The sequence below is a fragment of the Megascapheus bottae genome, chromosome 17 (assembly GCF_031878675.1).
Source record: "Megascapheus bottae isolate mThoBot1 chromosome 17, mThoBot2.hap1, whole genome shotgun sequence".
Classification (NCBI taxonomy): domain Eukaryota; kingdom Metazoa; phylum Chordata; class Mammalia; order Rodentia; family Geomyidae; genus Megascapheus; species Megascapheus bottae.
In genome coordinates, this window is record NC_143525.1 from 3,496,957 (window position 1) to 3,568,323 (window position 71,367).

At 47.4% G+C, this 71,367-nt stretch overlaps 1 protein-coding gene and 2 non-coding genes across 3 annotated transcripts; 1 reads left to right on the top strand and 2 right to left on the bottom strand.

Annotated features, from left to right (window-relative positions):
• Nucleotides 1–572: 572 nt before the first annotated feature.
• On the bottom strand, nt 573–789 carry LOC150050837 (small nucleolar RNA U3). The gene has a single exon (XR_016538543.1). It is a non-coding gene; the product is annotated as a small nucleolar RNA U3 (small nucleolar RNA).
• Nucleotides 790–2,946: 2,157 nt separating this feature from the next.
• Nucleotides 2,947–3,163, bottom strand: LOC150050838 (small nucleolar RNA U3). The gene has a single exon (XR_016538544.1). It is a non-coding gene; the product is annotated as a small nucleolar RNA U3 (small nucleolar RNA).
• A 6,835-nt stretch (nt 3,164–9,998) lies between these two features.
• On the top strand, nt 9,999–30,878 carry Nt5m (5',3'-nucleotidase, mitochondrial). The gene is made up of 5 exons (XM_090351561.1): nt 9,999–10,396; nt 17,085–17,185; nt 22,918–22,978; nt 29,531–29,645; nt 30,087–30,878. The coding sequence occupies exons 1-5, from the start codon at nt 10,124–10,126 to the stop codon at nt 30,227–30,229; spliced, it is 693 nt and encodes a 230-aa protein (XP_090207687.1). The 5' UTR covers nt 9,999–10,123; the 3' UTR covers nt 30,230–30,878.
• Nucleotides 30,879–71,367: the final 40,489 nt, after the last annotated feature.

Genomic DNA, 71,367 nt, shown 5'->3' on the forward strand with positions numbered 1-71,367 from the left:
TACAATTTAAACCACAGCTCTTGCTTTTCGATGGTAAAAAAAAAAAAAAGATACAAAGCTTCCTGGTCACCGGCTTTAAATTTTTCAATTCTCAGCTTCAGCCTTTGGTGTCTGGCTTACCATTAAGTTTATATTTTATTTGCTGTCTCAGGGCGGCTCAAGACTGAGCGCTCTGCCTACTCCGGCCACAGTTCCCCTCGTGGCTTTTCCGGTGGTGCCGTGGAGATACATCTGAGGGACTTTGCTACCTGTTCTAGCTTCACGCAGTATCCTCATCACAACATCCCGAAGTCGTAAGACAGTGCTGTGGGAGTCAAGCTTTTTAAACCATGTCCAAAAGCTATATACTCAGGCCACTCAGTGAGTTACAAAAGGACGACCAGTGTTACCTACTCGCAAAGCACCAAAATAGGAATAACCTTCTCACTTGGGGATTGAACCCCTGAAGACACTCGGATATATTAAAATAGCCACACAGGAAGAGTCATGTTACACAAAGGTACGCGGCTTAACCCTTACAACTAACTTGCCATAACAGGAACTGCTTTTCAACAGAAAGAAAAGTGCCGAAAACCACTCAGAATGCGTCCCCTCCCTCTTACTCCCCATAAAGGAGAGAAGAACGATCATCAATGGCAAATGGCAGTTGCAGCAAAAGCAACACCAAGAGCCGGCTTCACGCTCAGGAGAGAACACTCCGCCTCCTCCTTGTGGTTTCGGGTACTCTACACGATCAGTGAGATTTCTCTAGTAACGTACTATAGAAATGATCCCTGAAAGTATAGTCTTAACTCCCAGACCCCCGGCGTTCCATAGTCAGGAAACACTATCCCTATTTTGGTGATGGTGAGTTGTTAAAAAAAAAAAAAAAAAAAACCTTACTCTCCCCTGACGCCTGCATACGTCTAGGTCTCGTATAAAATCTTATTTTCAGAAAATTTTTTTAGAGAATTTTGAACATGTCAGAGTTTGAAGTCATTTCAAACGACATCCTCATTAGCATACGGTGACTGAATAACCAATCACTCGGTAGTTGTTTCCAGCCCCGCCCCGCCCCTCCGCTTCCGTGGCGCCTAAGGTTTGCGCAGCAAGTGTGACGTGCGCAGAGTGCGCGGAGAGCCGAGGCTAGGGTTCCCTAGCAACGCGCTTCATCCGGTGCAAAGCCTCTGCTTCCGTCCTCAGCGCCTGGTGAAAGGGGTCCCATGGAGGCGTTGCAGAGGACACGCTTCGGTTTGCATTGTTTGGCAAGAAAAAACGATATTGTAGTAAAAGAGCGACTAAGACATCTGCACAAGTCCTACCCTGTGATCAAACTACCAGAGATTTACATACACACACACATCTGCACAAGTCCTACCCTGTGATCAAACTACCAGAGATTTGCACACACACACACACACACACATCTGCACAAGTCCTACCCTGTGATCAAACTACCAGATTTGCACACACACATCTGCACAAGTCCTACCCTGTGATCAAAGAACCAGAGATTCACACACACACACACACACACACACACACACACACACACACACACACACACATCTGTAAAATGCCCAGAAACTTGAAGCCCCCCGGAAGGATCACCAGAGACCGAAGATCAATGCAAATTGCAATGAGTCGTTTATTGACGAGCTCGAGCACGGGTCTCTGTGCACTGATAGTCGAGTGCAGACCAGAGGCCATGTGCACAAAATTACAGCACCTTTACTACATTCTTTGGTAGGGGGCAGGTCCCAGTAATCATTCCATTAAATGATTGGCGCAATACAAAACGGGAGGAAGGTTGTGACTAGTGATTGGTCGGTTTAGCGAGCTGTTGCACTTTGAACTGATTGGCTAATGGGTGAAGGGACAGACCCAATATGTGATCAGTGTAGAAAAACCGACAAGGGGCCTGACTAACGGGTGATCAGTGGAGAAAACCTGCGGACAGGATAACAGGCTTGTGCCTAGTTCGCTGGCCCTCGCAAGTCCGAGCTTGTACAAGTATAAAGATACAAATGAATACAAGTATAAAAATATATAGATATTTTCTACACTCCTCATCTGCACAAGTCCTGTCCGGTGATTAAACTACCAGAGATTTACACACACACACACACACACACACACACACACACACACACACACACACACACGGATCTCAGGGATGCAGCTCAGGGCTGGAGCATTCTCCCTGAGCTCACACACACACACACACACGGATCCCAGAGCTTGAGCATTCTCCCTGAGCTCAAACACATACATACACACACACACTTTTTAAAAAAATTTTTACTGTCCTGGACTTGAACTCAGGGCCATGTCCAAAAACTATATATTCAGGCCACTTAGTAAACAACAGGGTGACCAAACTGCTCGCAAAGCAAAGTACCAAAGTTAGAATAACTTTCTCCTCATCTGGGGGTTGAACCCCCGGACACTCGGGTATATTAAAAAAAGCCACATAAGAAAAATTGTGCTGGTGCCGGGAGTTTGGCCTAGTGGTTAAAGTGCTTGCCTAGCATGCACGAAGACCCGGGTTCGATTCCTCGGTACCACATATATAGAAAAAAACCTGAAGTGGTGCTGAGGTTCAAGTGGTAGAGCTCTAGCCTTGAGAAAGTCCAAGGACAGTGCTCAGGCCCTGAGCTCAAGCCCAGGACTGGCAAAAGAAAAAAAAAAATTGTGCTATACAAACCTACACTGCTTAAACCTTACAAATAATTTGCTATAATAGAAACCGCTTTTTTTTTTTTTTTCTTGCCAACACTGGACTGAGCACTGGCCTTGGACATTTTCAAGGATAGAGCTCTACCACTTGAGCTTCCGCACGATTTCTGGCCTTTTCTAAGAATGTGGTAGCAAGAAATTGACGCTAGGTGTTTATGCATGTTAGACCATTGGCTGGTAACCCCAGCCCTAGAAACTACTTTTGAACAGAATAAAAAGGCGCCGAAAACCACTCAGAATGCGTCCCCTCCCTCTTGCTCCCCATAAAGGAAAGAAGAACGATCATCAATGGCAAATGGCAGTTGCAGCAAAAGCAACACCAAGAGCCGGCTTCACGCTCAGGAGAGAACACTCCGCCTCCTCCTTGTGGTTTCGGGTACTCTACACGATCAGTGAGATTTCTCTAGTAACGTACTATAGAAATGATCCCTGAAAGTATAGTCTTAACTCCCAGACCCCCGGCGTTCCATAGTCAGGAAACACTATCCCTATTTTGGTGATGGTGAGTTGTTAAAAAAAAAAAAAAAAAAACCTTACTCTCCCCTGACGCCTGCATACGTCTAGGTCTCGTATAAAATCTTATTTTCAGAAAATTTTTTTAGAGAATTTTGAACATGTCAGAGTTTGAAGTCATTCCAAACGATATCCTCATTAGCATACGGTGACTGAACAACCAATCACTCGGTAGTTGTTTCCAGCCCCGCCCCGCCCCTCCGCTTCCGCGGCGCCTAAGGTTTGCGCAGCAAGTGTGACGTGCGCAGAGTGCGCCGAGAGCCGAGGCTAGGGTTCCCTAGCAACGCGCTTCATCCGGTGCAAAGCCTCTGCTTCCGTCCTCAGCGCCTGGTGAAAGGGGTTCCACGGAGGCGTTGCAGAGGACACGCTTCGGTTTGCATTGTTTGGCAAGAAAAACGATATTGTAGTAAAAGAGCGACTAAGACATCTGCACAAGTCCTACCCTGTGATCAAACTACCAGAGATTTACATACACACACACACACACATCTGCACAAGTCCTACCCTGTGATCAAACTACCAGAGATTTGCACACACACACACACATCTGCACAAGTCCTACCCTGTGATCAAACTACCAGAGATTCGCACACACACACACACATCTGCACAAGTCCTACCCTGTGATCAAACTACCAGAGATTTACACACACACACACATCTGCACAAGTCCTACCCTGTGATCAAAGAACCAGAGATTTGCACACACACACACATCTGCACAAGTCCTACCCTGTGATCAAACTACCAGAGATTTACATACACACACACACACACATCTGCACAAGTCCTACCCTGTGATCAAACTACCAGAGATTTACACACACACACACATCTGCACAAGTCCTACCCTGTGATCAAACTACCAGAGATTTGCACACACACACATCTGCACAAGTCCTACCCTGTGATCAAACTACCAGAGATTCGCACACACACACACACACACATCTGCACAAGTCCTACCCTGTGATCAAACTACCAGAGATTTACACACACACACACATCTGCACAAGTCCTACCCTGTGATCAAAGAACCAGAGATTTGCACACACACACATCTGCACAAGTCCTACCCTGTGATCAAACTACCAGAGATTTGCGCACACACACACACACACACACACACATCTGCACAAGTCCTACCCTGTGATCAAAGAACCAGAGATTTTCACACACACACATCTGCACAAGTCCTACCCTGTGATCAAACTACCAGAGATTTTCACACACACACACACACACACACACACACACACACATCTGCACAAGTCCTACCCTGTGATCAAAGAACCAGAGATTTTTCACACACACACACACACACACACACACACACACACACACACACACACACACACACACACAGATCCCAGGGATTCAGCTCAGGGCTTGAGCATTCTCCCTGAGTTTTTAGTGCATCAGGCTAGCGTTCTACAACTTCAGCCACAGCTCTCCTTTCTGCTTTGTTGGTGGTGGTGGTTAATTGGAGATAAATCTCCGGTTTCTTGCCAGGGCATGCTTTGAACCTTGAAAGGCTTTGAGCTTCAGAGTAGCTAGGGTTACAGGTGTGAGCCACTGGTGTCCAGCTTGAATGTTTTTGTTGTGGTTCTTTGTTGCCAGTCCCTTGGCTTGAGCTCAAAAATGTCTACTTGTTCCAGCACCACTTGCAGAAAGACTTATCCTTTCTCTGTTGAGTTGGCATCACACTAGAGAGAAAATACTGGAAAACATATACAGACATGACCTGTACCCCAAAATAGTTACAAAATTCCTAAAATGAAACAGTAAGAAAGCAAGCTGAATTCGGATCACAGTTCAAAGCCATGTCCATGTGACTCTTTGTTGGTTGTAGGACTTGAACTCAGGACCTGGGTGCTGTCCCTGAGCTTTTTTGCTAACTCTCTACCACTTTGAGCCACAGATCCACTTCTGGCTTTCTGGTGGTTCACTGCAGATAAGAGTCTCATGGACTTTTCCTCCCAGCTGGCTTTGAACCACGACCCTCAGATCTTAGCCTCTTGAGTAGCTAGATTTACAGGTGTGAGCAACCAGTGTGTGGTCCATGAGACTCTTATCTCAAAATAACCAGCAAAAAGTCAAAAGTGAAAATATAGCTCAAGTGGCAGCGCACCAGACTTGAGTGAAAAAGCTAAGAGAACTGAATGTCTCAAATCTCAGCCTACTGAATAGTTGGGATTACCAATTTGTCTCTCTAGCACTTGGCAAATAAGCTATCTCTATTTTATTGTTGACTTATAAGAGTTCTTTATATATTCTAGACACAAGTCCGTTTCCATAGGACATTTCATAATATTTAGAAGATTTTTCTTTTGTTCTGTGGGTTGTGTTTTTGCTGTTTTGATTGTGTACTTTGAAGTACAAATATTTTTTATTACTTATTATTTTGGGAGGTTTTTTGTCAGTTGTCAGGGCTTGAACTCAGGGCCTGGGTGCTGTCCCTGAGCCTCTTTGTGCTCAAGGCTAGCACTCTACCACTTGAGCCACATCAACACTTCTGGTTTTTGAATGGTTAATTGGAGAAAAGAATCTCACAGGGACTTTTCTGTCTGGGCTGGTTTTGAACCATGATCCTCAGATCTCAGCCTCCTGAGTAGCTAGAATTACAGACATGCATCACTAATACCTGGCTGAAGCACAGGGTAGGGACAAGTAAGAACAACTCTAACAGACAGCAAGAACATCAGATGACTCTGAAGTTTTACCCCATCCTGGCATTATTACTCACAGATACTATCCTGGTGCGAGAGATCAACCAGTAGCCACTGTTTTGGATAACTGAAGAGACAGGCGAGAACAGAGGCCTAGAGCTCTTCGTTAAAAAAAAATTTTTTTTTTGAGAGACCATGTCTAGTAGGTTTGGGGTTTTGGATCTTAAGTGTCTCCCAGAAATTTATGTATTACAGACTTGGCTCCCAGATGACACTGCTACTGGGAGCTGATAGAACCCTTAAGAGTGGGGCTTGGTGGGAGGGAAAGAGGTCACTGGGAGCCTGTCCTTGTAGGGCATATTGTGATTCTGTTTCCCTGCTGACTAAGTTGAATTTTTTTGTGTGTGTGGGTCATGGGGCTTGAACTCTGGGCCTGGGCTCTTCAGCTCAAACTACCACCCTACCCCTGGAGCCAAGCACCACTTTCCCCTTTTCAGTGATTAATTGGAGTCTCACGTTCTTTAGTGCCAAGGCTGGCTTTGATCCTCAGGTCTCAGCCTCCTGAGTAGCTGGGATTACAGGTGTGAGCCAACATGCTCGGTTTAAGTTGAACGTTTTTGCACCACAATGCCATCCTCACTATGATGTTTGCCTTGACCCAGGCCCACATGCAATGGAGCCTGTTGACCATGAACAAAAACCTCTGGATCCATGAGCCAAAATAAATGTTTTTCTCTGCATAAGTTGTCTCTCGGGAATTTTGTCCTAGTCACAGATGGAGGGGAAACTGACTAACACATGGGCAAAACAATCCTTTTATTGTTGCAATCCACTTCCATATACTTTGGGCTATTTTCGATTAATTCAGCCAAAATTCTCTATATCACTACTGTGTTAGCATGGAGAAGACCCCGGGGAGCATTTGAAATGAGATGATCACTGTTTTTTGCTTTGTTTTGTTTTGTGGGTGAATGAAAGGGCATGTGGAAAGCCCAGAGCATTGGGCCAGGCATACAATAGGCCCCTGATAAATGTGACTTCTCTGTGGATCCCAGCTGGTTAACAGGAAATCTAGATGAATGCAGAGGTCAGAAGACAGTAGGACAGGACGTGTTGAAGACATAAGGGTCAGTTGGCATGCTATTATATTAGTTGCCAGTTGTGGACTGGGAAAATGTCACTTTACTTCTCTGGGGACATTTTACCCGATGAAACGTTGGTGCCTGCCTCATAGAGTCACTGTGAAATGGAGAGATGGACTCTGGGTCTGAGAATTTCATATTCAGTTATAAGTACTGTAGACCTCGTGTAATTCCATAGTGACCCTTTGAGACAGGTGCCCACAGAGAAATACAATCCAAGAAATGTTTAGAGATTTGACAGTCGGGAGTTAGAGGCATGGCTCAGTTGATAAGCACTAGCCAATGAGCCAAAATAGCAGGTATCAAGTTCAAGTTTTAGTCTCAGACTTAAGAAAAAAAACTAGAAGTAGAGCTGTGGCTCAAATGGTAGAGCACTAGCTTTGAACCAAAACAAAAAACAACAAAAAAAAGATAAAAGCTCAGACAGAATCCAGGCCCTGAGTTCAAGCTCCAGAACTAGCAAAAAAGAAAAAGGAGGAAAGTGGCTTAGAGATATGGCTCAATTAATAGAGCAGTAGCCAGTGAGCTAAAGACACAGGTATTGGGTTTCAGTTCCAGTATTGGACCTAAAAAATGTGATAAGATGTCCTAGCTAGTACATAACAGTCAGATTAGACCAGGTATGTAAGGTAGAGACCGTGTCCTGCCATAGAGTAAAAATCAAGGTACACTCCTTTCCTCCTATCACAACCACTAATAAGTGCTGCACACTTCACAAAACATGGCCTTTGGGGACCCTAGTGAAGGATAGATAGTGGCAAATGGAGTCAGACATCTATACATCCATCTGGATTTGAATCCTGATTCTTAATTTGCTTATGTCCTAGTGTATTACTTTTCTAGGGCTGGGTAAAGATGAGTCCAAAATGTAGAGGCTTAAAGCAGCCAAAATTTATTGTCTTGCTTTTTGCTTGCTTGCTTTTTTTTTTTAGAGAGAGAGACGGGGAGGGGGAACAGAGAATAGGTATATACTGGAGTCTGAAGTCAAAACCCAGGCTTCTTCACTCAAGGCTGGTGGGGCTCTACCACTTGAGCAATGGCTTCATTTCCAGCTTTTAAGAGGTTAATTGGAGATGAGTCTCAAGGCCACCCTGCACAGCTGGCTTCAAATTGCAATTCTCAGATCTCAGCCTTCTGAGGAATTAAGATGACAGGTGACAGATTCTTCCTGAGTTATAAATCTGAAAGCCCTGTAGCCAAGAAGTTCAGAGCTACTGTAGTAGTTGGTTTTCACTACTGTAATGACATGCCTGAGGCAGACTGCTTATGAAGAAAGGAATTTTATTAGACTCACAGTTCCACGCGTTTAAAGTTCAAGATTGGGCACCAGTTCAGCTTCTAGTGAGGACAGTGTGTGGCGTCTCATCATGGCAGGATTGCATGTTGCAACATGCAGTCAACAGGAAGAGGAGGGACTGTACTCACCCTCTCAGTACAAACTTCTTTAATTATTTCTCCTACCTATTACTGAATTAAGAATATTTGTTTTGGAGACTGGGAAGTTTGCCTAGTGGTAAAGTGCTTGCCTAGCAGCACAAAGACCCGGGTTCAATTCCTCAGTACCACATACATAGAAAAGGCCGGAAAGGGTGCTGTGACTCAAGTGATAGAGCTCTAGCCTTGAGAAAGCCCAAGGACAATGCTGAGGCCCTGAGTTCAAGCCCCAGGACTGGCAGAAAAAAGAGTATCGGTTTTGTTCAAGGCACTAAAATTGTATGTGCTGGCCACTGGTGGCTTATGCCTCTAATCCTTGCTACTCAAGAGGCTGAGTTCTGAGGATCACAGTTTGAAGCCAGTTTGGGCAGGAAAGTCCATGAGACTCTTATCTCCAATTAACCACCAGAAAACCAGAAGTGGAGCTGTGGCTTAAAAGTGGTAGAGCAGGGGGGTGTGGGGGGGAGGGAAATGGGTACCAAGACATATGAAAGGGTATCAATGTATGTGAATTAATGCACCTTCTATCTGGCAAATATCATGTAACCCTTTTAGTAATTACAATTAAAAAAAAGTGGTAGAGCACTAGCCTTGAGCAAAAGAGCTTAGGAATAGTGTGTGTCCAAGCTCTGAGTTCAAGTCCCATGACTAATAAAAACAAAACACTTAGTTGAGTGAGATGTTGGTGGTTCATGCCTATAATCTGAAAACCATGCTTCAAGCCAGCCCACGAGTCTCATCTCCAATTAACCAGCAAAAAGCCAGAAGTGGAGATGTGGAGGTAAGGGATAGTTATCAGGCCCTGAGTTCAAGCGTCAGTACAGAAAACAAACAACAACAACAAAATGCCCTATTTATTAAATGCATATCTGAGGTCATTGAACACATAACTATCCACCAAGCACTGTTGAAGGCCCTGGAGACAGATTCTTCAGTGAACAAGCCAATCAAGATGATACCAAAAGATCTACCCAGTTGTGCCTGAGATGCCACCTGGGTTGAGTTGGGTCAAGGGTCTATCTGAGCTCCCAACTCCTATTTCCCCATTTTTCGATGCTTCCTTGCTGGCCTCTGACTTCCTTCCTTTTTCCTACCGTTACGAACCGTGGTGCCACAGCGACTAGAACTCTCTTTGGCTCACAGCGCAACGCAATGAATGCTCCAAAGATTAACGTAAAGACTCAAGGTTGTGTCGTGGGGGGCCCCAGCTGCTCCAGGACTCGGGTCTGTTTCGTGGAGGCCACGGCTGCTCCACCCTCAGCTGCTGCGGTGGAAGGAGGGAGCCCAGGTCAGCGCCTGGGAGAGAGCTGCAACCTGAGAATGCTGCAAGAGGACGTCCCGAGCGTGCAGCACCAGGAGCTGTCCGCGCCCCGCCCCGCCCCGCGGGCTCCGCCCCCCCATCCCGGGCCCCGCCCCCGTCCGCCGCGGGTCCCTTTAAGGACGTCGGGGCCGCGCGGCCGGGTGGGGCGCGCGCCGCGGCCTCGCTCTGGGGCCCGAGCCTGCGCGCTCGCGCCCCGCGCGCCCCGCGCGCCCCCCGCGAGCCTCCCAGCGGCGGGGCTTCTGCGCGGTGATCATGGCTCCCGGTCGGCCACGGCAGGGCCTCGAGTCCCAGGTCCCGGGGCCCACGGCGGGAGGTGGCAAGGGGCCATGATCCGGCTGGGCAGCCGGTGCGCGCGGTGGCCCCGCGGCGCGGCGGTCCCGGCGGGGCGGCGCCGGGCTTCGGGGGATCCGAGGGGCCGGGCGGGGGGTCACCGCGCCCTGCGGGTGCTGGTGGACATGGACGGCGTGCTGGCTGACTTCGAGGGCGGTTTTCTCAAGAAGTTCCGCGCGCGCTTCCCCGACTTGCCCTTCGTCGCGCTGGAGGACCGGCGCGGTTTCTGGGTGACCGAGCAGTACGACCGCCTGCAGCCCGGGCTGAGCGTGAGCGATCCCCGCCCTGGGCCCCTGCCCTCCCCCGCCGGCCGGGGGAAACTGAGGCCGCCAGCCCAGCCCCGAGCGGGGGCGGGGCGCCTTTTGCACCTGTCTTGGAGACAGAAAAGCTGTGTGACCTTGGGCGGATCACAGCCCTCGCCTTGGGGTGATCTACTGGCCAAATAGGGACCTGGGGAGGGCCAGGGAGCACAGCTCTCAGTTTCCCCAGCTGCCACGGCAGCCTTCTAACAATAACCTAACTCACCATCTTCTGCTCACTTTTCAATTCTTGGTATATTTGGCTTTAAGTATTTTTTTTTTTAACTTGGGGTGTGTGGGTATATGTGAGTGCGTGCACGCCTTGGTTTTTCTTTCTGAGATCTCTGGATCTCAGCCTCTTGGGGAGCTAGGATTATAGCCACTAGCACCCAGCATGGTACTTTTTTTTTAATTTTAATTTTTTTTTTTTTTTTGGTGGGTGATTGGGCTTGAATTCTGGGCCTAGGTTCTGCCCCTGAGCTTTTTTTTTTTTTTTTTTCTCAAAGCCAGTGGCTCTCCCACTTTGGGCCACACTTTGGGGTGATTAATTGGAGGTAAGAGTTTCACAGACTTTTCCTGCTTGGGCTGGCTTCAAACCATGAACCCCAATCTCAGTCTCCTGAATAGCTAGGATTACAGGTGTGAGCCCAGCACCCAGCTCCTCTTGTTGTTTGTTTTGTCTTTTTTTTTTTTTTGACAGTCCTGGGGTTTGAACTCAGGGCCAGGGCACTGTCCTTGAGCTTTCTCAAGGCTAGCACTCTACCACTTGAGCCACAGCACCACTTCCAGCTTTTTCTGTGTATATGGTACTGAGGAATCAAACCCAGGGCTTTGCAAGAGTGCTAGGCAAGCTCTCTATCACCAGTCCACACTCATAGCCCCCTTTTCTTCCTCTCTCTCTCTCACTCTCAAGTTATATGAAAGCCAGGAGTTTGACTTAGTGGTAGAGTGCTTACCTAGCATGCATGAAGCCTGGGTTCTACATACACAGAAGAAGCTGGTGGAAGTGGCACTGTGGCAAAGTGACAGGGCACTAACCTTGGGAAAAAAGTGTTCAAAGACAGTACCCAGACCCTGAGTTCAAGCCCCAGGATTGGCAAAAAAAAAATTAAATGATATAAATTAAGTCCTGGCTTCTGCACTACTGATTAAACCAATACCTTTACACTCTGCCCTTCTTTATTTCTTTGGATAATAATGCCTGTTAGGGTATCACAAAGAATCAGTAATGGCCACAAGTAGGTGCCATCTGACACCCTCCTTTCCCCCCACACTGCCCTTCCCCCTAAATCCAGCAAGGATAGCTGGAAATCCCAGGTAGGGATTTTTAATTTTATTTTATTTTATTATTTTTTTTAACTTTTAAAGAAGTTAATTAATTAATTAATTAATTTTTTGTAGGTCATGGGGCTTGAACTGGGCCTGGGCACTGTCTCTGAGCTCTTCAGCTCAAGGCTACCACCCTACTCTTGAGCCAAGACCCACTTCCCATTTTCTCAGGTCCTTTTGTTCTGGGCTGGCTTTGAACTTTGATCCTTAGATCTCAGCCTCCTGAGTTGCTAGGATTACAGGTGTGAGCCACCATGCTATGTAGGGATGTTTAAAGACAGAAGAGACCTTCATTTGTATATTTCAGCTATTTTGTGACTGGAATGGGATTTTATCAGGACCCTTGCTTGGCTCCATAAAGTGACTACCAGAGGCTTTATGCTGAGGAGAGAGGTGATCACCAGAAGCATTTGTGTAGTCCCAAGTTCACTGCTTTATCTCATGTAGACATTGCCATTTTTGCCAAGGAGGAACTTTGCTCTAAGTCATGAGATAGTAAGGGGCGCAGGTGGACTTGAGACTCTAGTTTATCTGTTTGACACACACTTTTAGATTTCCCCAAAGGTCTAGTTGTTTCTCTTGCTATCTTTATGAATGCCATTCCTTCTGTGTCACTACTGAGGCTTTTTTTTTTTTTTTTGCCAGTCCTGGGGATGGTGCCAAGGAATCCAATCCAGGTCTTTGTGCACACTAGGCAAGCACTCTACCACTACGCCAAACTCCTGGCCACTTTTTATGAATGCCATTTATTTTGACTTCAAAAAGCCACTTCCACAATGACTTGGTTTGCTGAGAGACAGGCATTAGTGAACCCAGCAACTAAACTAGCCTCTCCTGGTGCTGAGACTTAATTAAAACTTTTCATTCTGAAGTCAGGAGACAATGGCTCACGCCTATAATCCTAGCTACTCGGGAGCCTGAGAACTGAGGATTGTTCAAAGCCAGCCTGGGCAGAAAACTCTCCAGGAGACTTATTTCCAATTAGCCAAACCAGAAGTAGAGTTGTGGCTCAAACTGGCAGAGCACTAGCTTTGAGCAAAGGAACTCAGGGGTAGCACCCAGGCCCTGGGTTCAAGCCTCACCAGCACAACAAACAAACCTTTTTTTTTTACTCCAGAGGATTCTAGTTTGAGGCTAGCCCTGGTTCTAGAGACCCTATCCCAACAGAAAAAAGCTGGACACATTGGCATGTCTGCCATCTCAGGTATAGCTGGAAGCAGAGAAGCAAAGCACAGGCCAGCCTAGACAAAAAAAAATGAGACCCTATGTCAAAAGTTACAAAAACAGGGCTGGGAGTTTGGCATAGTGGTAGAGTGCTTGCCTAGCATGCATGAAGACCCAGGTTCGATTCTTTGGTACCACATACATAGAAAAAAGCTGGAAGTGGTGCTGAGCCTCAAGTGGTAGAGCTCTAGCCTTGATAAAGTCCAAGGACAGTGCTCAGTCCCTGTGCTCAAGCCCAGGACTGGCAAAAAAACAAAATGTACAAAAACAGGGTCCCGGAGTTTGACCTAGTAGTAGAGTGCTTGCCTAGCACGGACAAAGACCTGGGTTCAATTCTGCAATACCACATACATAGAAAAAAGCTGGAAGTGGTGCTGTGGCTCAAGTGGTAGAGTTCTAGCCTTGAGAAAGCCAGAGGGCAGTGCTCAGGCCCTGAGTTCAAGTCCTACGACTGGCAAAAAAATTAGAAAACCAGAAAGAGTTGAAGGTGTGCCTCATGATAGAGTTACCTGGCTAGTGAGCTCAAAGCCCTGAGTTAAAGTCCTAGTACCACCAAAATCAAACAAGGAAGAAGAAGAAGAAAAAAAAAATAAACAGGTTATCTAAGTCATTTCTTTCTTTCTTTCTTTCTTTCTTTCTTTTTCTTTTTCTTTTTTTTTTTTTTTTGCAAATCTCAGGGTTTGATTAGCCTTGAGCAAGAAAATATTCAGGGACAGTACCTAGGCTGTTCAAATCCTAGTACTCCAGTATTTACCACCTTCCCCCCTAAAAAAGAAAAAAACTGAGAAATATCCAGATTTTTAAGGCCATCTATTAATTGGTATATCCACATATAATCTACACACATCCTCCTGAATACTTTAAATCATTTCTAGATGATGGATTCTGCTGCTACAATGCAAATGCTATGTAAATAGTTTCGCCATATTGCTTAGGAAAAGTTTGTACATGTCCAGTATAGACACAATATTTTTCCCAAATATTTTCCACCCTCGGTTGGTTGAATCTGTGGATGCAGAACCTGTGGATAACAGAGGCACCACTTCCAGGGTTTTCTGTGTATGTGGTACTGAGAAATTGAACCTGGGATTTCATGTATGCTAGGCAGGCACTCTACTATTAAGCCACATTCCCAGCTTCATGAGAAAAGTTCATTTGAACCAATGGGCTAGATGAACTGAGCCCAGAGATGAAGATTGCCTTGACTAGCGTTTCCTAGTAGATCAATGCCAGGGAAGGCGTGGGTGCTAAGATGCTATCCTTAGGTGCCAGGGCCTGCATACCTGTTATATCTTATAAGGACCTTGTAAGGAAAGGCTGGGTTCCTGTTTCTATTATGTCAATGAGTCTCTTTAAGCAGAGTGGAAACCCACGGTCACATAGCAAGGACAAAGACTCTATGACTTCCCCCCACCACATGTACACACCCTCCCTCCATAGGTAAGCTTGAGTTAAGTTCTAATAGTGTCATGAAACCTGCATGGCCTTGAAGAAAATTAAGGCTGGGCATGGTGTTACATGCCAGTAATTACATGCCAGCAATTACAAGGTAGAAGCAGGAAGATTGACAGTTGGAAGCCAGCCCTGGACAACATAGTGAAATCTTGGTCTCAAAAAAACTAAAAACAAAAGCTGGGCGAGGTGCCTCACTCCTGTAATCCTAGGTACTCAGGAAGCTGAGATCTGAGGATTGCCATTCAAAGCCAGCCCGGGCACAAAAGTCCATGAGACTCTTTTTTTTTTTGCCAGTCCTGTGGCTTGAGCTCAGGGCCTGAGCATTGTCCTTGGGCTTTCTCAAGGCTAGCACTCTACCACTTGAGCCCAGTACCACTTCTGCCTTTTTCTATGTATGTGGAGTGCTGAGGAATCGAACCCTGGTCTTCGTGCATGCTAGGCAAGCACTCTTTTTTTTTTTTGCCAGTTCTGGGCTTGAGCTCAGGGTTTGAGCACTGTCCTTGGACTTTCTCAAGGCTAAAGCTCTGCCACATGAGCCTCAGCACCACTTCCGGCTTTTTTCTATGTATGTGGTGCTGAGGGCTTGAACCTGGGTCTTCGTGCATGCTAGGCAAGCACTCTACCACTAGGCCAAACTCCCAGCCCCTAAAGAATGCTTTTTTTTTTTTTGCCAGTCCTGGGCTTGAGCTCAGGGCCTGAGCACTGTCCTCGCACTTTCTCAAGGCTAGAGCTCTACCACTTGAGCCTCAGCACCACTTCTGGCTTTTTTTTTTTTCTATGTATGTGGTACCAAGGAATCGAACCCGGGTCTTCATGCATGCTAGGCAAGCACTTTAACCTCTAGGCCAAACTCCCGGCCTCCATGAGACTCTTTCTCCAGTTAGCCACCAGAAAACTGGCAGCGGTGCTGTGGCTCAAGGGGTAGGACGGTAGCCTTGAGCTGAAAAGCTCATGACAGTGACCAGGCCCAGAGTTCAAGCCCCACAACCAACAAAATGAAAACAAAAAACTAAACAAACAAACTAAAAACAAGAAAACAAACAAACAAAAACTCACTCTTGCATCTCTGCAAACTGGGGCTAGTATCCTGCGCCATTGTGGGCTGTGAAGCTCAAACAAGAGGAAGTGTCTTAGCATTGTCTTGTATTGCTCAGCGGGGAAGTGGGTACTGCCATATCTTGACTGGACTTGGAGGCACTTCCTGAACTGCACTCTCAGGAAGGATCCCTTCTAAGTGCCTAAGTCGCCTTCCTCTTGCCTGGCCACAGAAAACTACGGTTTGGCTCAGCCTCCTGAGGCAGAAAGTAGTTGAGAGATGAGGCTGGGGTGGGGGTGGGGGCATCTGATTCCCAGCTCAGCCACTGTTAGGTTATGTAACTTCAAGTAGCTATCCTCTCCATTCTTTTTTTTTTTTTTTTTTTGCCAGTCCTGGGCTTGAGCTCAGGGCCTGAGCACTGTCCTTGGACTTTCTCAAGGCTAGAGCTCTACCACTTGAGCCACAGCACCACTTCCAGCTTTTTTCTATGTATGTGGTACCGAGGAATCGAACCCGGGTCTTCATGCATGCTAGGCAAGCACTTTAACCACTAGGCCAAACTCTCGGCCCTATCCTCTCCATTCTGAGCCCCAGCTTTCTCCTAGATAAAATGAAGACCTCGTGTTGATTTTGTCTTGTGAGTTAGAGTCTTGCTATGTAGATAAGCCCAAACTTGAACTCCTGCCTTTACCTCCCAAATGGTGGCATTACAGGTGTGTATCACCATACTCAATACAAGTACTTAAGTTTTGCTTTTTTTTTTTTTTAATGCTTGTGTGTGCCAGTACTGGGGTTTGAATTCAGGGCCTAGGCACTGTCCTTTAGCGTTTTCACTCAAGGCTGGCACTCTACCACTTGAGCTACAACTTCACTTCCAGCTTTTTGGTGGTTCACTAGAGATAAAAATCTCATGGGCTTTCTTGACTGGGCTGGCTTTGAACTGTGATCCTCAGGTCTCAGCCTCCTGAGTAGCTAGGATTATAGGCATGAGCCACCAGTTCCCTATGCTTTTAAACTTTATAATCAGCAAAACCTTCCCTGCCCTTTTATAATGTATATTGTTACCCTAACACATAGCCCAGATAAAAGCACAGCTGTTCTGGTTGCATGCAGAGGAACCTAAAACTTTCCTGATTGTCCTTATACCCTACCTCCCTTACCCCTTGCTCCTGACACCAGATATACTTAAGGCTCTCCAGCTCTCATGGCCCAGCCCATGCACCCTTAGAGCTTCTACCACACTGCCCACTAGGACCAGGCCTAGTAAATGTGTGGTTCATGATCCCTGGCCTGAGGCCCCATGGAGCACTGGTGTCTCTCCTAGAGCTGACATAGGAGCCCGTGGCCCTGATACTTTAGCTGGTCACTGCTGGATCATAGCAGAAATCACATCTTCCTTAGAAACAGAGCTCCCCCCGCCCCCCCCCCCCCCGCTCACCCCTTCTCTTCTTCTTCCTCCCCTCCCCCTTCCGCTCTCTTTCCCTCTTTCTCTGTGCACTTCCCCAAGGAGCTGTCTCCAGAGGCCAGGGAAAGTTAAAATCTCCTCTTCTAGCCAGGGAGGTCAGTGAAAGGCCCAGGACCCGGCAGGTAACCCCATCTCTCTCCACTTCTCAGGAGAAGGCCATGAGCATCTGGGAGTCAGAGAATTTCTTCTTTGAACTGGAGCCTCTGCCAGGAGCCGTGGAGGCTGTGAAGCAGATGGCCAGCCTCCAAAAGTAAGTGTGTCTGCCCACCCAGGGGACCCCACTGTACAGTCTGCACCTCCCTTCTGCCACCTGGTCCTTGGCTATCCCCAGTCCTGAGCTGCTGCACAAGGGGCTGGCAAGTCAGCATGGAGGCTGACAGTTTCACAGCAGGCATGAAGGGGGAGAGGACCCCAGGCTATGCTAAGTACTGGGGAGAGAGGGGGAGCAGGAGGCATCACATGGAAGGAGGGGGCTAGGAAGAATGGAGGTATCACTTTAGAAATTTCTGCTGTAGTGAAATAAGCGAGTCCTTGGGCCGAGCCTCTCCCAGTAGTCTCTTCCGTACAGTCCCCAGAGACCAAGAGCAACAACACTTAATGTGTGTGTTCCCTGGGACCTTGTATAAAAACAGCCGTGTTGGCTTATGGTTTTTGTCCTGTACAAGTCACCATCTAACGTGGTTTTCGGTGGTGTTTAGTGTGTTCACAAACTTAAACAGCCTTCTCCACCAGAGCTTTCAGACCTGTTTTATCACTGCAATATAGAAAAACTCCAGGACCTTTAACCGCACCCAGCCACACCTTCAGTCACACCTGCTCTTCTGCAGCCTCTGCCACTACTCGTCTACCCTCTGTGTCTAATGCTTTGCCTTGTCTATGCAACTCATATAAATGGCATCAGTCAGGGTGTGTGGTCTTTGCGGGTTGGCTTCTTCACTTGGTGTAATGATTTCAAGGTTTATCCATTTTGTAACGTGTGTGTGTGTGTGTGTGTGTGTGTGTGTGTGTGTGTGTGTGTCACTGGAGCTTGAACCCAGGGCCATATGTATATTAAACAAGTGCTCTACTAAGCTACATCCTCAGTGCAAAACTTACATGTGCAGGTTACTCAGGTCTGAACTCAGGGCCTGGGCCTTGTCCTTTAGTTTTTTCGCTCAAGGCTGGAAGTCTACTATCTTGAGCCATAGTTCCACTTCTGTCTTATTGGTGGTTAATTGGAGATAGGAATCTAACAGTCTTTCCTACCCAGGCTGGCTCTGAAGTTGGATCGTCAGGTCTCAGCCTCTTTAGTAGCTATGACTATAGGCATAAGCCTATAACCCAGCACCATGATCCTTCTGATACATAGATACATACCTTCTAAGCAGCTAGAATTAATGCCTACACTGTTCAGTTTCTACTTTTGATATTTTCATTTTTAAAATTTTATCATAAAGGTGATATAGTTACATAAATAGTCATAAGTACATTTCTCTTTGAATAGCATTACCTTTTACTTTTGATGTTTTCAACTTATAAAATGTAAAATGTATCATCCCAGTGAGTCAAGAAGCGTTGTATATTGCCAGGCACTGTGGCTCACAGCTGTAATCCTAGCTACTCAGGAGGCTGAAACCCGAGGATCCAGGAAAGTCCCTGAGATTCTTATCTCCAATTAACTACCAAACAGAAGTGGAGCTGTGACTCAAGTGGTAGAGTGCCAGCTTGAGTGAAAAAGCTAAGAGATGTGCCCAGGCCCTTGAGTTCAAGACCTAAGACTGGCACATACATGTACACACACACACACACACACACACACACACACACACACACACACACACACACCACTGTGAATGAAGAGTAACTGAAGTGCTCACTTCAACAGTCCATGTGCTAAAACTGGAACTACACAAACAGTAGCCTGCTTCATTGTACAAGGTTAACATGGAAATTCGTGAAGTGGTCCATTTTTTAAAATGAAAATTGTTTTACAAACCATATTTTCCAAAGATAAAATACCTTATAGAGCTTGAGGAATGGGTACTCTAGAAATGAACTAGATAATGTCAAAATAATTATCCCATTGCAGAGGGAAAACAGCTGGGAGTTCAGGCCATCTGCTTGAAGTTGATTTACCCAGACATTTAACATCATGGGGCTCAGGGTCCCAGAGATACAGCCTGCCTGCCTTTCTGATGAACTCTTAGACAAATCTAGGGGAGTTTGTTTGGCAGGGCCCTGGTGGCTCATGAGCCTAAGATTTGCAGATCATGGTTTGAAGTCAGACAAGGCAGGAAAGTCTGTGAGTAAGCCTTTTATCTCCAATTAACCACCAAAAAGTGAGAAGTGAAGGTGTGACTCAAGTGGTAGAGCATGAGCATTGGGTAAAATAGCTTAGGGACAGTGCCCAGACCCTGAATTCAAGTCCTAGGACTGTCCCCTAATCCCCCCAAAAGTGTAGTTTTTAGCCCACACGAGTCCTAAAATCTAGAGTATGTTTTTACTAAGGAGTGGTATCACATAGGCTTCTTGGAAGTCCAAATGTCTTAAAACAGTGAAATAAAGAGTAATTGAGAAGGAAGAGGAGGAAGAAGAGAGGGGAGCCAGGCACTGGTAGCTCATGCATGTAATCCTAGCTACTCAGGAGGCTGAGATCTGAGTATCACTGTTCAAAGCCAGCAGGGCACACATGTCCATGAGACTCTTATCTTCAATTAACCACCAGAAAACCAGAAATAGCTCTGTTGCTCAAGGGGTAGGGTGGTATCCTTGAGCTGAAGAGCTCAGGGACAGTTCCCAGGCCCAGAGTTTAAGTCCTATCACCGACAGAAAAAGAAGAACAAAAGGAGGAAGAGGAGGAGGAGGAGGCGGAGGAGGAGGAGGAGAAGAGAGAGGATATTTGGGGAGTCAGCTCCTGTGAGGACAAGGGGAGAGGGAAGGGTGCAGATGCAGGCTAGGAGCGAAGAGGGACACAGTGGGAAGGGAGAGGTGAGCTCAGGCAGCTTGTGACTGGTGGTGAGAAGGGAAGGAATGCAAAGGGATTCACATGGAAAGTGAAAGATGGAGGAAGAGGATGTGTCCCAGCTACAATAGGAGCTGTGCCATGGGGCACCCCAGGGCCCTGCACCCCCCACCTAGAGTGCCCCACCCTTATACCTGTAGTGCCCTGCCCTGGTTTCATGTGTCAAGCGGAAGATGTCTCAAAGATGCAGTGAATTTCCTTTTCTAGCAACCTTCAGTCACATGGTTGCAGATGGGAAGAGCCGGGTAGCTGGGTCCTTTCAGGGTCTGCCCAGACTTCCCCCGGAGAGACGCAGGTGGAATGCAGGCAGAAGAGTTACATCTGGGGTGTTAGAAGATGTTTCCAGAGACTTCATAGGGGGGATTGTCTAGGACAAGTTGTGGGACTGAGATTTTTGGCAGCCTCAAACTAATCCCCCAGCCCTGCTGGTGGAGAAAGTTGTTGGGGACAGGGCAGAGGGGGTGAGAGATGCAGGTGGGGTGTGCACACATGTGCACGTGTGAGGCTGTGTACCGTGTGTGGCCACTGAGCATCATGACAGCTGGTAGATGTCGGCACAGAGCCAGTGAATAGAGACGATCGTGGAGGGATATAAACGGCAGATGACGGCAGCAAGGGAGGAGTGGGGGGTGAGGGGGTGAAGGTTCTATGGCTTGAGCCTCAAGACTCAGGGATTTAGAAAGAACAGTGGAAAAAAGGCAGAGACACTTTTCTCTCCCTGGACATCCTCTTTGAGGTTTGTAGGTGTGAGGAAGAGCAGCCCTCATGTGTGCTGCCACCTTTTACAGAAGCAGGGGTAGGAGCCTTGGGGCAGAGGCTGAAGGTTCAGGACCACAGCAGGCACAAGGGGCACTGGGAGCACAGACAGTCCCTGAGACTGGAGGCAATGAGCAGCATTCACCACGCCCTCAGGGACCTAGCAATCTTCCACAGGGCCTCCAGGGACCAGAGAGGAAAACACAAATCCTACAGCTCAGCTTGAGGAACCAGCAGGTATGGTGCCAGAGGCACACAGTGGCACTAATGAGGACATTTCGAACCAGAAGACACTAGTAGGAAGAGCCTATGGCCCTGTAGGGGAGGAGCAGGCATTTGGGAGGTTAGTCTGGGTCAAGGTCAGCTCCCCCATGGATAGCTGGGAATGGCCATAGCTCATGCAATTCCCATACAGTTCTCCAGGAGCCACAGCTGGAGAGCCTGGCTCCCACATAGCCTCAGTTGGAGGACTTGCTAGAACTACAAAAATTCCTCCTCATAGACAGGTTTCTTTCCTTATTCCTTGCACTGCCCTACACCACAGTTCTAATTCCCTGTATTTTCATTTTCTTCCTCTTCCTCTTCCTCTCCCCCCCACTCCTCTTCCTCCTCCTCCTCCTCCTCCTCCTCCTCCTCCTCCTCCTCTTCCTCCTTCTTCTTTTTGTGGGTCATGGGACTTGAACTTGGTCTGGTCACTGTTCCTGAGCTCTTCAGCTCAAGGCAACCACCCTACACTTGAGACAAGCCTCACTTCCCATTTTCTAGAGGTTAGAGATAAGAGTCTCTGGTCCTTTTGTTCCCGGGCTGGCTTTGAACCTTGATCCTCAGATCTCAGCCTCCAGAGTAGCTAGGATTACTGGTGTGAGCCACAGCGCCCGGCTCCCTGTACTTTTTCTTTCTCTGTTTTTGGTTCTAGGGATCTAACTCTAGACCATTCCTTCCTTCTGTCCTTCCTTTCTTCCCCTCTTTCTTTCTATCTATCTATCTGTCTGTCTGTCTGTCTGTCTGTCTATCTATCTATCTATCTATCTGTCAGTCATGGTTTTGAACTCAGGGCCAGTGCTTTTTTGGCTCCAGGCTACCACTTTGAGCCACAGCACCACTTCTGGTTCTTTTCTTTTCTTTTCTTTTCCTTTCCTCTCTCTTTCTTTCTTTCTTTCTTTCTTTCTTTCTTTCTTTCTTTCTTTCTTTCTTTCTTTCTTTCTTTCTTTCTTTCTTTCTTTCTTTCTTTCTGCCAGTCTGGGCTTGAGCTGAGGCTAGAGCTCTACCACTTGAGCCTCAGCACCACTTCCGGCTTTTTAAAAAAATTTATATATATATATATATGGTACCAAGGAATCAAACCCTGGTCTTTGTGCATGCTAGACAAGCACTCTACCACTAGGCCAAACTCCGGGCCCCACTTCTGGTTTTCTGGTGGTTAATTGGAGATGACTCTCACAGGAAGTGACACTGTGGCTCAAGGAGTAGGGTGGTAGCCTTGAGCTGAAGAGCTCAGGGACAAGGCCCAGGCCCAGAGTTAAAGTCCCACAAACCGACAAAAAAAAGAAAAAAAAGTTTCACAGACTTTCCTGTCTGGTGCCAGCTTTAACCCTAGGTCTCTGAATACAAGGCACATGCTCTATGACCTTGAGCTATAGCCAACCCTCTGCAGCCTTTTTTTTTTCCTTTTTTTAAATGTTGGCTTGTTGCCAAATGACTTTCTCTCTCCTAGGTTGTTGTTGTTGGTGGTGGTGGTGGTGGTGGTGTATGTGTGTATGTGTGTGTGGTGCCAGTGTGTGCCAATCCTGGGGATTGAGCTCAGGGCCTGAACACTGTCCTCGGGCTTTCTCAAGGCTAGCACTCCACCACTTGAGCCACAGCACCACGTTTGGCTTTTTTTATATGGTACTAAGGAATCAAAACTGAGTGTTCGTGCATGTTAGGCAAGCAGTCTACCACTAGGCCAAACTCCCAGTCCCTCTCTCCTAGTTCTTTATTCAGATTTTAGGGAGAGTTTCTGATGAACTCAGCTAATTTTTCGAGTCCAGTGCCCATCCCTGAGCTCCTTGCTTACAGCTGCCCAGGGCTACAGGGTAAGACAGAAATGCAAGCTGAAGTCTTGATGTGGAACACTGGGTTTCTCCCTTAACTGGTGCAGGCTCAGACCTGCCCCAGCATAGGCTTGGGAGGCAGGGAGGTGTGGGGGGATGGCTGCTGGCTCACTGTCCTATCTTTCCTGGCAGCACTGATGTTTTCATCTGCACAAGCCCCATCAAGATGTTCAAGTACTGTCCCTACGAGAAGGTAAGGTGTGTGTTTTGCTCCGGGCTGGCAATATGTTCCCTGGGCATCCCAGGCAAGGGCTGCTATGCTGGAAGGAAAGGCATGAGCTGGTGAACTGGGGCTCCCTCCCCACACCCCTGTCAGCAGCTCTGCTCTGGGGCAGACTCCAGCATCAGCCTAGGTGGGGCGCATGCTTCATAGGAAGGTATCTTTCTTGTTCATCAGACACACCTGGCCCAGAACGAGGCAGCAGAAGGGGAGGCAAGGGAGGGCCTAGAGGCTCATAGACATCTTTAGATGAAAAGCCCACACCCCCTTTTTTGTGGTAATGGGGATAAACTCAGGGCCTGGCATATTCTAGGCTGGGGCTCCACTCTGAACTATATCCTTAGCCCTGTATGAAAAGACTCACCAAAGTCAAGGATAGTGGTGCATGCCTCAAATCCCAGAACTCAGGAGGCTAAGGCAGGAGGATGGAACTTGAATTCTAGGATAACCAGGGCCAGATTGCATGATCGTATCTTAAAAAAAAAAAAAAAAAGAAAATCTGATCAAGGATGATTGGCCAAAGTTCATTTTGCTACATGCATACTTTTTTTTTTTTTTTTTTTTTGCCAGTCCTGGACCTGAGCTCAGGGCCTGAGCACTATCCTTGGACTTACTCAAGGATAGAGCTCTACCACTTGAGCCACCACACCACTTCTGGCTTTTTCTATGTATGTGGTACCAAGGAATTGAACCCGGGTCTTCGTGCATACTAGACAGGTACTCTACCACTAGGCCAAACTCCCGGCCCTTTTTTTGTTTTGCCACCAGTCCTGGGCTTGAGGTCAGGGCCTGAGCACTGTCCTTGGACTTTCTCAAGGCTAGAGTTCTACCTCATGAGCCTTTGTACCACTTCCGGATTTTTCTATGTATGAGGAATCAAATCTAGGTCTTTGTGCATGCTAGGCAAGCACTGTACCACTCGGCCAAACTCCCAGCCCTACATGCATACTTTTTTGTCTTATGAAGAAGTGGAATTATAGGAAATGGAGACCTTTCTGGAAATTGAGAAGCTGTAGTTATGGGGTCTAGAGGCAAGGTCTATAATCTAGCAGGAGGGGTGCAAGGATGAAGGACTCTGCAGGGTATCCCAATAGCTGCTCCCCAGTCCACCTAGACCTCCCCCTGCTCAGGGGTTAAAACTTTAAAGAAAAAATTCTGCTGAGTATCTCCACCCTCCCTTCCTCCTACCTCCACACTCAGTGGAGGCAGTGCCTCTCCATGCCTCTGTGAGGAGGGAACTCCTACTTAGGGCAGCAATTTCAGGATCATGCTAGAGCCCAGTGCCTAAGCCCTCACCACTCCCATCCCCTTTGACCCCTGTGAAGAGTCTGATCCATAGTTCAGAGTCCACTTTCTCCCATCTATGCAAGCATAGATGGTAGTTTCACATATCTCCCATGACATCTTCATCTTTAGGTGACTCATACCTATCACAGTTGTCAGTGCTGTGGGAACAGCATTGTGCAGTATTATTTAGGGAGTAATGAGGAGTCTGCACATGTTCAGCACACATGCAGTTTGGGTCTGTGGTTGCCAAAGTGTGTGGATGAGGCAGGACTGCATTTACTGGAGTGAGATTGGCAGCTGGTTTCCACTCACCCAGTCCTGTGGATTTGTACAGTAGTGACCTCCCTTTAAAAATATCTATGCAAAGAAAACAGATGACACTACGCAAAAGGAAATATACTTATTCATGGGCGTATATTAGGGTAATCCTGCTGTATATCACCTCTAAAACAACAGTAAAGTAAATTGGGGGAAAAATACCTATGCAAGCCAGGTGCCAGTGGCCCACATCTGTAATAATCCTAGCTACTCTGGAGCTGAGATCTGAGGGTCATGATTCAAAACCAGCATAGTCTGTGAGCTTCTTATCTCCAATTAACCAGCAAAAAGCTAGAATTAGAGATATAACTAGAGTGGTAGAGCATCAGCTTTGAATGAAAAAGCCAAGTCAGAATGTGAGGCTCTGAATCAAGGTCAAGGTCAATTACCAGGACATACATAAAAAATACCTATGCAGTTGCTGTAATCCTGGCTACTCAGAAGGCTGAGAGCTGAGGATCATGGTTTGAAGCCATCCGAGGCAGGAAAAGTCCATAAGACTCTTATCTTCAATTAACCATCAAAAAGCCAGAAACAGAGCTTGTAGTTCAAGTGGTGGAGTGCTTAAACAAAGAAGTATAGGTCTGAAGTACAAGCCCTACAGCAGACAGGTAGACAGACAGACAGACAGACAGACACACACACACACACACACATCTATCCAAATTCCTGACCTGTCTTCATGGCCTGTTTGCCCCTCTCCAACCACAGTGCTCCTCATCCTTTTGCTCCTATGTTATCACCCTGTTTAAATGCCTCCTTCAATTCTAGACCACCAAATCTAACATACCTTCCCAGTTCTGTCTCCTGGCCTTTGTTCTTTGTGTATCACCCAGCACCACTGGGATGATCATGTGACTTCATCTCTAACATCTGTGAGGGTGGTGACTGGCCTTCCTGTTCCCCAGAGCAGGGCCAGTCATGGGGAACACTGGGTATTTCATTGTTTAATGTGTTCAACTAGAGAGTTGTCATAAAAATGCTTCTCTTTATTTGAAACTTTATTCTGCCAGGAACTCTTTTCATTATGACTTCTACACTTACAGCTGCTCCCTGGGAGAAAGGCATGCTTTTATGATTTGATAAAGAAATGGAGACCCAGATTGTGAAGACAGCTCATTCAATGGGCCTAACAATGACACGGCCGGCAGGGCCAGTCTGCATCTGCCACCCTGAGCTGGGCCCTCAGCTGCCATCTCCTGCAAGCAGTACATGTTAGCTGGACAGGAAGCAGCACATGAGAGAAGGAGGTGACAGTCAGCAAGGGCTTTAACCTGAACACAGTATGGTTAGTTAGAAGGATGCTGGTTTGTTTAGAGAAACAAAAGGAAACTTGAAGAAGCAGGCCTCAGACAGAGGAACTAAAACTATAGAGCATCTAGGTGTCCAGGCGAAGAGGCATGCAGGACCCTGGGATCACATGGATCTCCATGAGTGCCTTTTGTCACCAAGGTTCACATTCCAGAGAGAATCTAACTTGTGATTTTCCCAGTCTCCCATCATATGAGGCATCTTTGGGTTGAATATGGATGCCTCCCCCTACAGCCCAGGGATGGATTGAGTCCCCACTCAATCCACACTGTGGGCATGGAAACCCAAGGAGGGACAGGAAGGAGCTCAGAGGTCCTGTCAGGTTCCTACACGGCAGACTAGAACAGTGTCACCCAAATAAAAGAAAAAGCAGCAGAAACCCATGTCTACACTCCTGCCACCTAGAGGAAGGAATGCTGCTAGCAGGCAACATGTTCTTTTCAGGTACCCATTAATAGCACATGCATTTAAATAAAACTCAAATTTCATATGAATTAATATCCTTTTTCAATCTGATACTATGTTTTTAGTCTTTTTTCTGTCAAATGAAATCTGCTGCTGGTAGATGGTGATGTCTAGTAACTAAGCCTTTGATTAGTACATTGTTAGAGTAACTTCCAAAAATAGGGTCGCATAAAGGAAGGGAGGACTCTGGCAGGAATCACCCAGGAAATCATATGTTTCCCACTACAGCACTGGTTAGAGTCTTCAGTTCCCACCAGGGACCATGCCGGGCCACATAGGGTCACGTGGTGGAGGAAACAGGACACTAAACAAGGTCATGAAGACAGGAGAATATGCAGTGGATTTGAGGAGCTCTGGATTGGGTTTTGCTGGATTGTCTTGGCAGCCTGGACTACTGGGACTGACTGAAAGGGGCAATTGGGTTAGGGCCAGACTACATGTGTTAACTTCTTCACAGTCTCCTATCCATCTGCTTCCTTACTCACCCATCCCAGACACCACTCATACACAAGCAGACAGGTCTCCTTGGCTGGTGGTGGCTGAGGGAGGAAGCTGTTCACAGCTCCCCTGTACCATGCCTGGGGCTAGTCTCAGGACCTGTATGTCAGGATGTGTTGCCCCCATGGTAGCCTGGTTCATACTCAAGATTCCAGGCTGCTCACAGAGCTCCAGGGTCAGCTCTGCCCACGGAGATCATCTGGCATCATAAATGTGTTTATGCGTGGGATGTCTCTGGGGCTGATTTTTCTTTAAAGGCATGGTTGCAGACCAGGAACCCATCCCCACAGCTGCTAGCTCATCCTCAGCCACAGGATGTGAGTCAGGGTGGGGCTCTATCCAGGCATCAGACCTTCCTTCTGCCTAAAGCATTTCCCCTCAGACTTGAGGTTTGCAGCTGACTGGCAGATACCACATTGACAGGTGTGCAGGCATCTGAGGTGCACACAGCCTTCACAGCAGCCTTACTGAGTGAGACTGCCCTACCCTATCTCATAGATGAGAAAACGGAGGCATGGAGTGGGGGGAGTTGCTAAGCCACTTGCTCATGATCAGCAGCAGGAAGCAATGAGCCAAGACCAAAGACCCCTTGTTCCCTGGGCCTCATCACATCTCTCCTTGGGCTCCTCCTGACCCGGAACAGAAGCAGCATGACTTTTGCTTTATTTCCTTCCAAAAGAAAAACTTTTAAACTCTATGGCAAGGTGTTATATGCAGGTGTGCCATTATTTTTTCCCTGTCCTTTTAGTACAGTGAAGAGATGATGGTGCACCAAGTGGGGGCTGGGTGGGAGGGGAGCATGTTCTGGTGCTTTGAAGGCTGGCTTCCAGGTGACGTGTCTGCCAGCGTCTGCTTTGGTTTTAAGAATAAATGTTAAAAATTCCCACCCCCTACTTGAACCTCTTCCTTTCATCTCAAATAGGAATGTAGGCCAGCTTCTAAACTTAGAAAGATAATGAATCCAGGGCGGTGTGGGGGGGTGGAGAAGGTGAAACTCAATGGTAGAACATTTGCCTATACCTGAAGACAAAGATAATGAATTAAAGTCCCTTCTACATTTTACCCCCACTGCTCCCAGGTTACCGACTTGTGGAAAGACATGTGTTCATAGATCCAGGTCAGCCTTGAACCATTTAAAGAAGCCATAGGTTCTCTCAGGGATTGGGGTCAGAGTCACACTGCCTGCAATGCGGAGGTTCACCTGCTGGGACTGCCTGCACCCTCACATTGTGGCTTATGGTGGGCTTTGCGTTCATACCACTTGTCTATGTCCAATCACTTTATAAAGAGAAGAGTTTCTTACTTTGACTCACAGTTCTGGAGGCTGACAAGTCCAAGATGAGGCTGCTGGCATCTGCTCAGCATGTAATGAGGCCTTGAAGTCTTCAACCCTTGGAGAAAGCAAAAGAGCAATCCTATGTCAGGATAGCTAATCTATTCTTGAGAGTGTGTGAACTGACTACCTCAGACTGTGGTCTCCATTCTTTTTTTTTTTTTTTGCCAGTCCTGGGCTTGAGCTCAGGGCCTGAGCACTGTCCTTGGACTTTCTCAAGGCTAGAGCTCTACCACTTGAGCCTCAGCACCACTTCCGGCTTTTTTCTACATATGTGGTACCGAGGAATCGAACCTGGGTCTTCATGCATGCTAGGCAAGCACTTTAACCACTAGGCCAAACTCCTGGCCCCTGTGGTCTCCATTCTTAAGACTCCACCCTGAGCCACACGACCCCAGGCCCTGCCTCCTACAAGCTCCACCCCCAGAAACCCCTCCCACAGACCTCACTTCCCACAGACCCTGTCCCCTGGACCCCCACCATTGCCTCACCTGAGACTTAAGCCTCAGCCTGACTTTTAGTGGGACAGACCTTCAACCTATAGCTCCAATATTTATTTATTTATTATTTTTGCCAGTCCTGGGCTTGAGCTCAGGGCCTGAGCACTGTCCTTGGGCTTTCTCAAAGCTAGAGCTCTACCACTTGAATCACAGCACCACTTCTGGCCTTTTCTGTATATGTGGTACCAAGGAATGGAACCCAGGGCTTATGCATGCAAGGAAAGCACCATACCACTAGGCCATGCTCCCAGCCCTTTTATTTCCTCTTGTGCTGGCACTGAGTCTTGAACTCAGGGTTTGGCTTTGTCCCTTAGCTTCTCCACTCAAGGCTGGCACTCTACCATTTAAGTCCAATCTGCACTTCTGGCTTTTTAGTGGTGAACTAGAGGTAGAGTCTAATGGACTTTCTTGCCTGGGCTGGCTATAGATTGTGATCCTAAGATCTCAGTCTCCTGAGTAGCAAAGGATTACAGGTAGGAGCCACTGGTACCCGTCATAGTGTTCCATTTTTAAGATGGTTCCAGATTTACCATCCTCCTGAGTATTAGGATTACAGGTATGGCCACCTAGAACACCTGGCATTTAACAGTGTCTTGAAGTTGCGGATTCTTAGCTTTTATACTGAGGTCTGGATTTCAGCAGTGACTCTACTTTAACCATAGACCATGGATAACAGCTGCGACCTCTGAGTACCTGAACAATTTTCCTCACAGCCCTCAGTGTTGGCCCCCTTCCTTCCCTGGTCAGTGCTGAGGTCCTAGGCTGACCCCTCCACATGTCTGATGTCCTTTTCTTCTCATCTTGTCCTTGCAGTATGCTTGGGTGGAGAAGCACTTAGGCTCTGACTTTCTGGAGCAGATAGTGCTCACCAGAGATAAGACTGTAGTCTCCGCTGACCTTCTCATTGATGACCGGCCAGACATCCTAGGCAAGTGTCTTGTGGCAGGGGGAGGAGCAGGTGGGCTGACCTGGGCCTCATGTACTCTTCCCTTGAGGGCCACCCTCTTGGCTGCCTCCTTGTGCCAGCTGCCCACTCCATCTTGCCAGGTGTTTGTCACATGTCCAGTCTGGAGCTGAAAGCTTGGCTATACAAAGGTCCTGTAATCAAAAGTTGGGGAGCTGTGGTGTTGGTGTCAGCCACTCAAGGCCAGCACTCAAGTGGCTGAGCAGGGCAGACTGGGAATGTGATAAAGGCCCTTCAGCCAAGGTGTGGAGACGGAGTTGCCAACAGTCCCAGAAACCATGTAGAGCAGTTCCTGTATACTGTCCCTCCTGGACACCACACCATCTGCCAGATGGGAGCTTGTGTGAGCCCCACTCGCAGACACGAGTGTGGGGCTCTGGACAGAGGTGCCCCTTTCCCATACAGGAGTGGAGGCCCAGCCCACCTGGGAGCACATCCTCTTCACAGCCTGCCACAACCAGCACCTGCAGCTCAAGCCCCCACGCCGCAGGATGCACTCATGGGCGGACGACTGGAAGGCCATCCTGGATAGCAAGCGGCCCCGCTGAGCCTCCTTTCCTACAGCCTCCACTGGGACCTGTGGAGTCTAGTGCTCTGGACTGGGGGTTCCTTCATAGCCAGGCTGAGGTGACTTCCTGCTGCATGTCCCCTCCCTTCCCCCCAGCCCTACCAGGCCTTAACCTGATCTCAGGGTAGGGCTGGGCACTGGGGAATCCTGGGACAGAGGCAGGTGCTTCCAGGTAGTTCTGATGAGCTCAGCAGCTCCTAGCTGCCAAGGACCTGGCGGGGGGGGGGGAGGGATCATTACAGAAAGGAGCTGAGGCCACTGTTCAGGTATACTGTCAGGGAGGCTCCTCAGTTGTTGGGGTGCCCTGTCCCAGAGTCTGCAGCCCATTAGCAAGGACGGCCAGGAACACGATGTTGGACATGAGTTCCCTCCAGTGGGCAGGAGCCCTCACTAGGGTCCCTCGCCTGCCTACCATCTCATCCGCTCTCGCCACCTGGTCCATCATATATCAGCACACTCAACAGCTTCCAATGGCCCCCAGGCTCTATGCTGGGGGTGATGCTGTCCTGCCTGTGGACCAGTACCAGAGCGTTTCCTTTCCTGTCTCCAGACTCCATACAGGGCCCAGCAGGAGTCAGCAGGTTTGATGTTCAATGAACGCATGAGAAATAAATTCTGTCCACATGTAACCTTATGTTTCGGCCTCTTCTATCCTCAACATCTTCTAGTATATACCCCCTAAGGAACTATGTCACAGGAGTGTCTGGGGTGGGGATTCTACACCACCGGGGGCTAGACTAAGGGGTAAAGTCCTGCCCTTGCACAGGATGCCAAATGGGGCCAAGGCAAGATGGTCCTGAGGTTGGTAGAGCTATTGCCCATAGATTGTTAGGCCCTACCCTGCTTTTAAGCACCTTTCTATAAACAAGGCACTCCTTTATCCCCTTTTTGACCATATAGGTCTAAGTCGGTCCTATCCTCTGTGTTCCCAAGGCCAAGGAAAGATGGGCCTGGGTGCTAACCTTGAGCATTTCAGCTCCAGGCTACTGCCTTACCCCTTGAGTCACAGAGTCACTTCTGGTTTCTAGTGGTTAATTGGAGATGAATCTCAAGGTCTTTAGTACTCGGGCTGGCTTTGAACCGAGATCCTCAGATCTCAGCCCCCTGAGTTGCTAGGATTACAGGTGTGAGCCACTGCACCCCGCAGGCTCTTTTTGACTCCTGGTAAAAGACAACCTGAACCAGCTGCTGCCCCAAACTGGCCTCAGACTTATAGCTCTCTTATCTTTGCCTCCTTAAGTACTAGAACTACAGACATGTGCCACTACACACAGTTCCTGATGTCTTCTTGAGCTCTGCGGGCCAGGATCCTTGAAGAGCATCTAGATTGCCCACACTGCTAAGGTGTCCCGTGTCTGGGCTCTCTGGGAAAGCTGTATGACAGCAACACCATAACAAGCACTCCTAGGGCTGCCTGGGGGCGGGGCAAGTTGGAGAGAATACAGAGGAAGGTTGTTGGCCCAGATTTCATAGTTTTCCAGCTGGGAGTCTCCAGAGTTTAGGATGGGCAGCCCCAGCTCAGGGAGAGGGGCCCCTCTGGGTTTGGGCAGCCCCACCTCTTCACAGTACCACCTGATTTAGCACTACTGTGGCCTTTTCCCCAGTGAGGAGTGTCTACAGGTCTCTGACTAGCAGTATACGGCACTGTACCAGGTGATCAGAAGCCACCAGGCCCAGGGCAGAGTCTGGGGCCCTGGGAGGAAGCCATGCCTCCAAGTCCTGGCTCTCCAGCTTGCTCTGGAGACCTTCTGTTGATGTGACACAGGCTGTCACTCATGAGCCTTCCTTGCCCAGGGCCAGGAGATGGTGTGATGTACAAGATGACTGAGTCATTTCCTGTGATTGCTGCTGGCTAGACTGGATTCTCCCCCATCACCTGCCATCACCTCTCCTGTGTGACTCTCCCAGTCCCTGTGCAAAGCCCCCAGGTCACAGAGTGCCAAATCTCCATACTCAGGGACCCTCCCAGGGTTAGCAGCCTCTGGCTGTGGCAGTGATGGCATTTTCTGCAGGGAGGAGGTATGGGAGGGGCTCAGTCCCATAGCCCTTGTGGTAAACCTGAGGACATAGCAGTGAATGAGAGCACTCCAGCCCTACCTTGAAAACTACAGAACTCCCATTTATATCACGGGGCTTATTTCATCGCTTAAAGCAGTTCTGCTGGGGAGGGAGGGGTATTCAGCTTCTTCTGGGTTTCTGCTCCCCTCCCCCTACCCGGTGGAGACCCCCATTGTTTTCTCATAGTCCTCATAACATGCTGGGAACACCTAAGGGCGGGTACTGAGAGGTTCAGGACTCCCTCTGTCCACTCTCAACCAGCAGCAGTCCACTCTCTCAGGGCCATCTTTTCTGGCCAGCAGCCCTGTTCTGATTCCCTGAGCTCCCAGCCCCCCATGAGGTCTTTGATGGGTGCTGGGTGGCCTGCTGCAGTGACACCGAACAGATTTAAAAGCAGCCCACGCTCACTGAATTTATTTGCTGCTTGCTCAGGTGGAATTGCTCACCTGAAGCAGACTGGAGCTGCAGGGGAGCCTGGCAGGAGGTTCAGTGGGGGCAGAGTGGCAAGGCATCTCCAGGATGCTCCTGTCTGTCCTCAGTGCTCCTGCCACCCTCTTGATTCCATGCACAGCAGCTGAAGAGCTGAATCTTCCCATGTGATAGTACCTGGTTGAAATGAAGTTACTTTACCCGCCAATAAGGAAGCGTGTGCTTCGCCGCAGACTCGGTTTAGAAATTTACTTGTAGAGCAGGCATTGGAAGCTTGGTTTTGTCTGAGGCTGTATCCCTTGCCTGGTGCAACCTGGCTGGCTTCTTGGAGCCTCTTCTCCTCCTGACTATCCTGCTTCATCCCAATGAAGTCATTGGAAAAATCTCTAGAACCAGAACTTCTAAAGGGAGAGAGATGGGGAGCAGGCCATGAAAGCAGGTGCAGGGAACGGGTCAGATGCCCGGCCACACACCTAGGACCCATACCTCTACCCCTCTGTCTTGACAGATGGCACAGACACCTCTCAATCCTACTCCCCACCTGTACCCAGCAATTGTGCACCCACCCCTCCATTCCTGCCTGCTATTCTGAGTTACATCCTTGAGAATGGACCCAAGAAGTCCAAGGGAATGGGGGTTCTGTGACTTCCACTGCTAATGGCCTCACCCTTATCCCTGTGAGTCTGCCAAGGGACCTGACCTCTTCCTAGCCTTCAGTAGTGTGTTGTCCCGGTGCAGGGTAGTGGGGGGAGAGTATGTCCTGGCATGGACAGGTACAGCACAAGTCACTTCCATAGGGGCCTGTGGGCATTCCCCTGCTCAGACTCCTCCAGACCCCAGAGACTCCATCTTGGCAAGGGAGGGCAACTCTTCCTTCCCCTGGGTACAGGGCCCCAGGTCTTGCAGCATTGAGCAGACAGCACTGTGGGCTCTGAGGAAAAACACGAGGATGGTCAGCCCTTCCCAGGATGGCCAGGTCCCTGGGTAATGGACATGCTCCACTTTCCTCACCTATGTCCTCACAAGAGTCCACAGACAAGCTCAGCAGACTGATATCTGAGGATCTTGTTTCGGAGTCAGCCCCAGAAGATAAATCTGTGAGACTTTTATCTCCAATTAAGCAGGAAAAAACCCCAACAAAACAAAACAACAAACCCAGAAATGATAGAGTGCCAGCCTTGAATGAAAAAGCCAAGGAGGAGTGCAAGACCCTAAGTTCAAGCCCTGGTACCATCACCCTCCCCTGCCTAAAAACAGAGCCACAGACAGCATTGTTCCTCCATGGAGAAGGGCTTGGACAGGGCCAGCAGCTGTGCAAGCCACATCGAGCTTCAGACCCAACTCATGTCTTGCTCTGTATTTTTCTTTCACCACATGGCCTTTTCTTCAGACTTTGTGTGCAGGGCAATGTACAAAGACAGGCACTGGGCCTCCTATGGTGGGGTGGAGCCTTCCTGCCGGGCCTCCTCCTCACTTCTCTGCACTAGGGGCAATGCAGATTCCCCCAGCTGCTACAGCCCCTCAGTGTGATGGAACACCACACATACAGGGATAACCAGGGGTATCCTGTCCTCTGGAAGCAGGGGATAGACTCTCCAATCAACTCTTCTGAGCTCTCTCCCTCTCTCTATGTCTCTGTCTCTGTCTCTCTCTCTGACTCTCTCTGTCTCTCTGTCCCAGGGCTTGAACTCAGGGCCTGGGCACTGTCCCTGAGCTTTTGCTCAAGGCTAGCACTCTACCATTTGAGCCATAGCACCGACTTTTTTGGGTTATATGGTACCGAGGAATGGAACCCAGGGCTTCACACATGCTAGGCAAGCACTCTATCACTAAGCCATATTCTCAGCCCTGAGCTTTTCTTATATCAATTGTTAAAGACTTCATGTCTCTAGCTCTGCTTGCTCTGTCTCCCAAGAGGTGAAGACACTGCAGGACTTCTAGCTTGTGTACATGGGATCTGGGTATGTCATCAATAAGGATGACCCAGGGCCTGGACAAGTGCTCCACCACTGAGCCACATCTCTAGCCCCACTAACAGCATTTTTACATCTTTGGTTTAATGATGGAGTCTTATATGATCTGTTGTGTGGCTGCAAGTCTCTGCAAATGATATAGCCTTATTCACAAGGAATCCAGATGCCAGGGAACAGGGAGAGAGGCCTTAGATTGGCTCAGCCTCACCTTCTACTCAGGGCTGAGGCCACAGCCTCCATTGGCTCACCTACCTGTGGCACACAGGAGGTAGTTCCACTGTGTGCAAGGAGCAGATATGGACTTAAAGCTACTGGCACAAACAGATATTAGGACTCTGCTTCTATGCCAGAGCCTTATGGTGAAATGGGCACATCATGAATGTGTCTGCCTAGTGTGATGGCTCACGCCTGTAATCTTAACAACTCAATAGGCAAAGATAGATAGGCAAGTTCACAGTTCTAAGCCACCCAGGAAAATGCCAGCAAGAGCCCCATCTCAATCAACAGAGCTGGATAGGATGGTGCACATTTTTTTTGTGTGTGTGGGGGGCTTGAACTCTGGGCCTGAGCTTTTCAGCTCAAGGCTACCGGCCTACCCCTGGATCCACAGCCCCAGTCTCTTCATCTTCAGTGCACAGACTGGCTTTGAACCTCCATCCTCAGATCTCAGCCTCCTGAGTAGCTAGGATTATAGGCGTGAGCCACAGCGCCGGGGTAGGATGGTGCAAATTTATCGCAGCTACAGGGGAGGCATAAACATAAACAGGATTGTGGTTTAAAGGCCTTGAGGCTAGTCACGAGCCGCTAGCCGTCAGTCATCAGGCTAGGCTAGCCTCCAGGCTAGACTAGCCGCTCGCCACCAGGCACGAGTCTAGGCTAGGCCAGGCTAGGTTAGCCTCTAGGCTAGGCTAGCTGCTACCCACTAGGCATTCGACTAGGTTAAGTAGCTGCTAGGTGCTAGGTGCTCAGCTAGCCTCTAAGCTAGGCTAGCCACTAGCTGCGAGCCACTTGAGCATAAATATGAGATCCTATTTTAAAAAATAACAAAAGCAGGGCCGGGAGTTTGGCCTAGTGGTAGAGTGCTTGCCTAGCATGCACAAAGGTCTGGTTTCGATTCCTCGGTATCACATACATAGAAAAAAGCTGGAAGTGGTGCTGCGGCTCAAGGGGTAGAGCTCTAACCTTGAGAAAGCCTAAGGGCAGTGGTCAGGCCCTGAGTTCAAGCCCCAGGAATAGCAAAGACAAGAAAACAAGAAATGGTGGAGAGGGTACCTGAGTTCAAGCCTCAGTACTCCCACAAAAAAAAAAATGGGGGCCGGGAATTTGGCCCAGTGGTAGAGTGCTTGCCTAGCACGCACAGAGGCCGGAGTTCGATTCCTCGGTACCACACACATAGAAAAAAAAGCCGGAAGTGGTGCTCAAGTGGTAGAGTTCTAGCCTTGAGAAAGTCCAAGGACAGTGCTCAGGTCCTAAGCTTAAGCCCAGGACTGGCAATAAAAAAAAAAATGGAAAGGAAGGGGGACAGGAAAGATGAGAGGGAGGAAAGAAATAGGAAAAACTGTTCTAGATTCCTTTCAGGCTCCTGGTTTGGTCACTAGGTGGCAGCCTAATCCCTTCAATGGTATGTTGAGGATGCTGGAATGGGGTATGGGTGGCACTGGCAGAGGTTGCACTATGGAGAAAGGAAGCTCCTTCCTTAGATTGTGGACAAGGCCCCTACAGGCTGTGAGTGTCAGACAGGCAGTGGTCCAGCTTGCCGAGGTGGGAGACTCAGCAGATTTCTTTTCCAGGATGTTCTCATAAGACTTAACAGAGTCATGGGATGGGAATGTGGCCTAGTGGTAGAGTGCTTGCCTAGCATGCATAAAGGCCTTGGGTTTGATTCCTCAGAAACCCATAAACAGAAAAAGCCAGAAAGTGGCATTGTGGCTCAAGTGGTAGAGCGCTAGTCTGGAGCAAAAGCTCAGGCACAGTGCCCAGACCCTGATTTCAAGCTCTGAAAAGGTCATTCTGATGGGGTGTAGTGGCTCAGGCCTGTAATCCTACCTACTTAAGAGGCAGAGATTAGGAGATAGTAGTCTGAGGCCAACCTCCCTGTAAAAGTGCATGAGCCCATCTAAACTAATGGCACAGTGTTGTGGCACACGTCTGACATGCCCTATGACATGGGAAGTTCGTAGGCTCACAGCTCAAGTAGTCATAAAGTGAGACCTTTATGGCTCATATCTGCAATCCTAGCTGCTCAAGAGGCTAAGATTTGAAGATTGTACTTTGAAGCCAGGTGGGGGAGGAAAATCCCAGAACACCAAAAAGCTATGGCTCAAATTGTAGAATGACAGCCTTGAGTGCAAAAGCTAAGTGACAGTGCCCAGGCCCCAAGTTCAAGCCCCTGTAGCAGCACACATACATGTTCAAGCGTGTATACACACACACACACACACACACAGACACACACACACACACACACACACACACCATCACCACCACCACCAATACCACAACAACAATAACAAAATGTAAGCTAATATGTGCTAATGCCACAGTGAAAGGACTTTTCTGGTTTTGACAGTGCACCAGGATCCTTTCCTACACTCAATGCATGGCTCTCATTCACTAGGCAGGCTTCCACTGAAAATATAGCACCAGCCTATAAAATGCTTTTTAATTTTTTTAAATTTATATATACACACAAAAATATACTCTTTTTTTTTTGGCCAGTCCTGGGGCTTGAACTCAGGGCCTAAGCACTGTTCTTGGTCTTTCTCAAGGCTAGCACTTTACCACATGAGCCACAGTGCCACCTCTAGCTCGTGTATGTGGTACCGAGGAATTGAACCCATGTCTTCATGCATGCTAGGTAAGCATGCTACCAGTAGGCCAAACTCCCGGCCTCACATAGTACTCTTGATATATGTATAAAGTAACATATTTTCCTATTTGCTTGTTTTTGCCAGTGCTCAGGGCCTGAGCACTATCCTTGGGCTTTCTCAAGGCTACAACTCTACTATTTGAGCCAAAGCACCACTTCCAGCTTTTTCTATGTATGTGGTATGGAGGAATCAAACTTTGGTCTTTGTGCTTGCTAGGTAAGCACTTTACCACTAGGCCAAATTCCTAGCCCCTGGTTTGTTTTTGGTTTTAAATGTGTGTAAAGGTACTGGGGTTTGAATTCAGGTCCTTGTGCTTTCTGGGCTGGCATTCTGCCACCTAAGCCATGCCTCTAGCCCTGCTTTTTGCTGGTTATTTTGAATATGAAGTCTCACAAACTTTTTTTTTGCCTGAACTGGCTTCAAACTGATCCTCCAGATCTTAGCCTCCTGAGTAGCTGTATGCCACTAGAGCCTTGCCAAAGTGACTCTTACAAATACATAGAAAGAGGGACAGGGAGCAATGGTAGAGAGCTCACCTAGCATGCACAAAGCCCTGCGTTCAATTCCTCAGTACCACACACACACACACACACACACACACACACACACACACACACACAAAGCCGGAAGTGATGCTGTAGCACAAGTGGTAGAATTCTAGCCTTGAGAAAGCCCAAGGACAGTGCCCAGACCCTGAGTTCAATCCCCAGGACTGGCAAAACCCCCAAATCCATAGAAATTGTAAGCAAATTATCGTCCAGTCAATGTCTCTGCAATAGGCACTCTCTCAAATAGACAATTTGAGTGGGAAAAAGATTCTTGATAAAATTTGGCAAAGCTGGCTTGGACTCATATACTGGAGGGCACAAAGGTCAGGAATAAAGTCTTTTTAAAATTTAGAGAGAAATATGTGAGAGAAGATGTGGCTTGTGATACAAAGTCTAGAAATTTCACCTTGCTTTGCTACTCCAGCTGGCAAGATTTTCCTCTTTAGTGAAATGTTGGGTAATCAAGCCATGATGTACCGATGCTGTTTATGGACAAAGCCACTGGATGGCATCAAAGGACTAGCTCTAACTCCCTGGAGTCTCCGAGTGATTCTCCCTGCCACCCTCCTTTCCTGTAGTCCTCCCCCTGCCCCCCTCCTCCGCCCCATGGCTGAACCAGATTCACTCCCCTCCTCCCATTCTGTAGCTTCCAACCACCAGCATGCCTTTCTGATTCTATAATCCCTTCCGCAAGCTCCCCAGAGGCAGAGCTCAAGGACCTCGGGAATGAACCACATCAGCTCTTTCCTCACCTGAATGACTTAAGTGTAGGGAGAGAGGCAAAGGTTGGGGAAAATGCAGGAGCTCAAAGACCTCAGGGGTCCTGCTTCCACCGCAGATGGTATCTGCTATGGGACCCCATTCTACAAGCGTGTGTGTGTGTGTGTGTGTGTGTGTGTGTGTGTGTGTGCGCGCGCGCAGCGCGCGCACGCACGCACGCACGCATGTGCTATCTTTAGCTAGATGTTCTCTGGGATTCAGCCCTCATCCCTCTCCAGGACCCAGCTCTGTTCACACATTTTGCCACCTCCTGGGCCCACATTGGCATTTGAGTCCTCGGCCTCTAATTAAACAGTGCACACTACTCATCTTCCACATGTCAACCCCATACCCAGCCCACAGCCTGTTGCTTTCTTTTCCAGTTTATCTCAGGCTTCTTCTACCTTCAGGGATCTGTGATCTGTCTTTCTGTAAAGTCCCCACCAGCTGCCTCAGCCTGGGACAGCTGCCTTCTGATGTCAGATAGCAGCAATTCCACATGGAGTGCAGGAGTGAAAATGACTGTTGAATGCAAGGGGGTGGCCAGAGAGAAGGGAAAGGGCCCCACACTGATGGAACCCATGCAGGATGATGTGCTAAGACATCACTAACCCTCTCAAGAGACTGAGAGGCAAAGACAGACTGGTTTTCCTTTTGTGAAAACTGCTAGACAGAAAGCGGAGTCCAGGACCAGCTCATGTCCAAAGCCCAACACAGCTGGATCTGAGCCTCTAGGACTGAGGACAGAAGGATGCCTGGCACACTCACAAACAGGTACCAAGGATACTCAGAACACCCACAAATAGAGAGGGATGGAGAGGCAGAGCAACTCACCCCGATTGTCCCCCTCCCACAAATTCCTCAGAAGGATAGAAAAATAGATATTTGAAACTCATTGGAAAACAGGAATGCTGTCCTTGGGGAACCAGATACATTCTAGCAGGTGAAAGGAGCTGAGAAGAGGGAACCAAAAGGGAGAGGTGGCTCATGCTAAGAAGAGAGGGTCTCCAGGCCCCAGGACAGAGATGGGATCAAGAAAGCCCCCAAAGAATACCTCTGTTGGCCAACTTTGTGTCACTATAGCAAAATACCTAGGATATAATCATCTTAGACATCAAAGTAAACTTAAACATTAGAGGTTTACTTTTGTCCAGGGATACAGTGGGTTGTAGACCAGGGGTAACAACGGCCTCATTGTTCTTGGGCCAGTGGTAAAGCAGCACATCAGAGCATGGCAGCTGAGAAGTCCTCCTATGAAGTCCTGCCTCCCAAAGGATCCATCATTTCCCAAAAGACAGCATGGCCTGCAACTCACAGGGGATGTTCAAGATCCAGACTACAACACTGTTTCAGGGCTTCTGTAAGGATCACACCAAGCATGCACATGCGTGTACACACACACACACACACACACACACACACACCCCTGGGCCAAGCAGAGGTCACACAGGTATCTGGGTTTTGAGGGAGAAGGAGAAGGTATAAGGGCTTGGCTTAAAGAGGCAAAAATGCTATCACAAAAATAGCCAGAGCAAAAAGGTTTAGTGTCCTGGGCCAAGTAGTAGTGCTTGCCTAGCAAGTACAAAATCCTGAATTCAAATTTCAGTACCACCACCAAAAAAAAGAGAAAAATAGAGAGAGAGAGAGAGAGAGAGAGAGAGAGAGAGAGAGAGAGAGAAAGAGAAAGAGAGAAAGAGAGAAGAAAGAGAGAGGCCTTAGGGCGGTATGACTTACTTGGTAAGACACCTACCTAAATGTGTGAGTCTCTGGGTTCTATCTCCAGCACCATGGAAGTAAGTATATAAACATCCTCAACTATTTATATGGACTGGCCATACTGTTGAAACATTGGAAAAGAACAAATAAAGCTGGTGAGGACAGCGTAATTATCTCTTGGGGAAAGGTGAAGAGAAGCAATGGGAGAGACCAGTGAATTTGTTGGTGCATGCACTACTGCTCCCCTAGAGTTGAATGAGAGGTGGAAGGCCAGGCTGTGGGGCTGGGAGGGGAAGGACAAGGTCACAAGGGAGGCTCCCTCAGTCTGAGGAGGTGATGGGGCAGGGCGGGGGGGGGGGGGAAGGTTGCAGAGCTAAGTGGGAGTTGCCTTCAATTTGAGCATCTCCTAGGTGGTCCCCTCTGCTCTCATGCAGTGAGAGGCAAAAGCTGTTGGCACTTACATTCCACAGAAAGAAAAGGCTGAGATGCACACACAGCTGGTTAATGCTAGTAGGGCCAGGATTTAGACCTTAAACTGCCTATTTCATCTCTCTGCCATCAATGAGTGCTTATGGCTGGAGGTGAAGAACTTTCGAGGTTTCCTGGGCTTGAGCTCAGGGCCTGAGCACTGTCCTTGGACTTTCTCAAGGCTAGAGCTCTACCACTTGAGCCTCAGCACCACTTCCGGCTTTTTTCTATGTATGTGGTACCAAGGAATCGAACCCGGGTCTTCGTGCATGCTAGGCAAGCACTTTAACCACTAGGCCAAACTCCCGGCCCATGATAGACTCTTTAAGGAAGTCTGTGATCAGGAAAACAGGAGACTGATTCTTCTGTGTGTATGTGTGTGCCCATACTGGGGCCTGAACTCAGGACCCACCCACTGTCCCTTAGCTTTTTCACCTAAGGCTAGAACTCTATCATATGTGCCACAGCTCCCCTTCAGGTTTTTTAGTGGTTCATTGGAGAAAAAAATGTCATAGGTTTTTCTGCCTGGGTAGACTTAGAAATGTATAGAATGTAAAGAGAAAAGGCCAGGAGAAATCAACTTTGCTATAGAAACCAGAGTGGATTCCTCAGCAATCCAAACACAGAGGTGCTTAGATCCTCATCTCAGCTTCCTGAATAGTTAGGATTACAGGAGTGAGCTACCTGTGTCTGTCTTGAGAATGGTTCTTTAAAGAAGTCTGTGATCCAGAAAATGGGCAGAAGCACTGCCTGACATGGAGGGATAGATTCCAGGGGCAAGGGAGCAGTGATCTGCATTGGCTGTTTTGATGAGTCAGGAAAGAATTTCTGGTTCTGCTCAGTTTGTCAGATGAGAAGATGAGAGAGAGAGAGAGAGAGAGAGAGAGAGAGAGAGAGAGAGAGAGAGAGAGAGAGGGAGGGAGGGAGGGAGGGAGGGAGGGAGGGAGGGAGGGAGGGAGGGAGGGAGGGAGGGAGGGAGGGAGAGAGAGAGAGAGAGAGAGAGAGAGAGAGAGAGAGAGAGAGAGAGAGAGAGAGAGAGAGAGAGAGAGAGAGAGGTATTCTACTCTTATCACTTGAGCAAATAAGGAACCTGTGTCTAAGACAGGCAATCCAGGCTCCTACAGCAGGTTGTTGCTTGGCCCAAAAAGAGGCTCAACACCTTTGCATCCCACTACCTTGACCACCGCAGCCCAGCAGTCCATACCTGCACCTCTAAGAGGCTGACAATCACCACTTCCTCCACTCTACAGTGTGGCTCTCAGCAGCACCCAGTAGCCTGAGGGACCAAGGAAGACTTCAGCTTCTAGCAAAGGGCTGGACTTGGGTTGATTTTTTAAAGTAATTGTGGTAAAACACACACATAGCATTCTAACTATTCTGAAGTGTATAATTCAGTAGGATCAAGTTTATTCATTCTATTTTTTTTGCCAGTCCTACTTGAACTCAGGGCCTGAGCACTGTCCTTGGCCTTTCTCAAGGCTAGAGCTCTACTACTTGAGCCTCCGCACTGCTTCTGGCTTTTTCTATGTATGTTGTTCTGGGGAATCGAACCTGGGTTTTTGTGCATGCTAGGCAAGCACTCTATCACTAGGCCAAACTCCCGGCCCTCATTCTACTTTTGCATGACCTGGTTCTAGAATTTTCTCATCACCCCAAACCCATTAGCCGTCACTCTTCTACCCCTTACTAGCCAGCCTTCTTGAACTGGGTATGAATTTGCATCTTGTGGAGATTTCTTAAGGTTAGAATTAGGTAATAACCTTTTGTACTTTTTAAATTTTACTTACCATGTCTTCATCTAGATAGATAATAAATAGATTGATAGATCACATATCATGTAATTTATTCCTTTTTACAGTTAAATAATATTCTGTTATTCGGATAGACCACATTCTGCTTTTCCATGTCTCAAGATGACAGTCAGTTGTGTGGCCTCAACCATCTGTGACTGTGAACATTTGTGTGTAGGTTTCAGCTCTGTGGGACAGGTGCTGAAGAGCAGAATTGCTGCAGGGCACCCACCTCTGTATTTGTTTTGCTGAGGAATTCACTCTGGTTTCCATAGCAAAGTGGATTTCTCCTGGCCTTTTCTCTTTACATTCTGTACATTTCTAAAAATTCCCTACTCCCAGCTTCCCACAGCAGCTGAATGAGTCCTTGCTCTTCCTACAGCCCTGAGATCAGATCTCTCCCCTCACTGTCCAAAAATGGCCTCTTGGACTTCCCAACACAGCATCTCTTTCTCAGATTTTCTTCTGTCTGAAATGGATGGGCCCCCATGCTCTGTCTTGCTGCAGGGGGGATCCTGTCTCCTCAAGGAGATCCTGGGGCTTCTGGGAACAACAGGAAAGATCAAGGTTAGAACGTGGCTCCAGAACAGCCAGATAAAGGAGAGATGGCAGATGGCAGAAGCTCTTCTAGGGGTTGAGGTTGAAGTGAGGGTTCTGGGGACTGTCAGATTTGGTGTTTACCTGTTGCCACATCCCCAAGCGAGGGCTTGGAGCCCTGGAAGGTGACAGACATGTGAATGCAGGAAGTTGTTGGAGCTGATGGGTTGCTCTGAGAATGATCTTATTCCAGTGCCGAGTCAACTCACAGGGTAACAAATTAATAGCCCTGGGAATCTACAAGCCAACCTCATAAGGAAGGAAATCCAGGGTTACAGTGAAGTCAGTGACTGGTGTTCCAGCTTTAATCTTGGACTTCAGGGAGGGCTGGGAAGTCCAGAAGGCAAAGTGTGTGTTTGAGGAGTAAGGCAGGGAGGTGGGAGGAGAGGAACTTGGAGGGCTTCCTGAAAGTAGCAAACCCAAGGAGACTGGCTCATACTACCCTATGGGGAGATTCTGACTCCTGGAACCCAGAGATCCAGCTCTGGTCCTGCAAAGCCTGGAAAGAGGAGCAGCAAATGTTCAGGTATCAGGTTCATGGGCTCTGTCCTTTCCTGGGCTCTGCACCCTGGTGTTGAATATTCATGCCTGCTTCCCTGACTTTAGCCCAGGCTGCGTCTGAGCTGCTCTATTTATAAAGCTCTGAGGACGGATGGCTGACAAACATGGTGGAAATTTCAAAATCTAAAAGCCTGATGCCAGCTGTATAGTTTGGAAAACAAGATAACACCAGTGTTCTGTCCCCACCCCCAAGAGAGCAGTGTGAATTGGTTGGAGAGCCAGGTTCTTGGGGCCTCATACATACCCCCCCCCTCCTGCAGTGTGAACCTAGCCAAGGCTCTGTCTTCTCTTGCACTTCACTTTTCGCTGACTGAAAAGAAGCGTTTGCGGTCCATTCTCTCTCATTTAACTTTATCTGATTCAAGAAGTTTTTCTCTTCAGGGAGTGGGGCAGTTTCCTACTCCATCTGCCATCCATTCATGCACCTCAAGTGCAGAAACATGACCTTTTGGACCTGTGCTGTCATCTGTTAAAGAGGAGATGACAAGGCCCTCCCGCCTCACTTACTGCTGGGCTGGGGCCCCAATGTCTTGGTAAAGGACTGTGATGGACACTAGAAGTCTCTTCAACCCCTTCAATGGTACAAGCTTCAGCCCAAATACCAGCTGAGTGGCCAGGGATCAAAAATCCACATTGCTAATGCATGCTGAGGTGTGGCTGGCAGTCTGGGAGGTAGTTTCTGAGCTAGTCCTCCAGGGTGCTTCTGTTTCCCACATTCTCTGCATATGGCTTTGTCTTTGCTCTTAGGTGGGACATGTGACACACTCAGGAGCAATCAAAAGTACAAAGCCATGTCTAAGGTGAGCACAGCAGAGAGAATTAAGTTTCTGCTTTGCTGTCCAGTTCACAGAAAATGCTCAGCTTTCCTCCCACAGAAACTGTGAGATGCAATTGTTGGGATCTTGGCATCTAAGTTTTAGATACCCTGCCATGCTGTCGTGGTAGCCAGCTTCAAAGATGATCAATGTGGGGCAGAGCGCAATTTCTCCCTCAAAAAGTTCTGGCTGGCTGGGATCCAGGACTTTTGAAAAAGTCAGAAGGGAATGTGGAAACTTTGGAGTGGAGTAGTGTGGCCCACGATAGGAGTATGGGAATGACAGCTTCTGTTTCCCAGTAGAAAAGCTGTCATGTCATCAAACCCTACAGCCTCTTTGTGAGAGGAAGGTGACACACAAGCCCTCAGGTACAACATGTGTTAGTCTGAGTGGGTCCCTGGAGACCTGCAAAGTGGAGACTCGGCTCATCAAGGCAAATCTCTGTGGCATTAAGCCACAGAAATACAGGGGTTATTTTGTTACTGCAGCATAAAATAACCTCACCTCACTGACATATAACAAAACCAAATGAGAACCCAATGTACCCATTTCATTGTTAGAACACAGCATTGAGTTAACTATCAGCTCTTCTTGCCATACCACTTCCTGCGTCTTAAGTGTGTTGTGCCTAAAAGCAGACCTTGAGACAAGGAATGGAATGGGTGAAGTTTATGTGGGAAGGGATTCCAGAAAGCAATGATGAGAAGAGTGGGAATGGTGAGATGGAGTTGGAAAGGGCACAGGGAGAATGGGCCACTGCTGGGGGGTAACTGGGGTTCAGCCCTTCGAGGGGCCCCTGAGAGACTCTGTATAAAATGTTTCTGGTTCTCTCGATTCACAAAGTAGGGAAACAGATCCATCCGTCAACTGCTGTCAGGCACTATTGTAATCTAGTCATGTTCCCAGGTCTGCTTCCAGGCTCATGGATGCTCTGTGCATATGCCAGTGGTTTTTATTTTTTGTCACTTAAAAGTTGTCATTATAGAGGTGATGTAGAGAAGGGTTACCATTTCATAAGTCAGGTTTTTTCCCTTCTTTCTTTTTATTTTAATGTTGGTACTGGGACTTGAACTCAGGGCCTGGGACTGTTCCTGAGCTTTTTCACTAAGGCTAGTGCTCTACCATTTGAACAAAAACTCCACTTCTCTTTTTTTTTTCTGATTTATTGGAGATGAATCTCATCTCCAATAAAGCCTGGTCTGGCTTTGAACCTTGATCCTCAGATCTCAGCCTCCTTAGTAGCTGGGAATGCAGGCATGAGGTACCAGGACCTGGCTGCTAATGTGTTTCTGAGCCAGGCAGTGATGTGCTCAGGCAGAGACAGGGTTTTCAGGGACAGGACAGGACAGGGCAGAAGGCATCTATTTTATAGACAAGGAGGCAAAGTTCCCAGATGGGAATCTGATCCATGGTAGAGCCCTAGCTCAATCTCTGGCCTGTTCAACTTCCGGGCCTGTGCTCTGGATTGCTGAAGGTCTTGGTGGGAAAAGTACTCGGACACCGGGATGGAAATTCCAGTCTTGTGCTGGAGCTGTTGCTGGGAAGGAATCATGACTCTTTCAGTGTGAGCGGCAGCTCTGCATCTGTGGAAACACCCCACAGGGAGCAACCCAGGACTCAGGCAAACGCTTGGGGAGCTGTGTGGCTGAGAGCTGGATGTCAGCCCATGCATTTGACGTGGGGAGCTGGGCACGTGCCCAATCCCCGCCTTCTCCAGCCCTGGTGTGACGGCAGAGAGTCATAGGAGAGGCCAGCAAGACCCCATCCCTTCCCTACTGCCAAGAGGTACCCTTGGCACAGTCTCTTCTGACTGTCCAGGAAATAGAAGAGACTTCTGAGACATGCTTGACAGATCTTCTATCCCTGGCTGCCTTCCTTAGCTGTGTGACTTTGGGTAGGACACTTTGCCTCTCTGCATTTCAAGTTCTCAACCTTTGTTTTTTTTATTTTATATTTATTTTGAGGTGGGTACTGAGGCTTGAATTTGGGGCCTGGGTGCTATCTCAGCTCTTTTGCTCTAGGATAGCGTTCTATCACTTGAGCCACAATTCTACTTTTGGCATTTTGGGGTTAATGGATGGTAAGAGTCTGGTGAACTTTTCCTGCTTAGGCTATTTGGCTTCAAACTGTAGTCTGGAATGATGAGCCATTTGGACTTCCCCAACCATGACAGCCTTGTGCTAAGGGATTACTGGCAAAGGAGTCAGCCGGATCCAGGTTTAAATCTAGTACTACTCTTGTCCTGGCTATGTAATCTGGTGACTTCATCTCACTAAGCCCAGCTTTCTTCACTGGAAAGCTGACATGTCAGTCTGTTGTGAAGAGTAATGACATCAAGCGTGCTGAAGGGCTGGATTCTCTGAAGTCTCCACTGTTCTCAGTGTCACAGGTGCCTGTGGAGATCTTGGCTCTTCTGCATTGCTGTGTGACGCTGGAGGGGAGAGAAGAAGCAAGATCTCTCTGGGCCCTGATTATAATGCTTGCTCTTGCTATGCCCAGGAGTTTTGCATGGTGTAGAAGGTGTTCTGAGCAAAGCAAGGCATCACAGGGCCACTGAGGAAAGCACAGACAGGGTGAGGGTGGAGTTAGGCACAGCATTCCAATCTGTAGTTCCATCTGACTGCTTTTTTCTTTGTTCATCTTGGTTTTGGTTTTGCTGTTGGGGTTTGAACTAAGGCCTCATGCATGCTAAGCTCACAATGTATTGCTGAATTCTATTCCCAGCTGCCTCAAACTGCCTGTTTGGTGGGCAAAGCTGCTTGCTAAGACTCAGTTAAGAGCAGGAATCCTGGAGATGGGCAGCGCGGCCCCCACCATGCATGGACATTCTGGTTTGCACTGTGCGGTCAGAGGCACTTTTCTGCTTCCTTTCCTACCTCTGATGATTGTTTCTTGTCCCTCTTTCATATGTGCATTGCACACATACTGGGCACATTTGTTTAATACCTTCTAGGCGCCTGAGAGAGGAGTATTCAAGCCGAGATTTCTCAAAAATAATACACCCGGGCTGGGAGTTTGGTCTAGTGGTAGAGTGCTTGCCTAGCATGCACGAAGACCCGGGTTCGATTCCTTGGTACCACATACATAGAAAAAAGCTGGAAGTGGTGCTGAGGCTCAAGTGGTAGAGCTCTAGCCTTAAGAAAGACCAAGGATAGTGCTCAGACCCTGAGCTCAAGCCCAGGACTGGCAAAAAAAATTAATACACTTAAGTTGGAATAAAAAGTATATAAATCAACAATCCCATGTGTCTTAACAGACAGAGCATGGAGAATCATGGACAACTTTCTCCTATCCTGTGCGATGCTGTGGCTCCTCAAGGTTGGGACCCTGGCCTAGTGAGCATCTGTACCCTACTGTTCCCTGTGGTCATAAAAGGCATTTGGATTCAGGGCTCTGAAGACATCATCTAGAGGTCTCTGAAATGATGGAGTGGCAAGAGTGGACTTGGGGCACCAAAACTAAACCAGTTAGGGCTGCTGAAGTTTTTGGAGCCTAGAGTAGGATGTTACTGAACACCACCAGACAGGGGCAGAGGTAAGGACAAAGATGACGAGCTGAGTTCTCTCTCCCACTTTACGCTCTCAGTGATGGAAAGGCCAAGTTCTTGCTCATCCTAGATCTGAGGAGGGAGGAGGCTCTAGCATCACACCCCTGGGCCAGTGGCTGTGAGATTTAAAACAACACTTAAGGGGGTGTCAAGGAAAACAACATTCAAACATACCCACATCCAGAGAATACTGCAAAACTGTGAGGAGGGAAATAGGTGGGTGTGAATACTTACAAGACAGAAAAAAAAAATCTCAAGTCAACAACTGAACATTCTAGTTAAGGAATTAGGAAAACAGCAATAACAACAAAATGAAGGTAGCACAAGAAAAAAAAAGATCAGAGGAGAGATAAATAAGATAGAGACTAAAAAATAAATTAGCAAAACCAAATGTTTCAATGAAATGGTGAACAAAATCGATACATCTTTAGCAAGATTGAGAGACAGACTGAGAGAAAGATAGAGGACTGAAATCAATAATGTTGGAAAAGAAGGCCACAGGTTCTGCTGAAATAGAAAGGAGCACACGAAAATGCTATAAACAATTATCAAAACAAATTGGACACTCAAATGAAAATGGTCATATTCTCTGAAATACACACAAAAAATTTCCAGAAATGGAAAATCTGAATAGACCTCTAACAAGAAAGGAGATTAAATTACTTATCAAAAACATCCTGACCATGAATAGCCCTAGACATGATGGCTTCACTAGAAAATTCCACCAAACATTTAGAGGACAAAAATCAATCCTGTTCAAAAGCTTAAAAAAAAGGAAGAAGAAATATTTTCTGACTTGGAGTCTGAGTAATCTGCAAACCCTGATTATGAAAACCAGCCAAGACTCTACAGAAACTACAGGCTAACATCCCTAATAAATAGCAATGAAAAAAAAAATCCTCCATGGGCTGGAGGTATGGCTCAAGTGGTAGAGCCCCAACCTTGAGCCGAAAAAGCCAAGCAAGAGCGTGAGGAGCCAAATTCAAATCCCAGTATCAGCACAAAATAATGGTTAAAGTAGCTAGCTCCTGTAATCCTAGCTACTCAGGGGGCTGAAAACTGGAGAATCACAGTTCAAAGCCAGACAAGGGAGAAATATCCACAGTGTCTCCATGTCAAATTTATCAGCACTTCCTTGTCTTTTTTCAGTACTGGAGATGGAATGCAGGCCTTACTCATGTCAAGCAAGCTCTCTGCCACTGACCTATACCCCTTGGATAGCAATTTTAATGTCCTATTTAAGAAATCATTGCTAATTAACATAAGCCATATGGCGCACATCTGTAATTCTAGAGTTCCAGGTCAGTCTGGAGAAATGGTAAGACCTTATCTCAGAAACACAAGGGAAGCCAGGAGTACCAGCCCAGAGCTGGTGCTGGGCTTTGGGCCTTCTGACCTCTTTTTTTTCTTTATGTTTTTATTCTTTCTTTTTCTATTTTTAAAATTTTATTCTTGGGCCGGGAGTTTGGCTTAGTGGTAGAGTGCTTGCCTAGAATGCACAAAGAATGTGGTTCAATTCCTTGGTACCACATACCTAGAAAAAACCGGAAGTGGTGCTGTGGCTCAAGTGGTAGAATCTAGACTTGAGAAAGCCCAAAGGCAGTGCTCAGGCCCTGAGTTTAAATCCCAGGACTGGCAGAAACAACAACAACAACAACAACAACAAACTATTCTCCACACCTTTTGACTGTGCTCTCATCTCTGCTCAGGGCTGTGCTCTGTTAATACACTCCTTGAAACTATCAGGCAAGTTCCATTTCTGTAACTGGTTCTGAGAGCATGACTTCTGATCCTCAGTGCCTGGTTCACAGCAGCTTATGCTGCTTTCCCTCCAGCCTGAAACCTGCACCTTGCTCCATAGGGAAGGATGCTCTAATTTATTTCTGTGGACAGGCCTAGATCTGTGATGAGAGATCTTGCTCTGCTCTATCCCCAGTGCAGACTGTGGAGTTCTTGGCAGATCTTGGAGCATTCGATTCATGAAGGGTCCCATGTATGTTGTGTTGTTGTAGACCCAGGAGTATGAGATAAGAATACCCACAGTCTTGGTCTCTTAGTTGTTTAGTTTGTCAAGTCTGGTGCTGGGAATGTGGCTTAGTGATAGAGTGCTTGCCTAGCACGTACGAAGCCCTGGGTTTAATTTCTCCGTACCACATAAACAGAAAAAGCCAGAATTGGTGCTGTGACTCAAGTGATAAGAGTGCTAGCCTTGAGAAAAAGAAGCTCAGGGACAGTGCCCAGGCCCTGAATTCACCCTCCAGGACTGGAAAAAAAGGAGTTACCAGGTCTGGGGAGTAAGGTATGCTGAGATCAATCTATATTCTTCCCAACAAGCCGCACTCCCGAGGAAGAACCTCCTTTCCTAATTTGATCCAAAGAGCTGTATGAAGTCCTAGAGTCTTGTGATGCCCAGGCCTGCTTTTCATTCATTTACACAGGGAACTCCATCCTCCTGCCCATGTTTTCCCTCCCCACTCCCTGAGTACCTTGTCTTTCATAGGTTGCTTTCCCACAGAAGTGCTTGGCTTGGAGGCCCACACCCATCATCCTAGCTATACACGAGGCTGAGAGCTGAGAATCAGTTTAGAGCCAACCTAGCAGGAATGTCCGTGAGATTCTTATCCTCGAACAACCTGCAAAAAGCCAGAAGTGGAAGTGTGGCTCAAATGGTTTTACCTTAAACGAAAACGCTAGAGGATAGCTAGCACCCAGGCCCTAAGTTCAAGCCCCGGAACTGGCATACACACACACACACACACACACACACACACACACACACACACACACCCCTAAAAAAAAACAACAACCAAATAAATGAACAAAAACCAGCAGGACAGGACCTCAAGAGGATCAGGCAGCCTGGACATCAGAGCTTTTGACCTTTCAGATAAGCAAGGGTAGATAAAAGCCAATGATCATAAAGGCCCAGAGAAGCCACTGTTTGGGCAGCTGCAGCAATAATGACCCTGGCTGCAGAGTGTGCTCAAAGTGAACTAACAGGCAATTAGTGCTACAGCATCTCCAGCTCAGCTTGATGCCCATTAGACTCAAGACAGCTTTACCAAATCCTGTCTTAAAAAGCGCTATTTAGTCCATTTAATATAAACTGTTCCTCAAAGAGGGAAAATGTCCCCATGATCCTGGCTGAGAGAGCAGTTTCCAGCTGGAGTTTCCTCCCACACTGGGCAGGAGGGGAGCCAGGCTGGTGACAGGTGGGCAAGGTAGATTGGCGGAGGTGGCAACTCCCTGCCTGTGTATTTCACTCTGTTCCAGGGCCTCTGCCCACCTACTCCTCTAGTATTTTCTATATTTAAAGCCAAAAAAAGAACTGCTGTGGGGGTGATATGAGTTTCCACTTGCACCCAGGGTGATAAAAATCTGGTGGCACTGGGGCTGAAACCCTAGAGTTATAGGTCTGGGTCCTCTATGCATCTGTGACACTGGCTCTAGCCCCGGGCACAGCTTCCTTTCCTTTTCCTATTGAAGAGAAGGTACAGCTGATGTGGCTTTCTTTCTGAGCAGCATTGTAGGATCTCCTCACTAGGTGAGTTTTCCAAATGTTGATACCAAGTTCTGCCCCAGAAGCCTGATCTGTGGTCAGGTGGTCTAAAGCAGGGCCCCAGCTGGGAACTGCACAAGCATTCCTATGTCAGCTTGGGTGGAGACCTGCTAATCCATGTCCTACACGTGTCTTCTCCCAGGAGAGCCAGGTCTTATTTTCCTGTGGGAACATGAGGGCCTCACATCCTATGGGGTATAAACAGGATACTGAATTAGACCTGACACTTGGGTGAGACACCTTGACCAGGGCTTCTCAATTTAAACTCCTGGGTTATGGAAGAATGTATCAGAAGTGCAGATTCCATTGCTGGGTATCAATGGCTCATTGAGCCTGTAATTCTAGCCACTTAGGAAGTTGAGCCTAGAGAATGACTGTTTGAGACCAGTCTGGCCAGAAAAGTCCATTAAAACTCTGTTTCTAGAATAACCAGCAAAACACTAACATAGTAGAGTGCCAGCTATGAGCAAGTAAATCAAATGAGCATGAAGCCCTGAGTTCAAACCCTAATACTGCACCACCACCCCCCAAAAAAAAGAGAAAAGAAAAAAAGAAGTACATATTTCAGGGCAGGGGTCCAAATATAGGGCAGAAGGAACTCTGGGCTTGGGGTCTGACTTACTGCTTTAACAAGCTCTCTGAGAGTTCTGATGGGCCTGGTATTCTAGAACCCCAGTCCTAGAGTATGGTGCGATTATCACTGTAGTTCTGTGCCTTTCCAAGTGTTTCATGGACATCAAACTCTCCTCCGAGATAACCTTGAAATGTTGATGCTGATGCTGTCAACTGGCCAAGAGCTTGGATTCCCCAAAAGATCCCAGTCCTGTTCCTGGGCAAAGGCTGTAGAGGAGATTGGAGAGCCTTACATGGACAATCTCATCCATCTTCCAACCATCTTCCAGGAAGCATTTTATGCCTTTTTGCCTCCATTCACTGCTGCTAAAAGACAGTTGTGTTGCTAGAATCTCTGTTCCTTAATAGTTTGGAGAACTAATTGACACAATACATACTTCCTCCGTTCAAAGTGTATGATCCAATGGCTTTTGGTATATTCAGAGTTGTACAGCTATCATCACAATTAATCTGAATATTTTTTATCAGCCCACAAGGAAACTTTCTTCTTTAGCTTCTGTCCTCATACCGTTGTTCTCCATCTGTGTATTGGCTCTGTATCTCTGGACATTTCATATAAGTAGAATCATGCACGACTGACCACTTTTAGTGGCTAGCATCTTTTGCCCAGTGCTGTGTTCTGGGGGTTGGTCTCTTCTGTAGCCTGAGTCAGAACTTCCCTCCTTTAAAGGCTGAGTTGTTTGTTATCTGCAAATGCCACACTCTGCTTCTCCATTCATCCAGCAGTAGAGGCTTAATCTGTTTGTGGTAGGGTGTTACAAACAGTGCTGATGTGAGCAACTGTTTACAAATGGGACCACTGAGTCTGAGGCTCAGTAACCTGGCCAGGTCACTAACTGGAACACACTGGGGCTCAGCCATCTGGCTTGTAGCCCTCCATGCTTTCTGCTTCCCTCAGCTTATCTCAGAGACTCAGATAGTGACTGAAGGTGAGGCCTTTGAGCAACACACTGAAAGAAGATCCTCAGTCTCTCCATTAGGAAAATGATAAGTCTATTCGAGATCTGTGATTTGAGAATGAGATCTGAGGGTGAGGATGAGAAAAGCCAAAGGGACCAGAGAAGGAGAGGGAGTGGAGAAGAGAAAGGGGGGGGGTCCTATCCCACCCCCAGCCACCTTCAAGACAAGCCCTAAAGCTTTCCCCGCCCTTCACAGCCATCTATCCAGCCCTGGGGATAATTGCCATCATTTCAAGCCTGGGTAATGCCAGGCAGATTAGAGTGGCAAAGGCTCCCTCGGGTTCCGCGGGAACATTAGGCACAGTTATAAATGTCAGAGGCTGACGACTTGTCAAGAGTACTAGAATGAGGCAAAGGCTCTCCAGCCCTCCCTTTCTCTGCTTCCTTGGGGCCAGGAGAGAACCTTATATCATCATGCCTCACCCAGCCCCCACCATGCTCCCCTTCAAGTCCCCTGTGCTATACCCCTTGCCAGTCTCTCCTGTGAAGCCAGCCAGTGACATCCCTGCCAGGGCCTACTCAATCCTCCCAGGGACACACAGGGACAGAGGCTTCTTTTTCCCCATTTATCAGAGGAGGAGACTGAGGTGTGGGAAGATGAGGCTACTTCTTTCTGAATGTGTAGGAGCTGGGCAAGAGGAGGTGACCTCACAGGGGGTACTTCCAGCCCTCACTGCATAGCCTGTTCTGAGCATTGGATGTTAGAAGCCTGGCATCAGGTGGGCAGTGGAGGCTGTTGTGTTTGTGGTTGCTTGAGAGCCCAGGGAAGAAGAAAGGTGTCTGGAACCCTGAGTATCACTCTGGGTCATGGCGGAGAGACTATGGCTGCTAAGAAAGCTCATTTGGAGCCTTGGGCTCAGGGTCTCTGCTTGGCTCTGCATGGGTGAGGACCAATCTAGAAGCCCTGGCTCACTATCTAGATAAGACCATCATGTTCTCCCAGAGCATAGTCAAATATGTCCTTGGTGAGTGTGCAAGTGTGGTCCATGGTGTCTGGTGTCTGCTCTCAGTTGCTGGCAATTATTGGCCTTTTTTTTTTTTTTTGCCAGTCCTGGGCCTTGAACTCGGCCTGAACACTGTCCTTGGGATTTCTCAAAGCTAGAGCTCTTCCACTTGAGCCACAGCACCATTTCTGGCTTTTTTCTATGTATGTGGTACCAAGGAATTGAACGTGGGTCTTCAAGCGTGCTAGGCAAGCACTCTACCACTAGGCCAAACTCCAGGCCCTTGGCCTTCTTTTATATAAGAAGAAAAAAAATGGAAAAGGAGCAGAAGAGACAGGAGGGGAAGGAAGTGGGAGAAGATAAGGGAAGAACTAGAGGGAGGGGATGAGAAAGTACAAGGCAGGAAAGAGATGGAGTGGGAGGTTATTAATTGGGTAACTAGATTGATGAGGCTTTGAGCAATCACCACCATTCCTTTCCTAAAGAGGGAGGTTTGACATCAAGACACACTTGGTGTGTGCTGGGAATGTGGCTTAGTAGTAAAATGCTTGCCTAGCATGCATGGAGCCCTGGGTTCCATTCCTCAGACTGCATAAACAGAAAAAAGCCAGAAGTGGTGCTGTGGCTCAAGTGGTAGGGTGCTAGCCTTGAGCAAAAGAAACTCAGGGATAGTGATCAGGTCCTGAGTTCAAGCTCCAGGACTGGCAAAAACAACAACAACAACAATTGGTTCACATCCTGGCTCTGCCCCTTATAAACTATACCCCCTTAAGAACTGTGCGACCTTTTTTTTTTCTTCTTTTTCCTAGTCCTAGGACTTGAACTCAGGGCCTGGGCACTGTCCTTCGACTTTCACAAGGCTCTACCACTTGAGCCACAGCATTACTTCTGGCTTTTTTTCTGCAGTACCGAGTAATTGAACCAAGGGCTTCTTGCATGCTCAGCAAATGCTCTACCATGCTCCATGACCAAACTATGCAACTTCAAGCAAGTTCTTAACCTATCTGAGCCTTAGTAAAACCATGTTTGTAAAACCATGTCAGTGACAGATAGTAATCAGGGTGCGGCTCAAGATTTGGCCCACAGTAGACCTTTCCTCTCCTCATCTATATAATCCTATTTTTCATTCACAGTCCAAGGTCTGGTGCCTTCTCAGTGAAGCGTTTCTTGAAAAAGCTTGGATAGAAATAGACCATACCAGTGGCTATTTTCCATGAGCCTGCATAGCTGTGAGTATTTTCTAAGTTTCCCAGCAACCCCATTGAAAGGCCCAGAGAGACTTAGGGATTTGCCCAAAGTCACACAGCAAGTAAGTGGTGAAGCTAGAATGTGGACTCAGTCAGTACAGTTCATCTTTGTGAGTTTGCCTCTTCTGGACACTATACAAATGGAATGAGATCAGCATGTAGCCTGGGGTCTGGATTTCTTTTCATCCAGACTTGTGTTTTCAAGGTCTGTTCCTGTTGTGCCCATTGTATACAATCAGAATTCCATTCCTTTTCACAATAAAGAGTTTGCCACTGCCCAGATACACCATGTGTTGTTTATCTGCTTATCTTTGGGTGGACACGGGCAGTTTGCCCTTCTTGGTGAGTGTGCTTTTGTTGGAAGGCCTGTTTTTAATTCCTTTGGACCCATTCCTGAGAGTGGACTTGTAAGTTACAATGGTGATGTGTGCTTTGCATCTTCTGGAACTGGCTCACTCACTGTGAGCTACTTTTTGAACCCTCTTAGGGTTGCAGCTGAAAACAAGGATAATGACGTGGGAGATGGTTTTGCAACACTCATAGATATCTTACTGATACAAGATACAGTGAAAGGACGTCACTAGACTTTCACAAGTGTTCCTGTGCCAGGCCAGGCCTCCTTCTCTGCCTGGACATCTTTCTGGACCCATTCAGCCTTTTCTTGAGCTCCCATCCCTTCAGCCTTGACCTCCCAGGCAACTTGCTTCTTCCTAGCAAGCCAGCCCTCTGAGGCCTGACCTTCAGGGGCGCCCTCTAGAGTGTAAAGAGGGGGTCATGCCCAGAACCCTGCCTTCCCTCCCATACCAGGGGCATTGAGAGCACTGGAAAGCATCCATATCTCCCTCTCCTACTTCCCTGTTAGTGGAGTTCAGCAGGAAGGCAGAACTTGTGTTAGATGCCAATGGTTCATGCCTATAATCCAAGCTACTCAGGAAGCTGAGATCTCGATGGTTCAAGGATCATAATTCAAACTACCCCAGACAGACAAAATTGTGAGATTCTTGTTTCTAATTAACCAGCAAAATACCAGAAGGAGAGCTGTGGCTCTGATAGCAAAGTGAGCAAAAAAATCTAAAGACAGCACCCAGACTCTGACTTCAAGCCCTAGTACAAGCATATTCACACAAAAACAGATTCAAAATAAAGGAACTCAAGAAGTATTTCCTAAACCACTTGAAAGGAGCAGTTGGTGGCAGGTGGCATATTCATTGTTGTGCAATCCCACCTCTATCAAGTTCCAGAATATTTCCTCAGCCTACATGGAAACTCTGTTCCCATTAGCAGGCCCTCCCCATTCCCTCCCTCAAATCTCGAAACCACCAGGCTCCTTTCTTACTTCTCCCTATGGATCTGCCTATTGTGGACATTTTGTCCAAATGGAACCCTGCAGTACCTTTCTGGGTTCCAAATGATCTGCCTTCCATTTCTTTTTTTTCTTTTTTTTTTCTTTTGCCAGTCCTGGGCTTGAGCTCAGGGCCTGAGCACTGTCCTTGGACTTTCTCAAGGCTAGAGCTCTACCACTTGAGCCTCAGCACCACTTCCGGCTTTTTTCTATGTATGTGGTACCGAGGAATCGAACCCGGGTATTCATGCATTCTAGGCAAGCACTTTAACCATTAGGCCAAACTCCCGGCCCTGCCTTCCATTTCTTACTAATAATACCCACATCAACCATCTGTTGGGCAATTTCAATGGACTTACCCCATCCCCCTGACAACCTGATAACAGACACATCTTCCAGAAAAGCCATGCTAGTTGGAGAAGCCATTCAGATGCCACGCGCTGGACCTAGAAACCAAAGCCAGGCCTGTCACCCTTAGGAGCCTCCTCTTTCAGTCCTTTCTCACAGCCTCCCAGAATTTTTGAGGGTCAGAGGGAGGTTGACTAAGAAGGGTGGGTCAACATCAGTTTCTTTGTCTATAAAATGGGACCCATGACTCTCCCTTTGAGGGATCAAGTCTACAAAAGCTAGAGCACCTCCATCCCAGAAAAGGTCAAGACCTTGGTAGATAATGTAGCCATTATCCAAACTATCCCATCCCCTCTGGAGGGAAGCTGGAAAGGTTCCAAAGCCAGGAGGCTCAGAGGACCAGCCTGTTCTGAGACTGGGCTTTTGAGGAAGTGGGGGAGGGCAGAGGGCAGGGAAGGGCTCTGATTTAAAAATGGGAGGGGGTGGATCTGGAAAAGACAATTATCCTTCACTTCGGGCTGGGACCATAGGGCTATGAATGGACATCTTGGGTTTTGTATATATCGCATACATTGTCTATTATACCACGAGCTATTAAAACAAATCAATCCTCAAACCATACAGATTATTTGTATACCAATGCTCATGGCAGCACTATTCACAGCAGTGAATAGTGGAAACAACCAAGTATCCATCAGCAAATAGACGAAGTGTGGTTTGTCCTCACAGTACAGTATCAGTCCACCTTACAATGAAAGGAAATTCTTGCCACCAGCACCAGGCTCCTCTGTCTTGAGTAGAGCAGGTTGATCCAGCAATACTAACGAGGCTGGTAACATGAAGAAAGGAAGACAGCTAATAGCCAGAGGCCAGTGGAAAGGGGAGAAGAGCTGCTGGGAGCTGTTAACTCTGGCTGCTGACACTAGAGCTAAGGGCTGCTGGCATTCAAGACTCAGAGCTATAATAACATAAGAAGGAGACATTTTACCTTCTTGTGATTCTATCGGAATTGAGCAAAAGAAATCTCAGACAGAAGAGCTGGCAACAACCATTTCTCCTCCCTCTTCCTGTCCATTTTTCCCTCCTTCTCTTGCTACCTCATCTGTTATTTGTCCAGCGTGGCTGTTGTTAGATGAGAGATCTGTAGTGAAAAGATTCTCCTACAAGGGTTCTGGAGCTAGGGCTGGAGAAAAATGGCAACTTTAGGATTAACAGTTGCTTTCTGTGCTTCCTCCATTCTGACAGAGGTGGGGAGCAGACAGTGCACCCATACCTCCCACTCCTTCCCTTTCTTCCTACTCTAGCCCTGCTCCAGAGCAAAAAAAAAAAATCCAATGAGGCTTTCGAGGATGATAACAAAGCCCACAGTTTCTTCATCTGTAAAAATGGGACAACAGTAGCCCCTTTAAGGATGTGATCCCATGTCAAGTGCTACAGGCCCCTGGGGAGCTGCTGTGGGTCAGAGACAGCAGGTGTCTCATCTTAGCTCCAGTCAAGGGCCTCAGGAATGGCTCATGTGCCCCAACAGTGATTGTGAAAAGCAACACTTCTGAAGTGGGCGCCTCTGCCTGGCTCATCTCCCCATGCCTGATAAAATACAGATCACACTGGTGGCCAATTGACTTTGAACTTGAATATTTTTTTTTACAGTATTAAACACATAGGTGTTTAATATTACATGGGGGCATATTGATCTAATTTTTAAAAAAAAATCTATTGTTTATCTGATACCAAATTGTAATGGGGGCTCCTCTGTGTGTGCACATTGTATGCACAGGTGTTTTGTTTCTATTTTTGTCGACTCTACTTCTGACACTCCCCATTTCTGGGCCTGTGGTTCAATTTCACTTGCATAGCCCAAACCAACCAACAGCTGCTCAGTCATGTCACCCACAGTCTGGATCTCAGGGTACACGCCTTGTGTATTTGATCTCAGGAAAGATCACTTAAAAACCTTCTTCCTCTCTGTGATGAGAATTACGTCAAGCAATAATCATGAAAACACCTGAGACTCCCAGCCCTGCTGGGAACCTAGAATACTGTCCCAAGGAAGGAGGGGGTGGGGAGGTCAGGGCCCTTCCTGCCTCTCCAGACCTTCTGTTCAGAATCGTAGCCCTCTCGCCCACTCTCCTTGCAGCTAGAAGCCCCGGATGTGTTCTAACCATGACTCCTATGTTTGTTATTCATCTCTTTTCATCGAAAATGTCAGCTCCATAAGGCAGGGAATTTGCATGTCTTCGGAGCCAGAACTTTACCTGCCATATAAGCAGAACACAATAAACATCCCTTTAGTGGAGAAATGCACTGGGATTTGCACAATATAGTCTGGATGACAGCAGGCAAATACTAAAGCAACTTGATCAGATGTGGGCAACTTAAAATAGAATTTTAACAAGGCATGGTAGCTCAAGCCTATTTTCCTAGCTACTCAGGAGGCTGAGTTCTCAGGACTGTTGTTCAAAGCAAGCTCAGGCAACAAACTCCATGAGATTCTTGTCTCCAATTAACCAATAATAATAATAATAATAATAATAATAATCCAGAAATTAAGCTGTGGCTCAAGTGGTAGAACACTAGACTTGAGCACTAAAGCTAGATGGCACCTAGGCCCTGAGTTTAAGCCGCAGGACTGGCTAATATAAAAGGTAGTTTTACAGGTTGGGAGAGATGTGTTTCAAGTGTAGAGCTCTTTCCTAGCAAACACAGGCCCTAGGTTTTAAACACACACACACACACACACACACACACACACACACACACACAAGTAATGTTACCTGGACATGGTGGCTCAAGCTGTAATGCTAGTATCCTTAGCTACTTGAGAAGCAGAGATCAGGATTTCATGGTTCAAGGGCAACCCAGGCCAAAAGAACAAGAAAAACGTTCATAAGACCTACTCTCAACCAATGACTTGGTATATGGTATGTGGCAGGCACATACCATCCCAGCTCTGCAGGGAAGCACAAAGGAAGACTGAAATCTAGGCTAGGCTCGTCATAAGGTGAGGCCCTACCTAAAAATAATGAACACAGATAAGAACTGATGATTCATGCCTACGCTCTTGCTCTAAGCTACTCAAAAGGTTGAGATCCAGAGAAGATTTGAACACAGTTTTCAGGAAGAAAGGTCTGAGACATTCCATCTCTAATTAACCAGCAAAAACAGTGGGTTAGGACTGGGAGTATAGCTTAGTGGTAGAAGGCTTGCCTAGCAAGCATGAAGCCCTGGATTCGATTCCTTGGTACCACACACACACACACACACAGAAAAAGCCAGAAGTGGTGCTGAAGCTCAAGTGGTAGAGTACTAGCCTTGAGAAAGCTCAAGGACAATGCCCAAGCCCCAGAACTGGCCAAAAATAGATGGATCAGAGGCATAGCTCCTGTGGTAGAATCATGGTTCATATGCTCAGCTGGTAAGCTGAACAAGTATAAGGTCCCTGAATTCAAACCCTAGAATCTGTCTCTGTCTCTCTCTGTTTAGCCTTACACATACTATATAGATAAGGGTTCTAGCATGGAGCCTTTTCTCCTGCCCTTTTTATCCACTTCTTTTCTGTGGTTATTTAGTTAAAACAAGGTAATAAAACACAGCCAAGTCTAGCAATGCAGCAGTTTGATAAACTGAGAGCGTTTGTGTATGGAGAGTCTCAGTTTGTTCAGTGGGTCCTTTCTGGAGAGCTCAGCTAGGGATGTTCTGCTCTCAAACTCACTGGGTCCTATTTTTCTGTCATTGAGACAGAATACCTGAGATAAACAACTTAGGAGGAGGAAAGGCTTGTCTTGACTCATGGTTTCAGAGGTTTCACTCCATGTTACCTGGTCCCATTGCTTTTGGGCCTGTGATGAGGCAGCAAATTATGGCACAAGCATGTGGTTGAGAAAATTGGCACCATATGGCAGCCAGGAAGCATAAATGAGAGAAGGCACTGAGATCTCAATCTCCCCTTCTAGGCATGCCCCTGATGATCTAATTTCCTCCTAAAGTTTCTACTACCTCCATGGGCTAGGGAACCAAGCCTTCAATACATGGGCCTTTAGGGGACATTTGGGGTCCAAAGTGACAATTTATGGACAAGTTACTGCCCATCAATGGGATCCTGGATAAACTATAACATGGGCCCTGGAATTCCATTCCTAGCACTATGAAAGGAAGGAAGGGAAGGAGGGAGGGAAAGAAGGGCAGAAAGGAGGGAAAGTTATCATACTTCAGGCACTGGACCTGGGCATTTCTGTGAGGGAGAAAGATTTAACCTATACTTGACCTTAGGTTCAGAACTCTTTTCCCCATTTCCTTCCACCAAGGTGACTATTTTCTGCCACTAATCCTTTCAATCAAGCACAAAACAACATCCCACATGAGCCTGAGGCCCTCTGTGGATATACTTCCAAGGACTTTCACCAAAATGTAGGCCCAGGGGATGAGTGCTTCACTCCCAAACATGCAAGATCCACTGGGCCAGAGTTGGCATGGCCTCTCACTCCCACTTGCCATTTTCACAGCTCTCCAATGCCATTAGTTATAATGGCCCCCTAAGTAGGTCACAGCGATTATCCGCTTTCAGGACTAATAATGACCATCATCAGGCTGGTGCGTCCACAGGTTAGTATTCAGTGTTCCACTGTTCTCCGAATTGCTTGAACACTTGACAGGCCTCCATCCCGCCCCGGTGTTAGTTTAGAGAGGCTGGGGTTAGCTTTTGCTCCTTATTGTAGAGGAGAAACAGAGATTCAGAGAGGAAAGCGAAGTCTCCACCTGCCTAGGACTATGGTGGATGTCAATCATGGAGACAGGTAGGGAACTCAGTAAAGCATAAAGGAGATCTCCCTGCCCCTCACCTAAGGAACATGAGGTGTCCCTTGGGGCAAGAAATGTGTTCCCCTCAGCCATCACGTGGATAGGTGTTGCTCTTCCTCCTAGGCTGCATCAACACTACCCAGGACAGGTGACGTCTCCCTACTTCATTAGAGTATGAGGTGAGGCTGCCAGGTCCGCCCCCAGCCTCCCTTGCTGCCGCACAGATAGCCAGTGCACACAAGGATGCGGAGATAGTTTCTAAAAAAAAAAAAAAAAAAGCAAACGGGAAGTTATAAACCCAGCTTGCGCAACCAGGAGCAAAATAATAAAACAAACAATAGTCTGAGTGTCACGATGGACTGAAAGATAAATTCAACTTGGTGAGGCAACAAAGAAGACTTTGTGGAATCTCCTTGACAGACAGGGCTCAAATTGGGTACAAAATGTGTGGGGACAAATATAGCTATTCATTTCAGTCCCTCTCAAGAGATGAGAATTACTCACTGAGCAGTAAGCATGTGCTTAAAGCAAAGCCCTGGAGAAACCAAGCTTGCAGCCTAAAGTAAGAAAACCAGAGCCTCACTCAAGGACCTCCAGTCTGGGTACCTCCATACCAGGACATTGAACTGAATAACCATCAGACCTGCACATGAACATTCACCACCAGCTCCCTGGGGATGATACTGGGTCCCACCTACTATTATAACTTTCTAGGGGACCTGTAGGACTTGAGGCAGGACCCTGTGTCCCTCACCACTGCCCTCTCTGCCATCCTAGCTCACCCTTTCCAGACTGCCCATCAATGTCCTTGACAAGTCTTTGTCTGAGCACTGCACAGGGCTGGGACCTACAGGAGTTGAATGATGTCTGACTGGTTTCCTGTCCCACTTTGGCCACTGTTTCTGGTAGTCCACTCTTTTGCCAACACTCAGGATGGAGGCAGAGTCATTTCTCATTTATGTTCCCTACCCGGTCTCCTGAGGCCAGTGTCTTCTCACTGTCTTCTGTCACCTCTCTGACTTGCTGCAAGCCTATTATTCTCCTTTCCTGTTCACTAGATTCCCACTACTTATTGTCATGCCTCAGTGCCCAAGCATTGGTTTGCTCCCTCCCGAGATGCTTTTCAACCAGCCATCTACCACATGCTCCTTCCTCTCCTTGTTCCAATTCCACCTTCTCAGAGAGTGATGCCACACACACATACCTTGTTGATGAGAAACACAAGAACATCCTTAGAGTGGGAAAGGAGGAAGCCAGATACCTGGATATCTACCCATCCTGGATACCCATCCTGGATACTCCAACCCCATCCCCTGGAAGAACACCCAGAAAAGCTCCTTGAAGGAGACCAGGAGTTGTGCAGTACCTCAAAAGGAGTAGAGTCATTTCTTTATTTGTCCTACATCACCTTGGGGAAACTGAGAACAGGAAGATGCTGAAGGGAAGCTCAGCAAGGCCCTAAGAGTGGGCAGGCTGGTTATTACCACGGTCACATTAGTGTGTCAAGACCATAGCTTGAGATCCTAGCATCTGGCAAGGGTACACCACAGCACACTGAATCTAAGAACAAATAAAATAGAGGCCTGCCCTGTAGGTAGAAAGAAAAAGTCTACTTGAGCAAGACAGCCCTAAAAGCAATCACAGGTCTTCAAAAAGTTAAAAGGAGAGTCAACAGTGGTGGTATATGCCTGTAATCCCAGCTACTCAGGAGGTAGAGGTAAAGAAATTAAGTTCAAGGTCAGCCTGAGCAAAAGTTAGGTAGACTCTATCTCAGAACAAGCTGTAAATGGTACATTATTCCTGTTATTCCAGCTACCCACGAGGCAGAGGTAGGAGACTCATAGTCCAGGCTAACCTGTACAAAAGCTTGAGACTCTGAAAAACAAACTAAAAGCAAACAGGGCTGAGGGGTATGGCTCCAGTGGTAGAAGAGCTGCCTAATAAATGTGAGATCCTAGGTTAAATTTCTAGTACTTCTAAAAAAATTGTAGTTTTACAGAGGGACAGTAATTTCATGACTGGGAATCTATACAAAAGAGTCAAACAATGACAGACGCTGGTAGGATTGTAAACTAGTTCAGCCACTCTGGAAAGCAGTGTGCAGGTTTCTTAAAGAACTGAAAATTGACCTTCCCTACGATCCCGCCATACCACTTCTGGGCATCTACCCTGAACATCATAACCCAAGGTATGATAAGGACACCTGCTCAGCTATGTTTATCTTTGCACTATTCGCAATAGCCAGGCGATGGAAACAACCCCGATGCCCTACTGCAAATGAATGGATACAGAAAATGTGGTATATATATATATACAATGGAATTCTACACAGCCAACAGACGAGATAAAATAATGGCATTTTCAGGGAAGTGGATGAATCTAGAGTGAATAATGTTGAGTGAGACAAGTCAAGACCAAAGGAACAAAAGTCGCATGGTATCCTTAATATGTGACTATTAGATCCAAACAGTACAAGAGCGAGGACTCAAAAGTTGTATACCCAATGCTATGGATATGGTATTGGAAATATAAAGACAATTACATACTCATAAAACTTATGACTCTATAGACATAATGTTTTATTACATAGATTATTATGTATCTATGACATACAAACCTCCAACCTAATTTTGATTATGTCCTAAAATCTAAGTGCCAGTGATTGTATATAGAGATTCCCTTCTTGAATACCTGTTTGTTAAACACGTCATTTGAAATATGATGTAAAAATCAATGTTAATAAATTCTTTAATAAAAAAAAAGAGTCAAGGGGCCGGGAGTTTGGCCTAGTGGTTAAAGTGCTTGCCTAGCATGCATGAAGACCCGGGTTCGATTCCTCGGTACCACATACATAGAAAAAAAAGCCGGAAGTGGTGCTGAGGCTCAAGTGGTAGAGCTCTAGCCTTGAGAAAGTCCAAGGACAGTGCTCAGACCCTGAGCTCAAGCCCAGGACTGGCAAAAAAAAAAAAAAGAGTCAAAAACTGATGTTCAGACAGAAACCTGTACACAGATGTCTACAGCAGCACAGCTCACATAACAATACTGTGAGCAATGCAAGCACACTGTCACTGAGGCATCGATGGCATTTAGCCATCCATACTGCAGCATCCTTGAGTCAGAGCAAGAGGGAGCCCTGGCACATGTTACACAGGTAGGCCTCAGGAAACAATGTCAACCAGAGATAGGCAGAAAGGATTGGAATCCAAAGGAGGCAAGCCCACAGTGACAAAAAGCAGATCAGTGAATGCTCCCCAGATATGTAGGGCTTCTCTGTGGAAGGACTCTGTCTTTGCCTACGAGGGTGCCTGTGCTGGTGCAGGATGGCTTTTCATACAGGGCCAGGATCGTCAGGCTTTACAGGTCTAATGTAAGCTATATGAAGAACAAGTAGATACTTTTAGCCTCACCCAGGCTCAGGATAAAACACAGCTCCCCTCAACATATAGGACTGCAGTGTGCTCTCTCCCTCCTCGAGCCCCCGTCTCTGTTTGTTTCTCCTCTCTCCCTTTCCCTCTCTCTTCTCTCTTTCTTCCCCTTCCCCTCTCTTCCCCTACCCCCTCTGTCCCTTGGTTGGCACTCTATTATTTTTGGTGGTTCATTGGAGATAAGAGTCTCACAGACTTTCCTGTCCAAGATAGTTTTGAACCTCAACCCTTAGATCTCAGCCTTCTGAGTAGCTAGGATTATAGGCATGAGTCACCAGCATGGTTTCTTTTCATCAGTGAAACAAGTCAATAGTTCCCACAAGGCAGGCATTGGATCAAACGAACACAAAAGAAAAGTCTGAGCCTGGCAGAGGGCTGGGGAGAGCAGGTGTCTCTCTGCTCTCTCTGCTGAGGATTATTTATAAGGAGCAGCCAGAAAAACAAGGGCCAAGTGCCCAGAATGGCAATAAAGCTGAGCCAGCCAACCAAAGTTTTAAAAATAGGACCAGGGAAAAATCCACTTCCTTATCAGGGGTGATGATGGGAAAATAACAGAAGCCAGGTGAGGTAAGGTTGGGAGATATTTGCTGTTGGTGGTTTTGTCTGTGCCCAGAGTGTGGGCTTCTATCCTCTTCCTGCCTGCTCTGTCAGTGTCAGCCGAGGACCCACGCACCGCCTCCTTCTCCGCACTATGCTTTGAGGGCAATTTGGCAGTCGCTGCCTTCAATTAACATTGTACACTTGAAATGGGGATTGAGGAAAGAGATGACTGCAGAGGAAGAAAATAAGCCTGGCACGTTGGCAGCTGGGTAGAGCCACCTGGTCTGTGTGGCAAAGGATTTCAAAGACCTCGAGCCAGGGGGAACGGGAGGACTACTGCACTCGACACCTTGGTGCCCACCCTCCATCCCATGTTCTCTCTCTCACTTCTTCCCCAAGAAGCCAGCCCCCATGGAGGCTCTCAGGCCCTGGCTGTTGATAGAGGGATGAGAGCTGGATGCACAGAGGCCAGGATTTCCCAGCCAGTCCCAGACTTTACTAAGGCTGACAATGTTACATCCTGGGCAGATAAGGCTTCCACTGACAATAGCAGAGCCATCCTGGCTTTGCTCTCTGCTTTCAATCTCAGCCTGAGGGTATATCACCATTTTTTTTCCCTCGACAGCACCCCAAGGCATCTCTCATGGAACCCCCTCAAGGTGCTTCTTATAGAACACTGTCAGCCTCTTTAGTAGCCTCCAGGCAGTAAGGATTGGACCGCCTGAGAAGTAGCCACCCCAAGGCCCTACTAAGGGGAAGCGGGGGTGGAGGTGGGGTGCTGGTTAGTACCAAGCTTGTTTCCACTGAGAACAAAGTCTGTGAGGAGAGACCAATAGCCAAACTCAAAAAGGATAACTAAGGCCAGGGCTGACATCTGTCATCTTGTGTATATGGCTTCCACTTCCCCAACTACTGGGCACATGTGATCCTATTTTCTAGATAAAGCAGCTGAGGGTCCTAAAGCCTGCAATTGTTACCTGGGGACTAGAAGGTAGGAAGTGAGACAGCTAGGCTGACACTCACATCTTTGACTCAAATCAAACACCTGCTAGGTACCCAAGCTGCCCTTGAGGGAGCCTAGCTCATCGCAGCGGGTTTAGTCTTGTGCATAGGAAGCAGATATGCTGGCCTTGGGCAGCGTGCGACATTGTTCGTTTTCTACAACCAGCATGGTGAGTTGTTGTATCTACCTCTTTAAGCCTCGGTTTCTCAGCCTTCATAGAGGCCAGGAAGAGCTCCTGATGAGGCTGTGTTGAAGGTACAATGAAGAGAATGGTACCATCTGTGTCTGAGGTATGGATATGTAGTATAAGGTCATTTCCATCTCACCTCCTGTTTTCCTCCTACTGCCCCCTGTTTGGGAACCCGTGAGACTGAGGCAGGAAAGGCTTCAGGGCTCAGCTGGTAGCACAGAAGGACTGTGTCCAAGTGATTGGCTTCAAGATAGTGGGAAATCCACCCAACATGACAGGTCTGTGTTTATAGCTAAGCTATCCCTGCTGCTTGGCACAGTGAAAGAGACAGCAGGCTTGGAGTATTCATTCCCTCCTGGACGTTTCTCAGGAGCAGGTGGGAGAGCAGGTTGAGACCTAAGAGGCCTGAGTTATGGACAGACAAGACATGGTAATGTGGTAAGAGAGGAGAAGGCTAGGTGCCAGGCCTACTTCGTGGTGGCCCCAGGAAGCACTATAGGGTTTTGCAGACAGGATCCAGTTTCATCTGACTTGTCCTTGACCTTCTTTGTCTCCTCTATGAGATAGATACTTCATAAATTGTCTAGGGCTATCTTGTGCAGTCAGGCAGGACTGACAAGAGCATGATAAGGTCATCCTAATGTGGTAGGAGCATACACATTCTAGACGGAGGTTCACTTTCTAATGACCTATCCTCTCTCTGACCTGATTGCTTATCAAAGAAAATGTTGGATGGATACAAAGTAGTTTGCATTTCTTTTCTCAGACCTGTCTCTTCAGCATCCCTGGGAGCCTCAGCATGGAAAATGAACAGAGATAGGGCATGGAGAACCCCTGTGTCCTCAAAGGATGCAGGGAAGCCCCAGTATAGATAGGTTTCCTGGGTTCTTCCAAGCCCCTGCTAACAGGCATCAACCTGTCCTGACCTGCTAGCTGACGTAACTTCTGATGGTGTCACAGGAGGGTTTGTGCCCCACCTCAGTTCAGAGCTAAACCCAGCTCTGTATGTGTCTGGTGACCTTTGGTATACTCGGGGACACACTGTGCTGACAAAGGGCTGAAGGGAGGATTACATGGCTCATACGTAGTTGCCAAACATATCTTGGAAAGAAGAGAGAAAAATCAAACAAACAGAGCTCTGTCAGTCTACCTTCCTGTCTCTTGACACAGAAGCTGTTCCTGAAAGAGCTCAGACCCAGGTCCCAGTGGAAATGCCCAAGGAGACCAGGAGACACACGCTCCTGTCCTCTGTTAGGGAACTGCCTCCCTTCTTCCTCCTCTGCCCCAGGCCTCTGTGCGACTTTTAGGGAACAAGTAGCCTGGCAATGGCTTCCCTGTCTTTCTGGGAATTGAGGTCTTGCATAAAGAGGAAAATACAGTTAATGTAAAAATTTTGCCATGAAGAAAAGCATGAAGGACGTTGGGTGCTGGTGGCTCTCTCCTGTAATCCTAGCTACTCAGGAGGCTGGGATCATGGTTCAAAGCCAGCCCAGATAGGAAAAGTCCATGAGACTCTTATCTCCACTTAATAACCTTAAAACTAGAAGTGGAGCTATGGTTTACATGGTAGAGCGCTAGCCTTGAAGGGAAAAGAAGGGCTAAGGGACAATATCCCAGGCACTGAGAAGGATGCTGTAAATCAGTTCCTCCCCTACTACCAGCATGACTTTGTTCAATAACCCTTCTACCCTCTAAGACTTGATTTCCTTAACCATAGGAGGATCATATTTGGTTACTCTACAAGGTTCCTATGAGTTCTTTCTATTAGGCTACAAATATGGTATTTACAGATGGACAAAAGTCATCCCCCATAGGTAATAATGAACAACAAGGGGCCCAGCAAGCCATGCTTCCTTCCTCTGTAAGTGGTGGTGAGTGCTTTATCACTACCAAGGCCCACCAAAGACTAACTTAATCTCACAGTGAACTTACCAGAGTTTCTAGGCCCAGGGGCTCTGGAGTCATTAGTGAAACACTGAACAATAAGGAGCTAGGAAGGGGCTTCCAGGCTCTGAGGCCCAGAATGCTCAAGGACATACCCACTGAGAACAGGGGCTAGAACTTGCATTTCCTGATCTCCATTCCAATTCTTATCCTAGGAGGCCTCATTCTGTCTTCCCAAAATGTAGATCTCCAGACTCTTAATTTTCAGGTCCCACTTGCAATGTTCAGAAGAAATGCCTCTGCTGTCATCATCAGGCTGATTGATTCTGGAAAGCTGGGGGCTTGCTACTAGATACTCTGAAGAGGTACTAAAGCTAAGGAGCGTGAAGCTGCCCTGTGGCTCAAGTGGTAGAGCTCTATGACATGAGGTTGGTAGAAGCCACAGTGTTGGAGAGGAGAGGAGAGAGATTTGAACATTCTCTGCTGCTGAATTTGAAAACAGAGGGCCACAAGCCAAGAAATGCAGGTGACCAAAATGGAGAAGATGAGGAAACCCTTTACCCTGTTGCTTGGTTGATCTTTTTTTTTCCCCAGCATAATGTGGGCTAGGCTAGCCTGGGGTAAAGGTCTCAGAAGTCGGATAGGCCCCATGGCTTTGCCTCTGTCATCAACATGAAGTGGACTCTGGTCTGTGATGTGATAAACCAGCCAAATTTTGTCCATGAGGAATAAGGATTTGGGCACAGAAGTAACACTGAGGCATCATCTCTGTGGTTCTGGCGCCTTAGGTGTGCTGGGTCACCATGTTAGGGAGAAAAAGACTGGGAGGGAGAAGAAGTGGGATGGGAAGAAACAAAAGACCTACAGGGAGACAGAGGAGCAGCAAGAGACAGTAAAATACACTGGGAGATAGAGACTAGAAGGGATGGGGGGAGGGAGGGAGGGAGGGAGGGAGGGAGGGAGGGAGAGAGAGAGAGAGAGAGAGAGAGAGAGAGAGAGAGAGAGAGAGAGAGAGAGAGAGAGAGAGAGAGAGAAATGAGAATCCCCCAAGAAAGACACCAAGGAAAGACCTAGAGAGTTCAGGGGAGACCCAGAGAGAAACAGAAAGAGACACAGAGACAGAGGCACCTAGACAAGAACACATAGAGAGAAGGAACTGAGAAAGATGCCAACACACACACACACACACACACACACACACACACACACACACACACACACACACACACACACACACACAGAGTTGGATTGAACCCAAGGCTTTGCGCTTGCTAGATGAACAAAAACCTTTACCACTTGAGCTGCCCCCAGTCACTCATACTTTTCACCAGACTTTCTTAATGTTACATCTTACAGACCATGGTATAGTTTCCAAAATGACTATTAAAATTGCCCAAAATCTAGGATTTTATTCAGGTTTTAGCAAGTTTCCCACTACAACAGAAGTCAGTAAACTCTTCCTGCAAAGATTTTTTTGGTGCAGACCTGGGGCTTGAACTCACTGGGCGCTATCCTTGAGTTTCTTTTGCTCAAGGCTAGCACTCTACCACTTGAGCCACGGTGCCACATCTGGCTTTTTCTGTTTATGTGGTACAGAACAATTGAGCCCAGGGTATCCTGCATGCTAGGAAAGCACTCCATCACTAAGCCACATTCTCAGCCCCTGTAAAGATTTCTTTGCCAGCCATCTGATCTTTATTGCAATCATTCAATATTATCAATCATTATACCACTACAGCACAAAAATGCCCACAAATAATACATTGAGGAACAAATGGGGTTGTATGCCAATAAAACTTTATTTACATGCCAGGCATGGAGAATCTGGGTTTGAGGCTATCCAGGGACAAAGCTAGCATGGGATCCTAGCTGAAAAATAAACTTAAAGCAAAAGGACTTGGAGGTATGGCTCATGCCTGGCATTCATGAGGTGCTGAGTTCAATCCCCAGTACTGAAGAAAAAGATATCTTTCTTGACCATTTACTTATGCAATCATTTATTTATATCAGAATGAAATACTGAATATTTAGCTGATTTAATGAGATAAAAATCCAGCACTAGCATTTATCTTGATCTGTTGCTCACTTGTTCTGGCATGAATGATACTAGGCCCTT

Coding starts and splice junctions, on each gene's coding strand:
- Nt5m (XM_090351561.1), top strand. CDS start 10,124: ATGATCCGGCTGGGCAGCCGGTGCGCGCGGTGGCCCCGCGGCGCGGCG. Junction 17,186..22,917: donor CAGATGGCCAGCCTCCAAAA/GTAAGTGTGTCT, acceptor CTTTCCTGGCAG/CACTGATGTTTTCATCTGCA. Junction 29,646..30,086: donor TGACCGGCCAGACATCCTAG/GCAAGTGTCTTG, acceptor TTTCCCATACAG/GAGTGGAGGCCCAGCCCACC.